Source organism: Tenrec ecaudatus, chromosome 14 (assembly GCF_050624435.1).
Source record: "Tenrec ecaudatus isolate mTenEca1 chromosome 14, mTenEca1.hap1, whole genome shotgun sequence".
NCBI classification, from domain to species: Eukaryota; Metazoa; Chordata; class Mammalia; order Afrosoricida; family Tenrecidae; genus Tenrec; species Tenrec ecaudatus.
The window spans coordinates 41170265-41242353 of record NC_134543.1 but is presented as its reverse complement, the minus strand read 5'-3'; the positions used below and the strand labels follow the sequence as shown (position 1 = coordinate 41242353).

The 72089-nt window shown below is 41.6% G+C and overlaps 1 protein-coding gene and 1 pseudogene across 1 annotated transcript; one reads left to right on the top strand and one right to left on the bottom strand.

Moving 5' to 3' along the window:
- Window positions 1–20226: 20226 nt before the first annotated feature.
- Window positions 20227–63593, bottom strand: SGPP1 (sphingosine-1-phosphate phosphatase 1). The gene is made up of 3 exons (XM_075531306.1): window positions 62694–63593; window positions 31853–31942; window positions 20227–22838 (listed from the first exon to the last, which is right to left on the bottom strand). Exons 1-3 carry the CDS (start codon window positions 63393–63395, stop codon window positions 22287–22289), a joined length of 1344 nt encoding a protein of 447 aa, XP_075387421.1. The 5' UTR covers window positions 63396–63593; the 3' UTR covers window positions 20227–22286.
- On the top strand, window positions 50491–51167 carry LOC142425459 (Parkinson disease protein 7 homolog pseudogene; annotated as a pseudogene).
- Window positions 63594–72089: the final 8496 nt, after the last annotated feature.

The following is a 72089-nucleotide window of genomic DNA, read 5'->3' as shown; positions in this document are numbered from 1 at the left end:
AAGTTGTAAACTCAAGGGTCATAAAAATGTGTCATTCTTACCAGCTGTTTTGTGTGGGTTTCTGTTATAGAAATACCTTCAGAGTGCAGCATTTCAAGTTCAGGACTTTAAAAGAAAGCTTGCCCAAGAGAAAATAAAATACTGATTTGAAAATCTGGATAAAAATTGAGGTGGCAGTCAGAATTTCAGTTTGTTCAATTTACTCTAGGAGAATTGATTTCTTTAAAAGCACATTATTGAAGGGACTAGAAAAAATTTTAGGTGAGTGTGTTGAACAGGGTTCTCTAGAGAGACAAATAAACTATAGCAATGAGTTTATATAAATATTTTTCAAACCAAAGTATGATCTATAAGCATTTTTAGAATTTTAAAGGTTTTCTTGAGAATGTAAGATAAATTTTTCTCTACAAACATTATTAAATAATGTAAATCTTTTAAAATATCTTATTGTGGATCAAGCAATGGTTTATAGAGCAGATCATCAGTTTTACATTCGAAGATTGACAGGCATTTTGTTTCAGCTCATCTGTAGTGGTAGCTGGGCACCATCTAGTCCTTGTGTCTCGGGGTCCATCAGTCTGTGGGACTCGATGCTGCCAAAAGCCTGTTGATTTTCATCATTCCTCTTTGTTCTGGACGAGAAAAGAGGTCTTGTTTCTGAGGCAGGAGAAGTTACTCATTTACAATGAGTTTTTCAATAAAATATTGCAATTGAAATATTGGAAAGAATGATTAAAATAGTTGAAATGTGATACTCTATGACGCCACTGGCTTGCTAATACCATTAGTAATGTGCGATTCTTCATTACGTTAACTGACATTTGAATTTTAAAAGAAAGAGAAGGATGTGCCCTTGGATTTGATTGGTGGCAATGCATTAAACGGACTGTAAAATAAAAAAAATTAATTGCAAGCATGTTAACATGTTCCCCTTCTGTACATGGCATCTAATATTTACTCAATACTGTAAAACATTGATGTTGATTAGCATGATTCTGTACAATATATAAATGTGAGATCTGTATATACATTTGAAGACCTAGTTCACAAGTACATACATTTTAAAACAAAATGGAATGTTTTAAAAATGAAAGCAAAACATAGGGCTGCAAAGAGCAATAACCCAGAAATAGTGCCTCGTGTATGCACTTACTACCTACAGGTGAAGGCTCGGTGGCTACAGAGGAGCGGTCAGAGTACAGTATGTGAAGAAAGCTGGAGGGTGGAGGCATGTCTGACCTCTGCCTCATTCAATAGGGAAGCCAGAGATGGTCAGATACGCCCACCTCTGAGTCGTGCCTGCACCCAGGAAAATTAACTGTTCAGATAGTGTTGGTAACTTGAAAATTCAGATGCATGTTATTTGGTAGAACTACTCTATGTGAAAACCAAACGTAGAGTTTTATTTTTAGAAACAAATTAGTCTATTAATTTTAGTGCACTTCAAAACTACGCATTTAAAAAAATCATATTAGCTACACATTTTTTAGCAGAGGACTACAGACAGCTTCAGGTGTCGGCTAGCATAATAAGCTTTAAAGGTACCAAGTCCCTTTTGAATTAACGATTTCATCCTTAGAACCAGTTGTATTTACCCTTCACAGATTACTTTATTAATGTGACAAATTTTAGAAGACCAATTAGCCAGGCTTAAAAATGGCAGCAAACCCTGATTTCATAGAAAGGCCTGACCCTTTTATAGCTTTTAAAGAACATGTGGAAATTAACAGGGTGAAGTTTAGTTGTGGCAGAAATACATGGACGGTCCTTTTCTGGGGTGCCTTTTCCTTCTCCTCCTCCTTCTCCTCTGCCTCCTCCTCCTGCTCATTAATAGAGACTCAAACACTAATCCAAAATTATACCATGATTACATTCCCAGAAGGCAGATATGCTGCAGCCATGCCGAGTATTTATGGGAAGTTTAATCTTGTTGCAATGGAGTTATAAACACCATCAGCCATCTCAAGCGTACATGATAATTAAGAAGAAAAGGTTACCAGAGGGTCAAGACAAAAGCATAGTATATACTATATTTCTGCCTTTTGAAAGGCATCTTCTACAGAATCTGTGACATACTCGGTTAAAGTAGCTGGGCACCATCTGAGCTCATGTCAAAGAAGGATGTTCATGGAGACAACTAACCACACGTTAGATATCTTCCTCCTATTTCTGATTCCCCTCCTTTTTCTGTTGTTCCAGGTGAGTAGAGACTAATTGTGGTGATTTAGAGGGGCACTTGTAAAATTTGAAGACCCCAGGCATTGTGCAATGAACTAGGAAGTAGAGCAGATGCACTAAGCATTTTATTCGGGTAATTAATTAGGATGTCCTATGAAGCAAGGCCCTAAACTGCCAAACCAAGGAACAAAATCTCATGAAGTATCTGATTGTATATACGTAGCCTCAGCAGCATCTTCAAAAATTTTTAAATGTACAATGTCATGATTTTTATAATACTCTCAAAATTGTGTAATCACCACAATATATTTCCAGAATATTTTTAGCACCTCAAAAAAAAAAAAAAAAGCCATGCCCATTCACTGTTCTTTCCCCAGTATTTAGCAACACTTTCTGTGTCTCTGTGCCTTTGCCTGTCCTGGAGAGTACATATAAAGCAGCGGTTCTCAACCTTCCTCATGCCACGACCCTTTCATACAGTTCTTCATGTGGTGGTGACCCCCAACCATACAATTATTTGCGTTGCTACTTCATCACTGTCATTTTGCTACTGTTATGAATCATAATGTAAATATCCAATATGCAGGATGTATTTTCATTGTTACAAATTGAACATAATTAAAGCAGTGATTAATCATAAAACAATATGTAATTATATATTGTGAAATATTTATGTGTTTTCCGATGGTCTTAGGCAACCTCTGTGAAAGGGTCGTTCCCACCCACAGGTTGAGAACTGCTGATATAAATGGAGTCATATAATTTATAGTCCATTCTGCTTGACTTCTTTTACTTAGCATTTTATTGTCAAATTTCACTCATATTTCAGCATGTTTCAATACTTCATTCTTTTAAAAAATAATTTTATCGGAAGCTTCTACACTCTTATTACAATCCATACTTACATCCATGTGTCAAGCAGGTTTGTACATTTGTTGCCAACATCATTCTCAAATCCTTCCCCTTTTTTACCCCCTTTCCCTCCACCCTCCTGATATCGCCACTCTCACCACTGGTCTAGAAGGGTTCATCTCTCCTGGATTCCTGTGTTTCCAGTTCCTATCTGTACCAGTGTACATGCTCTGGTCTAGCCAGATTTGTAAGGGAGAATTGGGATCATGATAGTGGGGGTGCGGGGAGGAAGCATTTAAGAACTAGAGAAGAGTTGTATGTTTCATCATTGATAAACTGCACCCTAACAGGCTAGTCTCCTCCCCGTCACCCTTCTGTAAGGAGATGTCCACTTGCATACAGATGGGCTTTGGTCCCCAATCTGCACTTCCCCTCATTCACAATGACATGATTTTTTGTTCTTTGATTCCTGATACCTGATTCTTTCGGCACCTTGTGATCACACAGGCGGTGTGCTCCTTCCATGTGGGCTTTGTTGCTTCTGAGCTTCAAACCTTTAAGACCCCAGATGCTATATCTTTTGATAGCCAGGCACCATCAGCTTTCTTCACCACATTTGCCTTTAGCGATAGTGTCAGGAAGGTGAGCATCATGGAATGCCAGTTTAATAGAACATAGTATTCTTCCCTTGAGGGAGTACTTAAGTGGAGGCCCAATGTCCATCTGCTACCTTAATACTAAACCTATAAATATATGCACATAGATCTATTTCCCCATCCGCATACATAAACATAGTTGCATATGTACATGCCTTTATTTAGACCTCTGTAAATGCCCTTTGCCTCTTAGCCCTTTCCTTTATTTCCTTTGACTTTCCTCTTGTCCCACTATCATGCTCAGCCTTCATTTGGGTTTCAGTAATTCCTCTAGGTTACACTGCCCTTGATCAATCCCTACCAGGTCTTTTACACCCTCCTTGCCATTGATTTTTGATCACTTGTTCCCCTGTCCCTGGGTTTGTTAACACCACTTACTTTCCCCCACAGCCTCCTCTCCCATGTTCCCCCAGAACCATCGATCCCATTGTTTTCTCCTCCAGATTGTTTATCTAGATACACCTGCAGAGATAATAATATGCACAAAAACAAGACAGAGCAAAACAAAGCAACAAAAGAAAACAAAACCAACAAAAACCAATGACACAAAAAGAAAAGCCTGCAAATAGTTCAAAGTCTGTTTGTTGACCTTAAGGAGTTTTTTCCGGTTGGGTCTGATGGGATGCCATGCCCTGGCCCCAACGTCTATTCTTGTCTGTTCTGTTGCATGTCCTTAGTGTTTTTCCTCGGTGTGGAGGGGTCAGATAAGGTGTAATTCCCACACTGTGTCTCCAGTGTTGCCTCCTGTAGGGCTATGGTTCGATGAGAGATGTCGTGTCTCCTCGTGGGGCCAGCCATGTGGTGCATTGGCTGCTCTGAGCAGGGATATCGTCCTCAAGGCTTGGTGGGCCAGGATGTGCTCCACTCTCTTTTCTTCCCCCTTCATTTGCTCCTTTGTGCTCTGAACAGACCTGTCCCTCTTCCTGAGCTGTAGCTTCAGTGCTATCCTCTGAAGTAAATTCTTCTGGGGAGAAGGGTGGGTGTCCACGTAGTTGGGATTGGGGCTGCTCCCTCAGACCTCTCTACTAGTTTCCTGCTTCATGCTGGTATGTTATATTCTGATCTTGGAGCACCGGGTTGAAATCTGTTCCTTCTTTCCCTGTGTAGATATAAACAATACCCTTCCCTTGAGTGGGTTAGTACCCTGCTTCATTCCTTTTTTAAAAGTCAAATCACATTTTGTTGTTTGGATATGCCATCATTTGTTTATCCATTCATCAGGGAACTTGGATTGTTTCCATTGTATGGTTATTTTAATAATGGCTCTATGAACATTTAGTTCTTTTTTGCCATGCATTGGGTGAAGGTTTACTGAACAGATCATCAGTGTTACATTAAACAATCCATGCACATTTTGTTTCATCCCATTCTCTGCAATCCCCTTAATACAACACAACCCACTCTCCCTCCCCCTGTGTTTCCTGTATCCACTCTCTTCCTCCTCTACTCCGTGGGTGCAGACTGCCCTCCAGATCTCAAACTGTTGATTATTTTCAGGTGTGTGTGCCTCACTAATGTTATTGTTCTGCTTAGAGACTTATTGTTTGGAGGAACATTGAGCCCTGGTTGTGAATTTCTTTCCAGATGTCAAGCGTGATTAAGTAAGGGTCACATTCTTGTGTTCCACCGGGCTCTATCTAACCAGATCTGTTTTAGGATCTTGGGTTTTGTCCCACCCTTTTGCTTGCCTCTATCCCGAACCTTTCAGAGCAGTTGGTAGTGGTAGGCAGGTATCCTTCTGGCTTTTTCCCTCAGGTACATGGAGACGTAAGTGTGTGGGACCCATTTGTTCATTGGACTAATTGTTCCCATGTGTCTTTTGAGTTTCATAACTTGTTTCCCTCTTGATGTGGACAAGCCAACAATTGCTTCTTTGATGGCTGCTCAGAAGCTTTTAAGACCCCAGTTACTACTCAGCAAAGTAGGAGGTAGAACATTGTCTTTGTGAGACTATGTTATGCCAATTGACCTTGTTGTCCATGTAGAATAAGGTCCTGAGACCCCAGGCCCAGCGACTCATTTTCTTTTTATCTATTTATTATAATATTGTGAAATATTTCTTTTTTTAAAAGTAATTTTATTTATTCATTTATTTAGGTTGGGATGCTAGTGTTCTTTTTTTTAATCGTTTAATTAGGGGCTCATACAACTCTTATCACAGTCCATACATACATCAATTGTCTAAAGCACATTTGTATAGTCATTGCCCTCATCATTCTCAAAACATTTGCTCCCCACCTAAGCCCCTGGCATCAGGTCCTCATTTTCCCCCTCCCTCCCCACTCCCCCTTCCTCATGAACCCTTGATAATTTATAAATTATTTTGTCATATCTTGCCCTGTCCGCCGTCTTCCTTCACCCCCATTTCTGATGTCCGTCCCCCAGGGAGGAGGTCACATGTAGATCCTTGTAATCGGTTCCCCCTTTCCAACTCACCCTCCCTCTAGCCTCCCAGTATGGCCACTCCCACCACGGGTCCTGAAGGGATCATCTGCCCTGGATTCCCTGCATTTCCAGTTCCTATCTGTACCAGTGTACGTCCTCTGGTCTAGCCAGATTTGTAATGTAGAATTGGGATCATGATAGAGGGAGTCCAGTGACTCATTTTCTCAAGATGTTATGTCTAAGAAATGTTCATAACTTTGCCCCTGTATGCTATCCGATATTTATGGATATAATTGAAGCAAAGATAAATATCCAGGTGTAAATGTCCTCTATCAAGGCTATGTATGCATTTGTAGGTATATGTCAACTCTCCTTCCCATATCTGTTCAGCCTACTTGTCTATTCATGCATCCACTAACATCATTGTTATTGCAGGATGGCATATAAATAGTATTTATTCGGTTACCTTTGACTCACATACCATCCTTTGTTTTTTTGGCCAACTGCCCTCTGGCATCTTTTACTCAAGTTAACGTTTGCACCATCTAGATTTCGTTTCTTTCCTTTACCATTCCTCTTAAAGCCAAACCCATGAAAACCATGACATTGATTCTGAATTATAGTGATCCTGTAGGACAGAGTAGAACTGCCCCGTGAGTTTCTGAGACTATAAATCTTTATTGGAGTAGAAAGCCTCATCTACTTTAAATCCTTATGTAATATATTATAATTCTAGATTCTATGATTGTGGCTATAGTCCCATTTTGGAGGGAGTTCTCTATTATACTACCATGAGTATAATACCATTATACTAATACCAGGTGTGATAGGTTTATTTTGCCAACCTGGCCAATAGGACATGTGGGGTTAATCAGGTTGCAGATGTATTGAAGGGCAAAGAAATAAATGGCTCCGCAAGGCCTGCCCCTCCCCCTTGCTTTCTGGTGATTAAATCAGTATGAGGCTTCTTTAGCTAGTTCTCTGCCTCAACTTGTGAGCTACACTACCTGTGGGACAGCCAATCTGTGGATCGTGTTGCTGCTAGAGCTTGAGTTTTTTTTTTTAAGACCTGCTTTACCACACTACTGGTGTATATATCACTTGAGTTTGAGGCTGTCAGATGCTGTCGTCTTGCATTGCTTGAGTTTGATATCCCATCCAAGACTACTTCTCTAAGTTCCTGAGCTGCTGATTGTTGGTGACCTGTCCTGCTGTTTGCTGCATGTGACTGAACTGCCTGCATTGCCTTATGGAAGACTCAGCTGTCTGCTTCTTTGACCTTAGACCCAACAGCCCTTGTGAGTTGAAGGACTTCAGTATATTAACTGTTCCATGGAAGTGAGTTGAATTGAGCCCTCTGTCCTCCTGTGTGTACTAATTAGATGTTATATTCCATTGTGCTCTATCTATCTATGTATCTATATAAAACCATAAGTGTCCTGGTTTTGTTTCTCTAGAGAACCCTGTCTAACACATTACGGTACCTTGGGAGTGGTGTACTAGAGAAACAAATCATGAAGATGGAGAGTGAATGTTTGTTTGGACTCTCCCCCCTGGTAGTTTTTCTTCTTTTTCTAGCCAGAGGTCAGATATGTCTTTGCAGTTTACTGGGTTATTTTCTGGACAGAATATGGGAAGCTAAAATTTGGATTAGTTTGTTTGGTTTTGTCTTTGGTTATTCCTGTTTGAAATGGTGAAAATGAATGTGGTTCATGTATATATTGAGCTCAGGGGTTGAACTCACCCATTGAATTTCTCAGAGTTGCATAGTAAAAATGGCTGACAGAATGGCTGGTTTTGGCTTCATACTGTTAGAGTTCTAGTCCTATATTTTGTATCAGTAAAATAGTTTATATAAGGATTATGATAAGCTAGATAAGGATTGAAGTGGACTGTTTTAAGAACTGAGTTTAGGATCTGATTCTACTCTGTTTATACAGATTTCTTCTGCTTATTATTGTTGGCATAAAGATTTATAGAAATAATTATTGAGAGTATGAAAACAGAGAGCTTGTAAGCCCACTTGCCTAAGCCATTAAAATTTGATCTTTAAATGGGTTTAGGACACACCTGCAAAGAAGGCTCTGAGAAGATAAGTCCTACCCAGTGCTTTGGAGTACTCAGGATATTTGCATTCCAGGAGACCTGCCTAGGGGATTGGTGAAAGACTGAAGACAAAAAGAGACTCTGGATTTCTGAGAACTAGTGGGGTTTTTTTTGTCAGAAGCTAGACAAAACCTGGAACTATGAAGAAAACTCCTGTCTAGGACTGAATGTTAAAAGGAGCTTGTGGCAGCCTGAAATGCTTGCTAGGTGACCACCTGGGTCCCCTTGTTGAGTGGAAGTGGGAGAAATGCAGCAATAGAGATGGGTTGAAAATGTCTACTGACACCCGTGGACCTGGTTTACAGGAACTAGAGGAGAAAACGAGAGCAGTTGACTGGTCTGAAGTTCATGACATAGAGCAAGAAGGCGCGTGTTGTTGAGAATCTGTCGTGGGGCCCATGGACTAAAGGCAAGCCAGCCAATGAGCACCCTGGTGAGGCTAGGTGAGCCAGTCCACATTGAGTTGACCAGAACCTGACAAGCTGAAGAGAAGATTTTGAGCCTGTGAACTGGTGCATGTTTTTGCTGACTTATGGATGGTCTGCCGTGATTTGACCTTGCTTATGGATGCGGACTTCACACGGTTCCAACTGGAATGAAGATTCTTCATGTCAAATATTATTGTCTCCTCAGAGTACTGGATTGATATAAGTGGGCAGTATAGAAATTGGATACCCAAAATGGGGTAGATAAAGGCATGAAGTGGCTGGCTCACAAACTTTCACAGGTGGGGGAATATATTCATAGGAGTATAGGATTAAGGTGTAGGTGTTACTTAACTGAAATTGTTAGGCATAGGATATTTTTGTTTTCTTCACTTATAGAATGTTTGAATGAGGGTGACATGTGTGGAATTTTATGCATTTTAGTTTTATCCTGTTAGAAACAAATATGATTTTATTATTGTTTTGTTAAAAATGACATGTGGCTAAAAAGTTGTGTGAACATGTCGTAGTTACATAATCTGTTGTAAATTTGAGACTTAAGAGTGAAGGGGTGGAGTTTAGCCTATCAATCAGGTCGCAGCTTGATGACCTCATATGGAGGTGCTAAGGAGATCAATAGCTTGCTGGAGGCAGGACACACACACACTCTCCCTGCAAGACATTCCTATTGAGAAGACACATACAGCTACGCTAGAGCCCTGGAGCTCCAGGAGCCACATGGAGACCCCTGCCAGCACTGAGATGCTTCCACTACCACTGGATCCACAAGACTTTCCACCCACTGGCCTGAGATCTCCCTGAATTTGGCATCATTGCATGTGTTGCGTGAGTCTGAAGAGGAATGTATAGATTAGTATCGGACATATGGGCTAATATCAGACTTATGGACTTGATCTGGATTGGGATGGGATGTTTTCTCAATATTCAATTGTTCTTGTATGTAAAGCTCTTTTTTATACACGAGTGTCTCTGGATTTGTTTCTCAAGTCAACTCAGACTAAAACAGTTAAATGTGTGAAAATCATGTTTTGGAAAAAGTTCATCTAGTTCCTCATCAACTGGATCATAGCTAATTATTGTCAAAGTCAAGATTAAATCCCAGTTTCCTGATTTCTGAATACACTTTTCAATATAACATATACAACTTGAGTTTGCTATTCAATGTACCTAAATTTTCTCTTTTTATTCACTGGGGAAAAGATACAGAATGAGAAAAAGAAAGTCAATGCCAGTTTGTGACATCAGCACCTAAAAGAATCCAACACAAAGATTTCTAAAAGAACAAGCAAAAGAGGTCTGTCAAGTGGAAGGGCAAGCAAGGATTTGGCTGCAAGCATAGAATTTAAAGTTAGCTTTTCATAGGCTTGCATGAGGAAGGAATAAGATAGCATGGAAAATGTTAAATTCCTCAAGAGGCAGAAGGAAATAATCTTTCTGCTCCTTTCTCTCTCGGCTGGACAATACTTATCACAATATAAGAACTTACAGCTCCGCAATGATCAGTAATTTGTGGAACAATTAAGGGAACAGTAAGGCAATGTGGTCATCATGTCCTTTTGGCCCTCATGTCCAAGAGCCTTCTTGGACAATAATGCTGAATGATAAGTATGCTCTGTTTGGTGGTTAACCATGTATTGTGGGTTATCTCAAATGTACAGGATATATTTGTGATTCTACTGTCAAACACATTTCCTTCACCCGTAACCAATCATGAGGATGGTGCAGAATCAGGCAGCATTTTATGCCTTTATACACGGGATTTTCCTTGGGTAGAGACAAACTCCACGACAGCTAAGAATACCATCAGTTACCTTATGTGATAGGGCCTATGCTCAATCCATAGAGGAAATATAACTATCTTTTAGGTGTGGTGGGACAAGAGCTAAGTTCTGGAACATCAATTTTGCTGCTGGAGCATGTCTGGAAAACCCTGAATAAGAAGACCTTGGTAGCTTGTCTTCTTCTTGATGTAGAACATGTAAGAGCCTCATGTAGCCTGTTTTGCTTGCTGTTCCTGAACTTCCCAACACACTTAAAGCAAGTAAGTAAGCTATCAGGTGTGTCTTCAGCTTATTTTACAACCCACCAAGGAGCCCTGATGGTACAGTAGGTTAGGCACTGAGTTGTGAAAAAACAAGGTTGGTGGTTCAAGCTCTCCAGATGCACTGTGGGAGACCAATGGAGTTGCTTGCACCTATAGATTTACAGCCTCAGAAACCCTACACAGATGTTTGCTGTCAGAATCAACCTGATCAATGGTAGCAGATAATAAGAGTTTGGAGCCGTGGTGGTGCAGTGATTAAGCACTCTGCTAAGCAAAAGTTTGGTGGTATGAATCCACCAACTGCTCAGAAGTTGAAAGATATGGCAGTCTGCTTCCATGAAGGTTACAGCCTTATGAATTCTACGCTGGCCTATAGGCGTGTTATGATTTGGAATCTAATCAACAGCAATGGCTTCAGCTTTTTTTTGGTGCTCAGTGAAAGTTTAGGAGTCCTGGTAGTGCAGTGGTTAAGCCCGAAGCTGCTCGCCACAAAGATAGTGATTTGAACGCACCATTTGCTTGAAGGGAGAAAGATGTGGCAGTCAGCTTCTGTAATGATTTCAGCTAGGAAACCCCAGGGACCAATTCCCCGTCCTGTAATGGTCACTGTGAGTTGGGACTGACTTGACAGCAATGTTACATTAGGGAGGGTTTAAAGGGTGAGGGAAGTTTAATCTTAGATGCACATTTCTCTTATCTAAATAACTGCAAGTATGATGGCGCTTCAAAAAAGTTTGTGGTAAGATTCTGCTACTTTCAATTCCATTTTTTCACGAAATTCTTAAATCCCTTTCATATAGCAATCATGATATCATGTCAACAAAAATTCAAGGTCTTGAAGTTTTCTTAAGAAACTTACATAAAATATCAAGAAGTTGAAACGGCATTATTTTCCATCATAAGCCCCGGTGGCCCAGTGATTAAGTGCTCAGTTAACCAAGAAATTGGAGGCTTGAACCCATTTTATATCTCATAAGAAGATGTCTGTATATAACAAAAGGAACTCTGGAAAAAATATATTACATCAAGTAGGTACTAAAAACGCATAATAGATAAGTGTATGATTTTTTGAGATAATGTATTTTATGACACTAAAAGGTTGAAAATAAACTTAGGTAGCTGACTGCATGATGCAATGTATTCATAGGCATCAGAGGCAATTAAAAAATTCATTTGGAAATCAAAAAAGAAACAGAAAATTTTCAACAATCAATACTAGATATTCTGCTATATCCTGCTGCTTGTGGGACCAGGGGATGAGCTTTCTGGATACCCAGGGAAGATGTACCAAGACTGAAGATGAGCAATGGAAGAACCTGGTTTTACATGTTTACAATCAAGAAGGCTTTCACACTATGGATTTTCTGGGGGACTTCTAGGAAGATGGCGACTGAGTAACACATACCAGAGGGACACTACAGAATTCAGCCCATGAGAATTGCTTAGAGGGAAATTCAACACTGCTGGAACGCAGGAGGAACATCATAAAGATAAGTAGGCACAGACCCATGGGGTTTTGAGGGGCTGGGGGCTTTTGCCTTACCTCAGTGGAGGCCGGTTGGGGCTTGACCATGACCCCGCCACTGTCTCTGCTGGAGCCATGATCATTTGGAGCCTATAGGGCAGCTTGGTCTCAACACAGCCACAGTTTGCCACCACCCACCTCGGGACAGGGACTGTACTCTTGCAGCTCCATGGGCAGGATTGGGCTTCAGTTACATTGCTGTTTTTGTTTCCATCTCCTCTCTGTCCACCTCCTCAGTCTTGGAGGGCTGCGCAGGGGCTTTTTCTCAACACAGCCACAGCTTGGCGCTGCCGCCCCGGAGCAGGAACTAAACCCTTGCAGCTTCATTGGTGGGGATGGGGACTCACCTACATTGTTGTGTTTGTTTCCATCTCTTTACTATATCCCACCTCCCCCCAATGACCCACAGACTCAGTTGGCTTGCTTTTTAACTTATTTTTCTCCTCTTTTTCTCTTTCTTGGTCTCTCACACACTACTGCTAACCTCCAGACCACTCCCCTTAGCCTAGGGCATTTAAATCTGCACTACCCCCAGCTAGGTGAGCTCCACCCTGTGTAGCTAGCCCAAGGATTGAGAAGGCCCTGCTGACCTCCACCAGGATACTCTGCTCAACGTCTTACAGGGGAATTCCTGCCTGTGGGCCTGGTATCCTAAGGTAGCTCGGCCAACACTCCTCAACATTCCAAGCTGCTGCAGGAACCTCTGCCCAACCTCTGCAACACCAAAGCAGGCAACCCACCAGCCTTCTGGAACACTTCCCATAGTGAAATAAGTTGTAGGCAGTTCGAAGAAGCAGTCCTACAAGTCTCCCAGAGAAAGCCAGTGCTATTCAACTCCCTGGAAAATGGCACCTGGCTCCTCTAAAACAACACAATGCAAACAACCATCAGCCCCAACGACCTCAATGAAAAAATGGGAGAAACAAAAGGCAATAGCAGAAGATGTCATGAACATAATGACACGCATGAAAGAAGCAGACATTGAGTTGTCACAGAAAGAAATTTTCAGAATGCTACTTGGAGTCATACCAGATATGAGGGAAAAAAATACAGAAAAAGGATGAAATGGTAGAGGAGATAAAAGTTATAAAACAAAGGGAAATACAGGAGCTTAGGGAGGAGATAACAAAAACCAGTAGCAGAAACATGGACCTCGAGAATCGACTGGAGGAAACAGAGAACTGCAGCAATGACTTGAAGAACAGCCAAGCAGACTTTAACAAACGCGAACAAAAATCTAATAAGATCATCAGAGAAGCTGAAGAAAACCCAAGAGCTATGTCTGATGCTATGAAGTGGAACATTAGAATTATTGGCTTACCAGAGGAAGACACAACAAAGAAGGCATCTGCAACAACACTGAGAGAATTCTTGGAGGAAAACTTCCCCCAGCTTAATGAATGAAAATCAGGCAACCATTCAGGAGACTGAAAGAACACTAGCTAGACTAGATCCCAAGAGGAAGTCACCAAGGCACATAATAGTTAAATTATCTAACTTTGAGGAAAAGGAGAAAATCATGAGATCAGCTAGGGAAAAACAAGCAATCATATAAAAAGGTTCCCAAATAAGAATATACTCAGATCTATCAGCAGAAACTATGAAGAAGAGGAGAGAATGGAGTAACATATTCCAAAAATTGAAGGAAAATGCAAACCCAAGAATACTCTACCCAGCCAAATTATCGATCAAGATAGATGGAGAAGTAAGAGTCTTCCCAGACAAGGAAAAACTCAAAGAATACGTTAGAAGAAACCCAGCCCTACAAAAGATCCTTGCCGACCCAGTATGGGCAGAACAACAAGCATACATAAGAGACCATCACATAGACCAACCTCACTCAGAGGGCAAGACAGAGAAAACAGCCTTCAAGAAAGCATTGACTTAAATATAGAAATACTTGAAAGACTGCTGAAGTAAGCTTTTTAAAAAAAAACAACAAATGGGGCAAAGGAAAAAGCTATGGAATACAAATATCCCTGGGTGAGGACCAGGTAATATGGCAAAGACCAGACCAAATACAAGGATACACATGGTAGACAACTAAAAAGGAGGTGGGGAAAGGAAAAAAATAATAATAAAAAAGGAAAGGGTGGGTGGGGGGGAAGAGGGCACAAATCCACAAAGGGGAGTATATTGTTTATATCTCCACAGGGAAAGAGGAACCAGACTTCAACCCAGTACTCCAAAATGTGAATGCAACATGCCAGCATAGAGTAGGAAACCAGTGGAAAGGTCTGGGGGGCTGGCCCAAATCCCAACTACTAAGTGGACACCTGCCACCCCCCAGAAGAATTTATTTCAAAGGACGGCACTGAATCTACAGCTCCAGGAGAGAGACATATCTGATAGTACATGGGAGCAGATGAAGAGGTAGGAGGAGTAAAGCACATCCTGACCCACCAGGCCGTGAGGACGATGTTCCCAATTAGAGCAGCCAATCCACAGAGAGGACCACATGGCTGGCCCCACTATGAGACATGACATCCTCACTGACCCATAATCCTATAGGGGACAACACCAGAGACACAGTGTGGGAATTGCACCCAATTGAATCCCGCCACACTGATGCAAAACATTAAGGGGGTGCAACAGAACAGCAAGGGAATGGAGCGATGAGGTCCCTAGGGAATGCTGAAGGTGGACTTTGGGGCCAGGGAGTGGTGCCCCAACAGAATGGACTGGAAAACACTCCTAAAGGCCAACAAACTACCTTTGAACTAACTACAAGCTTTTCTTTCTTGTGTTGTGTTTTTTTGTCATTGTTGTTTTGTTGTATATTGCTGCCTGGTTTTACTATGTCTTGTTTTTGCGCATGTTATTATCTCCGCAAGTCTGTCTAAATAAGATAGGCTGGATGAAAAATCAGGAGGAGAAAGCAACAGGACCGACAGTTCTGCGGGGACATGGGAGAGGGGGAGGTGGGGGAAAGGTAATGGCGTTAATAAACCCAGGGACAAGGGAAAAACAGGTGATCCATATCGGTGGTGAGGAGGGTGTGGGAGGCCTGGTTGGCATGATCAAGGGTAATGCAGCCAAGAGGAATGGCTGCAACCCTGGTGGGGACTGAGCATGAATGGTGGGACAGGACGAAAGTCAAAGGAAATAGAGGAAAGAGCTGGGAGGCAAAGGGCTTTTATAGAGGTCCAGATAAAGACATGTAATATGCAAATACATTTATATATGAGAATGGGGAAATAGATCTATGTGTATAGATTTATAGGTTTAGTATTAAGGTAGCAGATGCACTTTGGGCCTTCAGTCAAGTACTCCCTCAATGCAAGAATACTTTCTTCTATTAAATTGGCATTCTATGATGCTCACCTTCTCGACACAACCTCTGAAGACAAAGAGGGTGAACAACCAAATGTGATGAAGACAGCTGATGGTGCCCAGCTATCAAAAGAGATAGCCTCTGGGGTCTTAAAAGCTGAAGGTAAACAAGCGGCCATCTGGCTCAGAAGCAATAAAACCCATATGGAAGAAGCACACCAGCCTGTGTGATCATGAGGTGCCGAAGGGATCAGTTATCAGGCATCAAAGAACAAGAAATCATATCATTGTGTTTTCATCTCCCAAATGGGTGCATAAATAAGTGTGGCGAAGAGAGCTGATGGTGCCCGGCTATCAAGATATACCATCTGGAGTCTTGAAGGCTTGAGGGTAAACAGGCAGCCATCTAGCTCAGAAGCAACAAAGTCCACATGGAAGAAGCACACCAGCCTGTACAATCACGAGGTATCAAAGGGATGAGATATCAGGCATCATCAGAACAAAAATCTTACCATAGTGAATGAGGTGGGGAGTGCGGAGTGGGAACCCAAAGCCCATTTGGACATCCCATTACAGAAGGGTCTTCGGGAGGAGACAAGTCAGTCAGTGTACAATGTAGCAACGATGAAAAATACAACTTTCCTCTAGTTCCTAAATGCTTACACCCCCCCCCCCCCCCAAATCATGATCCCAATTCTACCTTGCAAGTCTGGCTAGACTAGAGGATGTACACTGGTACAGATGGGAACTGGAAACACAGGGAATCCAGGGCGGATGATCCCCTCAGGACCAGTGGTGTGAGTGGTGATGCTGGGAGGGTAGAGGGAGGGTGGGTTGGAAAGGGGGAACCGATTTCAAGGATCTACATGTGACCTCCTCCCTGGGGAACAGACAACAGAATAATGAGTGAAGGGAGACGTGGGACAGAGCAAGCTATGACAAAATAATAATTTATAAATTATCAAGGGTTCATGAGGGAGGGGGGTGGAGTTGGAAGGGAGGGGGAAAATGAGGAGCGGATGCCAGGGGCTTAAGTGGAGAGCAAATGTTTTGAGAATGATGAGGGTAACGAATGTACAAATGTGCTTTACACAATTGATGTTTGTATGGATTGTGATAAAGAGTTGTATGAGCCCCTAATAAAATGAATTAAAAAAAAAGATTTTCTGAGTGGAGTCTGTAATAGTTAATAGCTAAGGTCATTTATTCTTCTGAGTTTGCTGCTATCAGATGTTGAAAGGAAGCAGGTGGGGCATTAATCAGTATCTAAAAGTGAATTATTCATTTTAATGAGAAAATCAAAAGCCAGCTACTTGAGATTTCAAAAAAAAATCTCCTTAAACACTTTCTTTCAAGGTTTCTTTTATTTTTTATTGAATTTCCCCTTTTATGTGCATCATTAGAAGGCATGATATCCTTAAAGATTTATATGGGTCTGGTAGGCTTAAAGATGAAGAGAGAGCTGAGAGGAATTACTGAAACCCAAATGAAGGTCGAGCATGATAGTGGGACAGGAGGAAAGCAAAAGGTAATAAAGAGTCAGGAGGCAAAAGACATTTTTGGAGGTATAAATATAGGCAGGCACACATGTAAATATATTTAAAACTATAGGGATATAGGTTTATATACATATATTTCACGGATGGGATATTAGGGCTTCTATTAGAGAATTCCCTCAATGCAAGAACACTTTGTTCTAATAATCTGGCATTCTGTGACGCTTACCTTCACAAGATGATCACTGAAGACAAAATGGATGAATAAACAAATGTGAAGAAATCTGACGGTGCCTGGCTATTAAAAGACATAGCATCTGGGGTCATAAAGGCTTGAAGATAAACAAGCAGCCATCTAGCTCAGAAGCCACATAGCCCAATGGAAGAAGCACATCAGCCTATGTGATCACAAGGTATGGACAGGATCAGGTCATCAGAAACCCCAAATAATCATACCGATGCTAACGAGTTGGGTCAGAGTAGAGACTCAAAGGCCATCTGTTGACAATTAGACATCCCCTCACAGAAGGGTCACAAGGAAGAGATGAGTCAGCCAGAGTGCGGTATAGCACCGACAAAACACATAACATTCCTCTAGTTCTTTAATGCCTTCTCCTCCCCACTATCACCCAGTTCTACCTTACAAACCTGGTTAGACTGGAGCATGTACACTGGTACAGATAAGAGATCTTGAAACATAGAATCCAGAACAGATAAACCCCCCAGGAACAGCAATGGGAGTAGCAATATGAGGATAGGGGAAAGGCGGGGAGAGAAGGGGTGAAAAGAGGGAACTGATTACAAGAATCAACATATAAGCCCCCCCACCAAGAGGGTACGTACAATAGAAATGTGGGTGAAAGGAGACAGCGGATGGTATAAGATATGAAAAGAATAATTTATAGTTTCTCAAGGGCTCACAAGGGTGAGGTGGGGGAGGGAAAAAAGAGTAACTTATACCAAGGGCTCAAGTAGAAAGAAAATGTTTTGAAAATGATGGTAGTAACATATGTGAAAATGTGCTGGATACAATCGATGTATAGATTGTTTCAAGAGTTGTAAGAGCCCCACCCAATAAAATGATTTATTGAAAAAAAATTGACATAACCTCAGCAAAATGTTAAAAAATGAAGATTCCAAAACATTCTTTAAAATTCTTCAAAATTAGCATGTCAAAATGCTTTATTGTACATGATTAAAACTCAAGTATGAAAGTATTTTCTTTTTAACTTAGGCACATTTCAAAAGGCACAGGAAGACTGTGTCTAACTGTTCAATAATTATATGTTCAATGACTCTCAAACCATTGTCTCTTTATTACGAAGTCTCTAGAAAATCATAGTTTTAAAAAAAACCTTCAGAAAAACATACTCACCCGTAAAAAAATTGAATTAAAAAATTTGTCCTTCTTGATGCCCAGATTATTTTAGTTTTAAAATCCAGAATAGTCTTTGTTAAAAAGAATAAAGTTGTTTCTGCAATAAAAAATTTTTAATCTTGCCATATAAAATTGTGAATGTAATCATATATAAAATACAAATCTTTTAGTGTTTATTCATCTTTATCAAATGCTTTGTGAAAATGTATCTTTAAATTCTGTTCATTTTAGTGAGTTAATTTTTTATGCCTTCTTCAAAGTTCGATTTAATCATTGACTTTTAGAGAAAACTAGTAAGAGACACTGGGAGGTTTGCAAGGCTTAAAAGCCATAGAAGCAAATACTGCAAATATACAATCCCACAATAGTGGTGGATCTGCAAGCGTATGACTTGGGTAGACACTGGGGCTGAACGGGTATGGGAGGAGAAGTGGGAACAGGCCCATGAAAATACATCGGTTTGGCAGAGGACATTTGTATTATGTGTATTTACCTTTGCTTCAATATGTCCAAGGATTTGACAGCGCATACCAGGACAAAGTTATGACAACTTCTTAGGGATAACCAAACACATTAAAAGAAGTGGGTTCCTGGGCTTGGGTGATCAGGACTATAGTCTCTGGGGATACCATGGCTCATTGGCATAACAATTTCGCAAAGATGTTCTATATTCTACCTTAGCAAGCAGTGACTTGGGTCTTAAAAGCTTATGAGTAACCATCTAAGATACAACTATTGGTCCAGACCAGGAAAAGAGTGATGAAAGACATGTGGAGACATGGGGATTAGTGGACTATTGGACCAGGCAGACGGTAGCCTCCACAACCCCAAGACCAGAATAACTACCTGGTGCCAGGCTACCACTACCAACAGCTCTGGAAGGAATTATATTAGCAGGCCCTGGATAGAGTGGACCAGAAACGTGAACAAAAATCCAAAATCACAAAAGAGACCAGGTTTACTCACCCATAGAGACAGGAAGAATTCCCAAGACTGTTTTACAAGACGGTGGCCTTTACTCAGTCATTCCGATCTCAACTGAACTCTCCTCCCTGCCTCCATTCTCAGCCAAACAATATAAGGGGGGAAATAACACTAGGGAGGCACACATACACATGCCTTAGAATAATAAAGCGCAAAAAATATCAACCGTTTGAGATCAAAAGGGCAGCATTTACCCAACAAAGTTTAGAGGGCTAGGGAAGGGTTGGGAAAGGAGGAATGGCAATAGGAAACAGGGAGGAAGTAGGATAAGTAATGTACATTGAGGAGATGGAAATGGATGAGTTGAAACAAAAAGTGTATGACGTTTGAAAGTAAGACTGGTGGTCTGCTTTGTAATCTTTCATCTAATTATCAATAAGAGGATTTTAGGAAATATAGAAAAGAGAAAACTAGAAGAGAAAATAAAAATAATGTCAATCTTGTAGTAGCATTGTCTTGTACAATACAAGGGGCTTCAGATCTAGAAATTTCAAACGTGTGTGTTTTTATTCTGCTTGAAAAAGTACCTGCTCGTACTCTTATGATTAATTGATGACATTGATGGAATAGCAAAATGCTGGCTTGATGGTATAAAAGGTTAATCAATTTGGCTCTTAGCTGAACGGTTAGGGGTCTGAGTATACAGGAGGTCCCCTGGACGAGAGGTCTGGTGATCTATCCCCTTCCCCCACCCCCAAAACACCACAGTTCTGTTCTGACACATGGGCTCGGCCAAATTTGGAATTAATGGGATGGCCACTGGTCCCACACATTACTATTAACCAAAGATATAATGAAAACCACTTTTTACACATAAGCTTTCTTTAGAAATATTATGAAACATTTCACAAAAAGCACAATGTTGGAAATGTTTATAAGTAGAGCCAAAAGTCATTTTGAAATAATGTAGCTTGATTGTCTCCTTGATTGCTAAAAACAGTAGTTTGATCCTGAACAAAATGCTTCAGAGGAAAAATCTGGTGGAATGAAATGTCTGGGGTATTTTCAGAACCTTTACCAGCTAATACGCACTCCAGTGACAGTTCAATAGATGGCAAAACACTGACTGGAACCCAAACAATGCATTCACTCGAATTTGGCTTTTATTTTAAAATATATTTAGCATAAAACTGTCATAAGAGAGAAAAATAATAAAACACAAGAAATGGAATATTTTTCCAAAAAAATAAATGGGATATTTTCAAATACTTTTTAAGCCACACAAAATTAATAGGAGAGCACAGATCCAACTTATAGAAAACAGTCTCTAATTTCAATTAATTAAACACAAATTTGGGGTGGGGACAGTCTTCACATTTTCTGACGTACCGATACATTACTAAATTTCTCAGTTTCCTCTTAACTAATAGGTAAAGGGCCCAAACTTAGTTGTTTTACTTAAAACTATCTGATTCTATTTGGGTAAAAATTACCATGCTTCTAAATACCTCATCAGAATTATAAAAATATGAACTCAAATAGTCATGCTACCCAAAACAGAAATATCCTAAGTGATACTTTTGGATAATCATAAAGGCATTGCACTAAAATCAGTAATTCCATTGCTGACGTTCATTTATATGGAAAGTTAATTTTTTTCTTACCACAAATAAACGTAATGTCAACCTAATTTTAATCACACTTCAAAATATAAAGGCACAGACAGAATAAACAATAGTTTAATACAATATGTATATTTTCCACTGTGAAAATAAAAAGTTAAAAAAAATAATCTAAAGGATCTAAAATATTGACACTTTTAGAGTTTATAGTTTCCCAGAAGTAGTTAATAAATGGGTATAAATTCAACACTGCTAAATCCAATCCCTTCCAGATAATTTAGAAAAATGGCCTGTTTCCATGTGAAGCATGTGCATTGTTCCATCTATAAATTTCAATTACATTTCTGCTAATTGGAAAGATCTACCCACAGTAGAAACAATCAAGACAATGTACAAAAAATATGTTATTCCTATAACTTACAATGCACAGAAAAATATCTACAAAAATGAAAATATTTATCCATTTAGGTTTCCAATAAATTGATGAGAAAGTTTAGCCCATTCCACATTTTTACTAACTAGAGATTAAATAGTTAAGGAAGGTTTGCTTTTATCCCTGTTAGCTTGACATGTATTTTAAAAGTGTTTGCCTGATTATATCAAGTTTAAGTTAGCATCTTATTTTTTATCACAGTATTCGTGGTATTTTTTAATTTAGCAACAGAAAGGCACAATTAGCAAGCAATAAAATTCAGTACCTGAATTAAATTGATGTCCACAACTGTTGCAAATAAAGTACATTCAACACAGTATACAGAACTGAAAAAAATCCTAAGGGATCCAAAAATTAACTTATTTGAAATTTGGTCCATTAAAAATGCTTCCCATGTACCTCATGGGTAATGTGAGTAGTGATGGCAGTGTAATAAGAGAAAGTAAATTAATACATGGTAGCATATGAATTCTGGTTTAGTAATTATGTAATTCAATTAGGAAATGGCTCCCATAGTAAATAAATGCTTAATATAGCTATTAGTAATAACATACCTGCATAAGTCCAAACACACAGGCTCACTGTTTGCATATTATTATTGATTTTATAATAGACCCCATAGTTTTTTAAAAACTTAGGTATATATTTTTAATATATAAAATATATTAGATATATAATATATATTTTATACCTTCATATGTCCTATATAACTTGAATCCAAAGCAGTAGTAAAACTCCCCAAACATGATATGAACATTCTAAATGGACACTTACTTTTATTAGTATTGAAGTAGCCCAGCTTACCTAAAACAATAACTGGATGTGCAATGATAAAATGCACAATAACTCTTAAGAATTTACTTAAATAATTATTTAAGTTAAATTCCTGAAAAAGCCTAACTGATCTCGCTTTTCCCTAGCATATATTTGCAGGTATCAATGACTGATATCATCATAAACAATGTTTCTCAATTAAGAGAAATCCATGAAAACAGGTAAGGAATCAAACATGTGATAGAGAAGCCAACGGTTCCATAGGTTAAATACCGATAAGGAAGTTCTACTTCCATGTGCTGTCTTGCTTTTCGAATATCATCACATGGAATATTGGAAATTTTACAGGCTAATGGAATAGTGATCTTTTTCATTACATTTCTCACTACTAGTACAAGGGCCATGCCTAGGAGGATCCGTAAAATGGCTTTGGCACACAGAGTGACAGTAACGGGAGGTATAATTAAAGGCAATGTATCCAAAGAGGGCTCTAATACTAGCCCCATGTTATAAACAACATGAGATCCACACGCAATGCCAGCACCGCTCCCTAGAATCTCAGCTGTGTCTCCTCGGGATGTACTCCAGGTATCAAGGGTGAAAGAAAAAATCCCCAAGACTAAGTAAAGGCTGATGATGACAAATGGAGCATATTTGTGAGTTTGGTTGAAGTTGTCAATCAAGTCCACAAACGGATAGAAGATCATTAAGATTAAAATGGAATACAGGAATCCGGCAATAATATCCTGAGAAAAGAGAAAATAAGGTTATTTAGAATGATAACATTTGAAAATAAAAATAAAATCATACTACCGTGTTCACATTGGAATTGTGGATTGGATCTAAATTTTAATGATGTTGTAAATTAAAAAAAACTTTCCTAATAGATTATATGATACTAAAAACTATTCTAGTTATAATTTCAAAAATGTTAATGTTTCCATAATTCTCCATCACTTATCAAAGAGTATTTAAAGTCTGAATAAATACTTGGGTAATGTCCTGTTCTCATTCATTCATTTTTGTCAGCTGCTTAGCGAGAACCTCATATTCTTGGCACTCCCTGAGGGCTGCGGCTATTCTGCTCAACAAAGCTGACAAGACGGAACGCCTAGTAGAGCTTCACAGTTTTTGTGAGGGGTGACTAACAATAACCATATAGGAAGGTAGGTAAACATATTGTATTAAAATTTCATGTGGTTATGCATGTTATGAAGACAATGAGCTAGAATTGAGTGAGACTCTATTAGCGCTATCAGATGGGAAAGAAGACGGAGTTTCTACTCCCATAAAGAGTTACAGTCTTGGAAACCCACAGGGGCAGCTCCACCCTGTCCTATAGGGTTACGGTGGGTCAATATTGACTTGATGGCAGTGTATTTGGTTTTCTGAGAATGATCAGGGAAACCTGACTAAGGAAGTGACACATGAACAGAGAACTGATTCCCAAAAGGAGCCAGCCCTGTCTCAATACAGTAGTGGGAAGTGTTCCAGGAGGAATGAAGGGTGAGTGCTAAGGCCTCCAAGCAGAAAAGAACTTGTTGAGCTCAATGATCGGAGAGAAGTCTAGAATGGCTGGAAAAGTGACTGCAGATTAGGCTGACGTGATATGAGGTCAAAGGTGCAGGCAGAGGTCAAATTGCAGAACGCCTTTGTAGACTAGCTAAGGAGCCTGGTTAAAAAAATTTATGGGCAAAAACAAACACAATTTATAGGCAATCACTGAAATACTTCAAAGTAGGGCAGTAACATGATCTGATGATGGGTATTTGTGAAGGGCAGTCTATCTGGTATGTCTCAAGAATGGGTTAGAGGAGCACAAAGTAGAAGACGGGACCACTGTCAACACTAGTAGAGGCTACTGTGGTATCCATGTCCAGAGTCTACATGCATGGTGCACATGTAGTTGGAAAGTAGTACATAGATGGAATTAGTAAGACTGTTTAAGATTTAGCATATTATATTAAATATGATGTCATAAATATAAATAACTGAGGGCCACATTTAGGCTGACAATTTTAACTGGGTAATATAGTAAAAGGAGTCCTGGTGGTGTAGCAGGTTGCTCGTTTGGCTGCTAACAAGGTCAGCAGTTCAAAACCACCAGATGCCCCTTGGGAGCAAGATGAGGCTTTCTGCGCCCATACAGAGTTACAGTCTCGGAAACCCATAGGGCAGTTCTACTTGGTCCTACGGGGTCATTATGAGTTAGAACTAACTGGATGGCAGTGAGTTTGTAATGTAATGAATTGTAAGAGAAAGATCACAGATCCCTATATAAACAATTGGGTAGATGACAGGGTAATTTACTGAGATGATGGTAGCTGAGGAGAAAAGGTGGAGTACAGGAAGAAATCATGGTATTATTAAACAAAGCGTTCCCTTCTGAAACATTCCTAATAACTGTGGTGAAGTGGAATTATATGGTATGGTTTTTCTTTTCTTTCTTTTACAGTTTTATTGGCACATGCCATATATACAAGTTTTTCCAGCACATTTTGAATGCAGTTTTGTGGTAAATTAGGTGCCTCAGCTGATATTTGGGTCAGCTTATACTCGAGTATATACGGTAATCCATATGTCATACAATTCAATAGGTCAGTCACACAAAGAATTATACAATCATTATCCCAATTAATTTTTGAACATTTTCTTTTTTTTTCATGGTTAAATCACTTTTAAAATGAGTTGTATAACCACAGTTAGTTCTAGTGCCCCCCCTCCCCACTCCCACATACATTGCTTGCTACAACCCCTTCAACCTCTCTACATAGTATGGCTTTTCCAACCTTAGTCTTTGTAACTCCCACGCGGTCACTAAGTAACTCCCACTCGGTCACTAAGTAACTCCCACTCTAACTTGGGATGCGTCAATTTTTGGCATTCCACTGGGTACAATAGTAAGTCTTCTACGAAGAAGGAACATCGGAATCCCTTGGCCATCAAGAAAGAGGATCCACCAGTGAAGTAAGTGTGAAACCCATGGCCTCAATGGTGGAGGCAGCAGAGGCCACAGCACTTAGACAATGAGAGAGAGCACAGAGCCATGCACAGACCATGAGGCACAGTGGTGTGGGAAACAAACACTGAGGGAAATAGGCCTAGGACTGTATCCCTAACATAACCGAGGGAACCTGGAAAGCTAGTGTTCCACGGTAGGAAAGCCACCGCTTTGGTAAGTTAAAGTCCAAGTACATTACCCTGCGCTAAATATCATTTCCACAGATTCTCCCCTAACAGCTATGTTGCTTAAAGTGAGCACATGCTTGGTTCTGTTTCCCTATAGAAGCAGGCACATTCTTGTTATCTCCTCCTGCAGGGGCATCCAACCCCTCTCATACCTTCCCTTAATAGTAGATGGGCACAGGGGGGCTTTATCCCCGGAGCATGGATTAAAACTGTTTTCCATAAGCTTGAAATTTTGGCTTGGCTACAATAATACTGTCATTAACTGTGCCTTGACAGCTTTCAAAGTATAGAAAATAACCATGTTGCCCTTATAGCTCTTTTGAATGTAATACGGAAAACAAAAGGGGGAATTGTGGGATACAGAAAGGTTTTTCCCCAGGTTGTCACCTGCCTGCTAGCTCATCACACAGTCAGCTGCTTAGAGGTGCTCTCCCCGAGGGCATTCAGCCACAGAGCGCAATCAGACTCTATTGTCTGTCCACCCCAGGTTGGGGCTCACTCCCTGCTGATTAGGACAGTGGATTGCTTTCCTGCAGGTGAGCTCAGAGTAAGTCAAGCCAGCTCAAGGATGGCCAAGGTTAGGCTGCAATCTTGAATCTAGGATCCACCCATCTTGTCACATGCGTACCGCTAGCCTCTCCCCTTCCTATTGCATGTACAACCCCTTCCTGTGACATGCGGTTACCTGTAATCAGGGGAGTCTGCATGCCCCTAAGTATATATAAGCCTTGGTTAGAAATATATTCCCACCTCCTCTCCTCCTCCCTGTCTCTGCATGGACTTGGCTGCTGAGATCATGGCCGTACCCAAAGGTGAGCATGCTACCATAAAATGTGTCTGACCCCTACATTTTACCTTCTCTCCTATCTCCTATGACTTTACTATGATCCTTATATATTACTGCCGTACAATTGCGCCCATGGACCTCTATGAGTGTTAGAAGCTGGTTTACCTAACAGCCCAGAGAATAAGTCAAGCTGAGTGCCTTAGGGTAGGAGGCTGGCTCGCAGAATTCGGTGCTCTTTGGGCATCTAGCAGTACTTTTATAACTTTTATAGTAGCTTTTATTGACTTGCTGGAGCAGGGCAGAAGCCCGGGGGGGGGGGGGGGGGCTGCGTGGTTGAAAGGCTGAAACCAGAGAAGGATCAGAAAGAGGTAAGCCTTCTGGCATGGGTGAGAAGAGGAACTGCTGTGTAGAGGGCTGGATCCTTAATGTCTTCTGATCCTGATCCTTAACTTCTCTAATAAGGCGCCTAATCATGAGTATTGTTTGAGAGTTCTGTATGGCCATTCAATTAATTATCAAACCCAGCAGTGGAAGCTGTGGGAGGGAAGGTTGTGTCAGAAGAGGATAAAGAAGTATGAAGGGTGGAGGCATGCTTGACAGCCTCTGCCTCATAAAAATCATCCTGGGGCTGATTATGAGTTGGATTCTCCTTCCTCCAGTGAAGTTCTTTCTGGGATGATGCCAGACACATTGTTCAAAGCCTTCATGTAATTTCCTCAAAAGCAACCAAAAATGTTCCAGATTTTCAACCATACCACAAAACTCTGGGATCTACTCTCTATCACTGTAAATTTTATAGAAAGTGTTGTTTATATTTATTGGCTCCACTTTTTCACTTGTTATTTTTCTGTAAGTTCACTAGGCTTCTCATGGAAAGCAATCTTCTTTGGCGCAAAACAATGGTCATCTCTCATGAGCATTCAATGCTAGTGGCCTAATCATTTGTCTTAACATTTTTTATTATATTTTATAATAAATGTATAAGATATATATTGTCAGGGGAAGCCAACCCCTAACATATCATTACAGGTCCGGTAGGTGAAATTATACAGCAATAATAGGTAAAGATCATAGTAAAGTTATAGAGAGCATGAGAGATAGATGTGAAGTATTGAAATAAATGGAGTCAGTCACGATTCATGGTAGCATGCTCACCTTTGCCCCACTCGATGGTCCACGTGGAGGGAGAGAGTGTCTCTTTAATGCTAGCCCAGGCTTCTTATATTCTCCGGAGACATGCAAGCCCCCTAATTTCAGGTGAGGACATACATCACAGGGAGGGGTTGTGCCATAGGTAATACAGTAATGAGAGGGGGTGGTCTAGGGACATACATGCAACAGTAACAGGAGGAATTGGGGGTATACATGTGATAAGATGGGCAGATACCTTAACTTTGGATGTCACAGCGTCAGTTTGGCCTGTTCCCTGACTCATCTGATAGAGATCATTATTGGTAGGGTGTGAACGCTTGGTCTCAGGCCTCAAGGAGGAATAATCTATTGTCCCCAGTAGCAGGGAGTGAGGCCTGCCATATAGTCTGGTGACTAACTACCCTCGGGGAGGATGTCTGTAAGTGTCTGACCTCTCCCCACAATATGTGATGTAAAATTACAAAATTAATATCCATGAAAGCATTGTTCAAAAAAACTGTAATAATGTTTAACATAATAACATGTTATATATGATAGAGTAAAATATATGTTGTTTACAAATCATCTTGTTTCTACTTATAAACATATTATATAACTATGAGCATTATAAAAAGTTATCATGTAGTAGGTGTGTTATATCATCTCTTGTGGGGGAGAGATATATCTCAGTCCTTGGCTCCACATGAGAAAGAATTCACGCTGAAGCCTGGTTTGTGATCCAAGTGAGTTTACAGGATAAAATCAGTTTCAGGTTCTATAGTAAATGGAACACAAGCCAAACAGAGTCTGCGGCACAGTTGCGTGACTGCAGCCTGGCTGTGCTACCTTGTGTAGCAGCTGCTGGGAAAGAGAGCGCCAGAGCAAAAGCTCTGGCCTTTTCAGTTCCTCCTCTGAGAGGAGTGATTGATGACCCTGGTCAACCCCATTGGTTGAACTGAAATCACCTGCCTTAGATGGGCCAATCCAGGTGTAATGCCCATCTAGGTGCACCACCCCTTCCTGGCTGGAAGCTCAAACCTCTGAGCTTGTGTAATGGATGCCCCAGTCCCTATGCTAAGTTACCTAATAGGTGATCCCTTTGATATGATTTTTCCCACTTAATATTAAGTTTATAGTATAAATTCCTGTGAGTATATGTAGTTGGAGGTCAACTCAACTTTTACAGTCGGTCAATATTTTTACTGTGGTCATTAGGTTGTTGGCAGGTTTTGGTGTAATTAGTTATGGCTAAGCTTAAGTGCTTTCCTAGTTGGCAGCCACCTTGGGCTATTCTTTTTCTATGCAGTGTACATTCGTGTATGTAGTGCAATTGTTCTTTTGGATTTTCTTTTTCTTAATGGTTGACATGATTTCCCTGGATATTATATATACGAATTCTTTTTCAATCATATGTATTATGAGTATTCAGGGTTGTGGCTTGTATTTTTATTTTTTTACACTATCTTTTGGCAATGAGGTTTAAATGTTAATGTAGTCATATTTATCATTATTTCTTATTTAAGAAGGGCAAGAAATCCTTTCCCAGCCCAACATCGTAAGAAGATATTCAAAATTGTTTCCAGGTTTGCCTTTGACACTGAAGACTTGAATGTACTCAAATTTTATTTTTAGCTTCAGTGTGAAATACAAATACAATTTAAATTACCCCAACCCCACATGGGTGTATCTCTATTGTGTATCAAGTTTCCATATATGCATGGGTTTACTTCTAAACTTTATTCTGTTAATTGGTTAATTTGTTTAACCTGTTTTAATATCACAATAATTACGATTGCTTTATAGCAAGCCAGGACCTATTGAACTGCTAGCAAGTATTGGGCTACATTTCTTTAAGAAAATTTTATAATTAGCTTGCCAGTTCCCTCAAAAACACTTGTTTTGATTTTGATTGGAATTGTACTTAAGTAAATTTAAGTCAAAATTAACTATAATATTTATTTATTTGTGCAGATAAAATGGTAGTTATCCATTTGTTCAGATCTCTTCAATATTTTTAAAATGTTTTAGTGAGTTCTTGGAAGAAGTCTTAGTAGAAAAGTAGATGGAAGTTACAAATCAGCTAGCCTGCTGCTTCTATAGTGTAACAAGAAGAGCAAAGCATATGGCAAATAATGAATGAAGTGTCTGTGACTTTAGATCAGATTATCAGAGCTCCCTTTTTCATGGCAATGAAGACATCAGTGTAGATCACCTGTTATGTTGTGGTTATAGCACAAAATTGTAACTTTCAATTCTTACAAACTGATGCTGATTTTACTTCTTAAAGAAAAATGCAAACTTGTAATACTACATAGAATACAGTTCGGTAGTTAGCCTGAATAACACTGGTAAGATATCCTATGGGATAAGATGCTTTTTAAACATTTAAAGAAGTGGGGTTATCAGACTCATGGTTTGAAAAATAATATGTCAATTTTTTTTACTTCAGCTAGTTCAAGAAGAGATGTTATTGCATATATAAAAAAATTAAATGTGGAGGGTGGGGGAGAGAGGGGAAAAGGAGGAGCTCATACCAAGGGCTCAAGTAGAAAGAAAATGTTATGAAAATGATGACAGCAACATAGGCACAAATGTGCTTGAGACAACTGACGTATGGATTATTACAGGAGCTGTAAGAGCCCCAATAAAATGATTTTTTAAAAGTGAACTCAGCCTGGATATTTCACCAATCCATGAACATTTAATTTTTTAAAAAAAGAATACTATCTTTGAGATTACATATTATGTTTAATCAGTTTCTTTATATTATGATAATGAATGTAAGGATAATACCATCTATATTTTCCTCCTAGAAGTACTAGGAAATCTCTTTTTATCACTCAAAGATGCATAGATTTTAAATTTTTTTTATTTTTTGCAGTATTTAAGGACATATAGTGCTAACTCTTGGGGTGGACAGGAACAATTTTAACAAATCACACAGAATGGGCGGCATTCTTTTCTGGTACATAACAGATTTAATATAAAATTTCATACTTAGTCTGATTACAAAAAGAATAATGAAAAAAGAATAATGATTACTGAGAAAGAACTATATGTATATTAGTCATTTGTACTGAATATCAATAATTATATAAAGTCAAACACAAATTATTTGTTTACTAAAATGGTATTTGGGAATTCTAGAAATTTCCTAGTAAAGGAACTTCTAAAGGTGAGAAATTAAGAAATAGAAACCAAGACTATTTGTACAACTGTAAAACATGTTGAATGACATATTTTTATAGGTAGAAAAAAGTATAAATAACAATATTAAGGACAAAAACGACATTCTGATATCCATCAAAAATGTTAACATTCGGAGTAGTTCAACTTTCTCATCCTTTATTTTCTAAGGTAATACATAGCATATTCATAAAGTCGCTTAGAAGATAGGCTGGGGATAGAGAGAGCACACAATCACGCTCTCAAGGAGCTTGTAGTCTAGTGGGGGTGACAGAGAAAGAAGAAAGCAGTCGCCACTCGGATAAGTACTGTGACAGAATGATGCTCAAGCTGCATGGAGAGAAGGGTCACGTTGCAATCTTCAGTAAGGAGGAGCGAGACGGTGAAGGGGCTTTGATAACATGATGGGGTGTGGGGGTAGACAAAGAGAAAAGGGCATTCCAAGGGGATGGCACAGCACTCCTCCAGGGGGCATCAGGTGAAAAACACCCTTTGCATTTGAGGAAGCACAAATCCGCTAACATGGCAGCACGCTGGTATTTTGGGTAGTTCACTTCAACAGGAGATTGAACACCGAATGCCAGGCATTAAGATGGAAGTAGGGCTATGACTGGGAAGCTTCTACAGTAATCTGGTTACGGGATGTGCAGGTGGGAACAGAGGGAATGCCTACGGGACACCGAAGGAGATGCGACCACAACTACTGCAAGATTCCTGCGGAGCTGCTTTCGAGACCAAGCCACTGCCTCTTGCTGGTGTGGAGTTGATTCCAACCCACAGTGACCTTGCAGGACGGGTTCAAACTGCCCGATGGGTTTCCAAGACTGTAACTCCTTACAGGAATAGAAAGTCTTGTCTTTCTCTCACGCGATGCCTGTTGGTTTCAAGCTGCTGACCTTGTGGTCAGCGCCCAATGGGTAACCACTATGTCACGAGGGCTCTATTGAAACCGAATAGCATTCTCAAAATGAAATACCCGATGGAAATCCTAAAATACTGTTGGAAAACTGGAGTTCAATATGGAAACGCGAACAGCGAGAGGAGAGCTAACTGGATTCCATTTCTAGTCACTGGGCCTTCTCGCCTGTCCATAGCTCTCCCTGTTCCTGTGAACTCATTTTGTTGGATTTGACTTGATGGCAGGAAAGGTATTATGGGGAGCTTGGGTAACCAACCGCAAAGGAAAATGAAACTAAATAAATATGAAACTGGGCTTGGAGGGAGGAATGCTATCCTAAAGAGACTACTTGGTTGTGGGGACAGCCGAAAACTATTTCTGAGAAGTATGTGATTACTACATTAAACATCATGCTTATAGCTTTGCTAAACAAGGTAAAAGATTTACAATAACTGCATTTTCCTAGTTGGGCTACATGTAAATTTGCAAATAGTTAAAAATAATGAAATTATCCGTCAACATCAGGAAAAACAAAGCAAGCAACAGTACAGTAAGCGCATTTTCCTTACCAGAATGGAGTGCATTCCCATGTAAATCCTACTTAGGGAAACTACAGAACACCAGCACGGAACAAGGATCAGCCCATAGGTAAGCGGATACTAAAGGAGAGAAAAAGTGAAATTCGTTAGGTATAAACAAGCAAATAAAAACAAATCACTAGTAAGTTTCAGGAGAGCAAGGTCTATCAGTTTCTCCTCCCCATGGTATTCCCAGTGCCAAGTCTGTAGCACATATTCAAAAACTACTTTTTCCATAAATGACCAAAAGAGAAAGCAAAGCAAGCTCATGTTTCTGCCCTCTTCATTGTGGGAATTGGCTCGATTTTGCTTTTTACAGTTCAGTTTTAATCACTGGCACACTACAGAGAAGGCAGATAGGGATGAGACACATTCATATTATAAAACTCTGAACTAGTGACTGAATCTGGTTTTTATAAGTCACCTTGCTTATCTGAGGAGGAAGACTGGATATGACATCATCTTCCTCTCTCAGTAACTGTGACCTGTAATGGCTATTGACCCTTCAACTTGTATTCAATATTTAGCGCCTAATAATTTTGTTTCCACATCTGCCCTTTCACTATAATTTTTAAATGCTAATCTGATTGGGAACAATTTTAATGTACTGAGAACAGAAAGTCATACAAAGCGGGGTGGGGGACAAAATACAGAATACTGTCAATCACACTAGCAAGAATTGCCTGAGATTAGAGTGAAATAGTATAGGATGGATGGGCATGTTGGAAAGTTTATAAAGGAGAGGTGGGAGACACATTGAGGGAGCTTATACCTAATGACTTCAGATTTCTCAATGAAATTGGAGACAAGGTGATTGAAGCAGTTGAAGGGAAAGATAAGGTTTTGAGAAGAGTGGTAAGGATTGAGTATACAGTTAGTTATCTGGATTGGACTTCTCTATTCTATTTAACATGACCAGCTAGTTTCTTCCTGAAATTCAAAATACCTTTGATGTTTACAGCATCACACTTGTGTGATAGTCTTGAGCGATTGTTTTTGCTGTGCATTATCTTCTTGTTCCTTAAACACTGGTATAAACAAGGTATTCTGTCCTTTGTAGTGACTGGCAGGCTCACTTAAAAGCAAACAAACTCCCACCTGGTAGGATGAAGAGTCCTGAGGGCGCTGTGGGCTAGGCATTGCACGGCTAATAGCAAGCAAGGCTGCGCTTTGAACCCTCCAACCACTCCCTGGAAAAAGCCAAGGCTGCCGCACGCACAAAGATGTACAGTGTCAGAAATGCAGGGCCGATCGCGATGAGTTGGAATTGACTTTATTGCAAATTTTGTTTTTTAGCCTAATGTTATGAACCTATTCATTTCCCTGAGATTAAGTCAAGTGTCTGGACCCCGATGTTCTTATGAAGTTAAACTTCGAACTGAACTCGTCATCCTACACCCAAACTAGTTCCTCCTCTCACAGTCCCCATATGTGTTCACATCTAAATGATACTAACTATCGGCACGATCAAAGGTAAGTAACCAAGAGGAATTACTGAAACCCACATGAAGACTGAGCATGATAGTGGGACAAGAAGAAAGTAAAAAAAAAAAATAGAGGAAAGAGCTAGAAGGCAAAGGGCTATATAGAGGTCTAAATAAAGCATTTACATATGTAAATATAATTATATATGAGGATGGGGAAATAGATCTATATGCATATATTTATAGGTTTAGTATTAAGGTAGCAGATGGACATTGGGCCTCCACTCAAGTACTCCCTCAATGCAAGAATACTTTCTTCTATTAAATTGGCATTCTATGATGCTCACCTTCCCGACATAATCGCTGAAGACAAAATGGGTGAATAAGCAAATGTGGTGAAGAAAGCTGATGGTGCCCTGAGATCAAAAGATATAGTGTCTGGGATCTTAAAGGCTTGAAGATAAACAAGTGGCCATTTAGCTCAGAAGCAACAAAGCCCACATGGAAGCAGCACACCAGCTGGTGTGATCATGAGGTGTCAAAGGGATCAGGTATCAGCAGAACAAAAAATCATGTCAGTGAATGACGTGGGGAGTGTGGAGTGGAGACCCAAAGCCCATTTGTAGGTACTGGACATCCCCTTACAGAAGGGTCTCCAGGAGGAGATGAGTCAGTCAGGGTGCGATGTAGCAATGATGAAACATACAACTTTCCTCTAGTTCCTAAATGCTACCTCTCCCCCCTCCCCCCACTATCTTGATCACAATTCTACCTTACAAATCTGGCTAGACCAGAGGATGTACAGTGGTACAGATAGGAACTGGAAACACAGGGAATCCAGGGTGGATGATACCTTCAGGACCAGTGGTGAGAGTGGGGATACCGAGAGGGTGGAGGCAGGATGGGATAGAAAGGGGGAACTGATTACAGGGATCTATATATAACCTCCTCCCTGGGGGACAGACAACAGAAAAGTGGGTGAAGGGAGATGTCGGACAGTGCATGATATGACAAAACAATAATTTATAAATTACCAAGGGTTCATTAGGGAGGGGGAATGGGGAGGGAGGGGGAAATGAGGAGCGGATGCCAGGGGCTTAGGTGGAGAGCAAATGTTTTGAGAATGATGAGGGCAATGAATGTACAAATGTGCTTTACACAATTGATGTATGTATGGATTGTGATAAGAGTTGTATAAGCCTCTAATAAAATGATTTTTAAAAAGCAATACTCATTATCCTCGATGCCTTCCTCGTCCCTCCTACAACATAGCATAATCAAGCCTTGCTGATTTTACTTCCTAAATGTGTCACATCTCTATTCTACATCCCAACTTTCACTTGCCTTGTTCAGATCCTCAGAGCTTATAGATTGTACCTATTTCTACAGCCAGTTTTCTAACACACGAAGAGCTTGATTTATTGGGGCAGACAGACAAGTACTCATAAATGAAGTCAGTGCTACAAGAGGAGTATATTTAGAATCAGAGGCACCATAGCACGGACCCACTTAACTTAGCTCGAGATGTTAACACAACCTCTCAGAGTAAGTTGTATGCAAGTTGTCTTGAAAGATTAATAGCTTCATGCAGAGAAAGTAAGAAGCAAAGCATGAAAAACATGAAGGCACTCAAATAGCAGAAACGCCAAGACCAAAGACTTGTGTGCAAAAAAGTAAGTAGTTCCAGTATATTAGTGAAATAACCTTACATTCTGGCTGAGGAGAAGGGCTAAAAGTAAAATTAGAAAATATAAATTAACAAGGCAGTAAGTGTATTAGAGCTTAATTCTGAGCACCTCAGTTGGCAAAAATCTATGGATGGATGGCAGTGACAGTCCAAAATCCGTTTTCAGGATCCCCACAACAATTAAGCCTCCACAGAATTCTTTCTGATCATTAACCAAGGACGTGGATAATTGTGGCCTCAGGCAGACTGCCTTGGAAAGGAGATGACCCCCCACCAACCCTCCACTGGTCTCAAGCCGGCCCGGGGAGGGGTAGTCTCTCTCAAGGATTTGCCTGGGAGATTCCGTGTGGCTACCATACCGATCTGGGGACAGTACAGTGAGTCATGCCCTATCAGTGGTGCCCTGCCTTGGTTGGATGCTCCTGGACCAATCTTGTAAGTCCTTCTACTTAACAATATACGTATCCCAATCACGGTCCTGTTCCTGCTTCTGTAGTCCCACTTGTAACCATGCTGTATTATTGCTCTGCCACCAATCATGCTCTTGTGGCAATTCTCTTTATTCCACACCCTATTTAACTAGCACCCCAGCCGTGAGTCCCCGATGCCATTTTGGTCTCGTGCTAATGGCCTCCCTTATCCAGATTATGTGTCTTTGTGCTGTCTTTGCTTCTTTTAAGGCTTCATATAAGTATTTGAAGAAAATAAGAAGCCTGGTGATAATGAAAACAATGTGATGGTTGGGGGTCACTACAACATAAGGAACTGTATGAAAGGGTCGCGGCATCAGGAAGGTGGAGAACCACTAAACTAAAGGGTTGTTGTGAGTTGACATGGCAATGAGCCTGTTTATTGTTTGTTTGGTTTTTATTTTTTAATCATTTTATTAGGGGCTCATACAGCTCTTATCACAATCCATACATACATCAATTGTGTAAAGCACATTTGTACATTCATTGCCCTCATCATCCTCAAAACATTTGCTCTCCTCTGCAGCCCCTGGCATCAGCTCCTCATTTTTCCCCCCTCATTTTTGCCCCTCCCTCCCTGCAGTTTGTGTGGGTTTTAATGAAGAAAATAGAAAGATGTGCTGGAGAGACAGCAAAGCTCACACATTTTGCAGGCTCATTTAAAGCTAGACTCGGGCCGTGTGACTAGTTTTGGCCAATGACCTGGGTCATAAGTTTAATAAACCAAACCCATTGCCATCAACTAAATTCTGCCTTATAGTGACTTCATAGGACTGAGTAGAACTTCTCTTTAAGGCTTTCTAAGACTGACCCTTTGAGGGTGAAAACAGCTTTATTGTTCCCCCTTGGAGTTAACTGGTGGGTTTGAACCACCAACCTTATGGTTAGTTAGCAGTCCAGGTCATAACCCCCTGCATTACCGGGGTTCCTTGAAAGGTCTAATAGGCATCTCAAAGGTAACATGGCCAAATATGAACTGATTTCCTTCCCATTCTCCCATACCATCAGTTATCCAATCCATTAACAGGATCAGTTCTGCCTTCAAAAATCACCCAATGGTATTGTCCTTCCTTGCTTTTCACATAAATTAGGTTTGTGAATATGAGAATAAAATAACCCTCTGGTGACTCCATGTCTCATTCAGAGTAAAAATTAAAATCCTGATTACAGACTCAAGACCAGACAAGATCTGCTTTCTTAGACTCCTGTGACTTCACCTCCATCTACTCTCTCCACCTAGTCAATCCAGCCTTCTCCTTGCCTGAGGCACAGTTCCTTAGAATTTCACCTGACCTGTCTGTCTTACTTTCTTGCCTCTTTTAGGCCCTTCTGTAAATTTTCTCCTTGCCGGTGAAGTCAACCCCAATCACAAGACTTACAATTGCAACACTCCTCCCTCCTGACTCCCTCTGTTTTATGTTTCTCCATAACTCTGATCTTTGACTCAGGGCACATCTACACATTATCTCTGTTAGCATCATAGGGATTTAAATTTGTTTTGTTCACCAGAACAGTGGATGCATAGTTGGTTTTCAATGAATTTTTGTTGAGAAAAGTAAATAAACATAACCCGCCAGCCTCTAGAAATCTGGGCCCTCTACTATGAGATTGCATTCATGAGAACGAGGGCCTCGGTCTTGGCTACACTACCTTTAGTTCAAAGAGTCTCTGTGTAACTCACCATAATAAGCGACAATTCTGAAAGGCCCGCCGAGTAAATTTAGAAAAGGAATCTCCAAAGTTTGTTTTAAAACAAGTATTAGAAAAGGATTCTGTCAGCATGTAAAATTCAAGTTGCACAGAAATAAAATTTAAAGAACACAGTTCTTACAGGTGCACACTGGGATGTACCATATTTACTACCCTAAAAGCATACAAGAAGAAAGCAAGCTCAACCACAAAGTTGCAGTTATTATTCCGCCCGGTACTTCCTGCTCTCGTGTGTAATGTAACATCCAAAGGGGGGATTCAAAAGCTTATGGAACATCCCTGTGCTATTTCTCTCCAGCCCTTGGTGACCCAGGTCATGCATTATAGACTACTGTGATTTTCAACCCTGTCTTTCAAGGTGCACAACAGCCTTCCTAGGCCACACCTGAAGAATTTAATGTGGAAACCCCACTAAGTAAACTGGGCTTTCGCTCAAACTCACCTGTGGCAGATTTAAGGAACTGACATATTCGCCTCTAGACTCAAGGCTGAAAAGGCCTAGTGTGAAAGCAGCAGATAAGTGCTATCCCAAGGTGACGGAATAGAAGATCTTTGGGACTTTGGTTAGTATCTCTTGCTTTGAGGATGACCAGTGAATGGTGGCCCGAGACAACCATATATTTACTATTTTAATGCTCTCCTTGCTTTCTTATGATATGTATTCGTAGGCATGGTTTTGCCTTTTTAAAGGAGTGTTATTGAAGGTTTCATTCTATCACCAGGCCCCATCAGTCATGTAACTGGTGTCCAGTTACTTAAGAATTTGATCTGTATAAGTCAACAATTCATGTTTTGCTGTCTGGAGCTGGCCTATACCTGTATAGCTTCCTTTTTTCAACAATGTTTTATATTCTATACTACTGGCTAACTTAATATAATTACCTTATGCCCTGGGGGGTGATTTATAATGTTCTCTATTATGAAATGAAAATGATGCCTCTAAAAGGAATAGATATATGAACAGACTAAGGGCTCAAACTTAACTCTAGTCCCATTGGTTCTGATGACAGGCCCTACTCAGTACTCACCCTTATGAAGAGATCACTAAAGCTATGGGTGCTATAGCAAACTGTGAAGAAACCAGATAGTGCCCAGTTATCAGAAAGAATAGTGTATTAAAACAAGCAGTCATCTAAGTGAGATGTCAACTATGTCCACGTAGAAGAAGCACACCAACCAGTGTGATTCAAGGATTATACATATTGTGAACACCCAGTTTGCAGAAGGCTGTGAGTGACAACGGAAGTCCCAAATCCGTGTGCAGGGTCCCCACCTGGATGAAGCCTTGCTATCCGACGGAGAGCACTGCAAAGCCAATTGGGGCCGATGTCATGAGGTCAAAATGTAATCCCTTTCTCATTTGATCTGTCCTTTGACCCATTCTAAAGCCTCAGTATTTAATATTGTCTGCTTTCTTCTCGATTGAGGATTTTCTCTGTTCAGTGATGGTTGATGTTTTTCTTTGCTTCCTGTTTGTGTTTTGTCTGATTTTCTGTATATGAAATCCAGAATAGGTGGCTCTATGGAGACAGTAACTGGATTAGTGATTACAAAGGTACACGGCACAGGAGATTTTGGTGGAAATATGTAGCTAACAAGGCAATGGTCTGAAACCGTTTGTGGTGATGACTGTACAATTCTTCCCCCCCCCTTTCAAAGAAGTAGGAAGTATCTGATACTTTAAGTGCATAAATATAATTTCATTTACACACACAGGAAATCTGGAGAACGTAACTAACTCGAACGGTGAAATAGTGCAGATGCCCTTAATAGTGAGCTTCAGGGTGGCCTGACTTTTGGTCTTTATTTTTTTCTACTTTTGCGGAGTGAGGTTTTAACATTGATGGTAATTTTTTAAAGCGGAAAGCAATAAACATTACTTTGGAAAATTATGCTTAGAACTAGGATCTGCCATGAATGCAAGGTCAATGAGCATAAAATTGTTTTTGAAATGGATTGACACAGACTTCAAACACACGGTTGACACCATGTGGCCTCCTGGTGATTCCATTTGTCTCAGAACAGACCTGTGCTCCAGAGGGATTTCAATGTGTACAACTCTTCCTAATACGATCGAATGAGGAAACTGTATGCTATGGAAAGCGTACGCCAACAAAACAACTTCTCTGTGAAGTTTGTGGAAAGACAGAATGAAAAGATAGGGGACTTTTTGAAGCCTCTGTACATGGAGTGAAACAGCCAGGATTTCACAGAGATGCGCTTCATGACTGAGCTACTGGATGGCTGCATTCTGCCCTCATAAAATGGTTTGAGATAAAGATACATTTATAATCATTTCATAGACACTTTATTTGAAAGTTCATTTTCAACTCTAATTTTAATCTATTGTTTTGATTGACGTCACCTTAGTTACTGTTTTCGTGCCCAAACTCTTAAGCCGTAACTATCACTTTACCAACTGTTGTTAGTAGGCGCCATGGAGTTGGTGACCCCACACACAATGAGAAGAAAACACTTCCCAGTCCCGCAGTATTAATACTTTACAAACAGATCTCATAAGTATTAACTGAAATTTAAGTTTTTAAATGTTTCATATGATTTCTACTTTATATTACAAATTACAATAAGGAAAGTACTATTTGGTCTTAATGTTAACAAACTAGGACCCATTTCCAATTCCTACTTCCGGGAAGGGATTGGACTACATGTTAAATAGTTGATATCATTTTAGAAGTACAGGTAGGATACAACTTTCCAGAGCACTAAGATAAACAAGAAATATGAATTTCCTGTACAGCATCCAGTGAGTTAAAAAAAAAGAAACAAAGCCAAACCAGATGTCCAGGAAGTTTCCACCTCACCGTTAGACCTTCCTTATCTTTCAGTGTATGTTTTATCTAACGCTCTCTTACATAATCTAACCCAAACTGACCCAAGCCATGATATTTTCAACTGCCTCGTGTGCATGTGACAGATGGACACTAACTCACGAGACCAGCAAGGAATGGAAGCATCTGAATTATAGTGTTGGTGAAGCACAACACGTGTACCACGGACTGCCAGTGGAGCAGAGTGATCTCTCAGGTGCGGCACTGCCCCACGCTCGAACGTGCCACGACAGCAAAGTTCGAAAAGTATCCACTCAGTGCTCTTAACTTTGTTCCATAGTTGAACGGAAAACTCGACTTGGAAAACACCTGTACTGGCTGAGAGTGAGCCGTGCACTTCTGGCCACAGACGACGTAAAGGGGTGTCACGCTTCAATCTAAGTGCCGTTCCAGCTAGACAACACACAATGCTTGTGTTAGTGCGTTTGTGCATTCATCATTAAAAAAAGAATCATCACTGTGCTTTTGTGTGTGTGTGTGTGTGATTTGTTGGTGTAAAACATCATAACCATAACTCGGAAGAAAGTTAGTATTATCAGAAAAACTGTGAGAACCACCATGGAGTTAAAGAAAGACGTCACTGCAAAATTTGAATCAGGTCTCCACCTGCCTGATTTCGCAGCTGGATACAACATGGCTAAGTTGACGTAATCACCATTTTGTGGGGGGAAATATGATTAAAGCGGCTAATGAAGGGAAAGCTATAAAATGGTTATAACATAAAACAAAGAGCCCACACCATCGAAGAGGGTGAAAAATTACTGTTAATTTGGATTAAGTCAGAAGCAACTCAGTGGTGCTAGTGTATCGCAGACCAATACAGGAGAAACCTAAAGCCTCGAGAGCGACTGAATGAAAAAGGCGGCAAGTGCTCATTGAATGAAAAGCGAGCGAGCACTCAGCAGCTGGTAGTGGTCAGACAGTGTGGGCCCCAGAACTATTTAGTTTTCTGTTATTTCTTTTAAAAAAATAATTTTATTAGGGGCTCATAAAACTCTTATCACAATCCATACATCCATCCATTGTGTCAAACACATTTGTACGTTTATTTCCCTCATCATTCTCGAAACATTTGCTTTCTACTTGAGTCCTTGGTATCAGCTCCTCATATTTTCCCCTCCCTCCCTAGCCTCTCCCTCACGAAACCTTGATAATTTATAAATTACCATTATTTTGTCATGTCTTACACTCTCTGGGGGAGACGTTGGACAGTGTAAGTTTTCTGTTATTTCTTATGGGAAAATATATTCAATTCTCTTAATTTGGGGGGCTCGAACAAGAATTCGGAATCCATGAAGTTTCACAATCAGGGTATCACGGTATGTCTTTCTTGGAAGAAGTAGAGTCAGAAAGTTCCTCAGAAGGGGGGATGGAAATTCTCCTCATGGACTTTGAAGATGTTATTCTCAATTTCTCACTGCCATAGAGTCGCTGCAGATTCATAGTAACCCTGTAGGACAGGGAGATCTGCCCCTGGGAGCTTCCGAGACCGAAATTGGTGATGGGAGCAGAGAGCCCCGTCTTCCTCCTGTGGAGAGGCTGGTGGTTTCTAACTGTGGACGTGAGGATCACAGCCCAATGCTTAACCTTTACTCCACCAGGGCTCCTGAAGATGTTATTCTTGCTCCCTGCCATTGAGTCAACTCAGAGTGATGTCTCTGTGGATTTTCTACAGGAGTAGAAAGACACGTCTTTCTCCCTAGGTAGAGACTGGTGGTTTCGAACTGCCAACCATGCGGATCGCCACCCAACTCATAACCACTATGCCACCGGGGCTCCTTTGAAGATGTTATTAGGGGAGACCAATCTCTGAAGAAAGACATTGTGCTGGGTAAAGGGCTGGCAAAAAGAAGGCTACTCTCAGCCAGATGGATTGACCCAGTGGCTGCAAAAACGGGCTTTCAGCAGAGCAATGGTTGCCAAGAGGGCACAGGTCCAGACAGTGTTTCATCCTGTGGTACACAGGGTCACTATGACTCGGACCCAAGCGCACGGCACCTAACAACATGCTGCTACAAAATCCCAGAAAGCTTTTCTAGTGTGGTTTCTGCAAGGATTTTTTTCTTTTTAAATCTCTATTCAAGTCTTTGGGGTTGTGAGCAAATCTAGCCTACAGTGACACGAGCTCTTCTGGGGCTGCCCCAGCTCTTGGGAGAGTGACAGGAGTGAGGCGTTAGGAGTACAGTGATCTTTGAATTGCAATCTCAAATTCTGTCTTTCCCACCATGTCAAGTTTAGTGCTTCCATAAAACTAGTAAGGATTAGCTCTCCTACCTTCCCTCTGCAGCAGCCACCTCACCAACTCTCCTCTCGCTTCTCAGACATGGCTGTGCCATCCTCTACTCTCCCTCCCTCCTCTTGGTTCCTACCTATTCTTCATTCCTAGCCATCAATCTGACCAGATTTCTTAAAGTCACCGCAGTTCAATTTAAAGTAGGTATTAGGAGAAACGAATGTGGATTTGTTTCACAACATGGTAAAACGTTAATAAAGAATTGTATGAAACACATCACTTTTTATGTATTAGGCACTTTTCTAAGAGCCCTGGTAGGGTAGTGGGCTACCTACTGAATGGTTACTCACAAGGTCAGTGGTTCAAACTCATGAAGCCACTCTGGGAAAAAGACGAGGCTGCCTATCTACTCTTGTGGAGTTTTAAACAAGTAGTAACACATTGAACCCTCACATCAACCCTATGAGGTAGGTACTGTATGACTCACCTCGTTTTATTAAAGAACACGCATTTCCAAGTGATTATTCAAGATCACCAAGGTATTCAGTCACAGAGCTGGAATTCAGATTCAAGAAGTCTGATTCCAGAAACCTGAGCTCTTAACCACTGTTACCCTACCTCTCCATATGCGTACGTTTCTTCAGACTGTGTACTGTTAGTCATTCCTTTTACCCCTAGACTCAAGCAGATTATTACACAAATATGGAAGCTCTTAATCAGAGGTAGAAGGGGGTTGTGAACATTTTAATCCAGCCATCTCTGTCTCTTTACAGATAAATAACCAGACCCAGGGTTGCTAAATATTATTTGATATTATATTCTAGCATTCTCTTCTAGTGCTTTTCCTAACTTACCATGCCTGTTATTGACATATAGTGTGTTTACACACAGCTATGACATCAGTCTTTCCCCATGAGATTTATCAAAGGAAAGGATGTTTGTCCTGGTCTTTGAATGATTTAAGGTCACAGTCAGGCTTATTTATATTATACTGTGGCACATATAAATTCTGCTTGCTTATTTTGGTAATAAATAAATATGAAGATACAAACATCAAAATAAGCATTTAAATTATTTTTGAAAATAAAAAAACACTTTCAGATGGCCACAGATTTCCACAGATCGATGTAATATTCAAGATGATCACAACTACCCCAGGGGAATGCTAGACATTTTGTGGAATTTTAGCTACAGTTATCACTTTTACTGGTTATACAAATAGGCAATGCTTTAGACTGGGCATGGATTCCTAATTCTCTTTTATCTCTCACAAAGAATGCTGGGCTTTACCAGCTGAACTTATGCATTTCCTCTCGTAAGAATGTTTTTATAAATAACTTAGATTTACTTGTAAAGTACAGATTTTATCTAACACACAACTTTTTACATTATTAGGCACTTTTCTAGAAGGTTGCAAAACTTATACCTTATTTTCCAACTAATAAAAATATTTCAAGCACAAAAAAAATCACATGACCTCCTGAAAGTTTTTAACTCCATCGCACTATCTAATCTTTCCATTGCACACTCTACTGTGGAAAAGCTTATCTCAACAGTTCCTTCAGTTATTCTATTAAACCGTTTTACTGCCCTCGTGTACTTCATCAACTCTTGATCACATAACTCAAAATGTATTTTGTATTGTGGCATTTTCAATTCCTATTCATTAACAAAAAACAATAAAATGATTTCCAGTTAAAATTGTCACTCAAAATATCAAATGTAAGCTACAAAGGTATAGATAGGGGGGGAAAAAACCTAGTTTGAATTCTAGAAATGGATAGCATGAAACAAAAGATGACAAGGTAAGCCCGTTAAGGATATAGATGCCTTATGCTCACACATTGCTGCTGTCATTACAGTAAGTTGAGTCCAACTCAAAGCGACACTATAGGTTGGAATACAACTGTCCCACAGGGTTTCTGAGGCTGTAATCTTTACAGGAACATATTGTCAGGTCTTTTCTCCTGCAGAGCTGTTGGTGAGTCTGAACTGCCAACCTTTTAGTTAGCAACTGAGAGCTTTAGCCATTGCACTACCAAGGGTTGCCATATACTGCTCACATTGCCAATGAATTGATTCCAACTCATTAGCAACTCTGTTGAACAGAGTAGAAACTGAAACTTTGAGTTTCTGAGACTGAAAGTCTTTATAGGAACAGATAGCCTCATCGTTCTTCTGAGGAGTAGATAGTGTGTTTGAACCACTGACCTTGTAGTTAAAGTTACAGCCCAGTGCTTACTCCACTATGCAAACAGAGACCCTTCACGTGTAGCTAGGGGAATGAAAATTAATACAACCTTTCTACTTAAGCATCTTGTCAACATATATAATAAGACCTTTAAATGTTCATATACACAGTCCCTCACCTACAATTCTACACTAACAAGTTAGAAATGTGGGCAATGATTCATATGTAAAAATTTTTACTGTAAATTATTTATAACATACAAGTAAGTTCATGGCAATTTATTATAATGTAATAAATAATATATGGGTTTTTAGAGCTAGATATACCAGCACTTATTGGGACTCTAAATATGTATGAAACAGAAACCAGTTTGAATGACCTGAAGTTCAAAATGAGAGTTTAAAATGTACTTCAAGGATACAGAATGTCTCCCAGACCTCTATGGGAGGATGAAGCTAATGGAGCATCAAGAAGAAACCAAAACTATACACTTGCCAGTCACAGGAGCATCTCTTGCCTGTTTCCTTACAAATATCTGCTTCTTTTTCTGCAGCCTGCTTCTGTGCTCTTCAATTCATATGGTAGCTGAATGCTTCTGCAGTTACTACTTCTTCACTGAGGAGACCAGTTGAGACTCAGTACCTATACGCAATTGCGATGTGACGAGATCAAATACAGACAGTGATGCCGGACACGTGGGCTGCTAACCTAAGGGCAGCAGTCCGAATGTGCCAGCCAGCGGCTCTGTGGGAGAGAGGCGAGACTCTCTACTCCTGTATAGAGTTACCATCTAGGAAACTCACGAGGTCAATTCTACCCTGTCCCATAGGGTAAGCCAATTAAGTTAGGATTGACATGACAGCCATGAGTTTACTTTCTGAGTTTTTATAGGGGAGGGAGCTTTCAGAGGATTGTGTGCCTATATATGTACTTCAGCTGCTGTGGAACAAGGGACTAGTGATATTATCTCTTTATATCTCAGTTTCTTCATCGGTAGACAGGTATAATAAAATATACAGTAATGATAATCTAGTGTAAAAAATTTGTAGAATTATAAAAATATTACCATTATTGAAATGTTTTCTAGGAATTTCTTACTGGTACAAAACTTATGTGACATAATATGAAACCTGGACAAATAAACACAGTATTTAATTGGTCCCATTATCCTCAAGTTAGAAAGAAATACTGTAAAATGTTAACGGCTTTTTCTTAATCTTTTCTCTTCAAAGTCTTCTCTGAATTTCAGTATTTATCTCATCTGTCCTCTTGGCAGCTTTTAATGATGTTAATTACTTTCCTCTTCAGAAACATCTTGTTTTTCAGCTAGAGTTTCCCTAGTCTATCGTGTATTCTTTTCAGACTGTCCAGTTACCAGCCCTCTCTTCTGAGAACTTCCTTTCTAGACTGAGCGGACTATTCTCCAGACATGTACACACAGTGTGACCCCCTCCCTTCTCTTGGCCATCACTATTTGGAGGAAATTCATTGCCTTGGCTTGAAGTTGGCAATGATTAAAACAAACAAACAAAAACCCCTAGGGGCAGGGCAGATCCACATATGAAAGCAGAGAGAAAAGCAGAAATGAGAGGGTGGCCATTTAACTCCAAGAACCAGAGGTGGACGGACAGTGGGCCTCACTTCTGCTAGTATTCATGAGCCTCATGCTAATCCCTCACGACTCCTGACACCACTTTCTACTCTTGGCTTTTGCTTGTTCCTAAATCCCTGCCTCTCCACCAAAATGTTCTTGGTTGGAAAATTTCTGAAGTATCTTGCTACGTCAAATTCTGTTACAGGTTTTAGTTTTCTCTTTCCACCCCTTCAATATTGATGTCTTTAAAGGTTTTCCCAAACCCTCTGTTCTCACTATGATATTACCTGTTCCCAGGGAAAAATCATCCATTCGTTGCTTCAATCTACCTTCGACATGCCAGACACCAAACCTGATCTCTTTCATGGCTGCATAGGCCTGCTTCCTGGGGAAACTCCAGATGGATGTCTTGTAGACCTCAAACTCAACCTATTTAAAACAAGCATGACTCCCTGTGCTAGTTACATAACTGCTGTGTCAACTTGAAGGTATAAAAGTATAGGGTGGATTCTAGCCTGTCAATCAGGTCACAGACTGATGGTGCCTCCTGGTGGGTGTGGCCTTCTCATAAGGAGGATCCTGGGAACTTCCTGTCTCTTTCTGCCCTCACCTTCCTGGTATTAAGCCTCTCTGAGGGCTGCCAGAGCCATCGCCATTGGATCCATGGGACTTTGCACCCACCAGACAGTGATATCCTTGCCTGAATCTACATCATTGCATGTGGCTTCAGGAGTCTGAAGAGGGATTTATGGACTAGTATCAGACTTATGGACTTTATCTGGACTGGGTTGGGATGTTTTATTGATGCACAATTACTCCTTAGTACAGTGGTTCTCAAATTTCCTAATGTTGTAACCCTTTAATACAGCTCCTCATGTTGTGGTCACCCTCCCCCCCCCAACCATACAATTATTTTCATTGCTGCTTCATAACTGTAATTTTGCTACTGCTATGAATTGGGTGACCCCTGTGAAAGAGTCATTCAACCCCCCCCAAGGGGTGGTGACCCACAGGTTGAGAACTGCTGCTTTAATATAAAGCTCTTTCTTATTCATATGTGAGTGGCACTGAAATTCTTCCTGGCCTAACACACTTCCTGAATGTGTCTCTTTCCAAATCTGACTTGCTTCTTATATTGTGTTGGTCTGGGTAGACTAGAGAAACAAATCCATGGACACACATACATGTATAAAGAAGAGCAATTATATATGAGCAATTATACATTAAGAAAGCGTCCCAACCCAGTCCAGTCCAAGTCCATAAGTCCGGTACTAGCCCATATGCCTGACACCAATCTATAAAGTCCTCTTCAGACTCACGAAACACATGCAATGAAGCCAAATGCAGGACGATCACCAGCCAGTAGATAGAAAGTCTTTGGGTCCAGTGGTATTGTAAGCATCTCAGCACTGGCAGGGGTCTCTCTGTGGCTCCTCTGCCTTCAGAGGTCTGGTTGCATCCATGTGGCTTGTCTTCTGCAATGTCTCCCAGGAAGTGGCAGCGAGAGAGAGAGCAGTGGCTTCCACCTCCAAAGAGGAAGTCCCAGATTCCCAGAATTCTCAGGAGAAGGCCGTGCCCACACAGAAGTCTCATTGGCTATCTCCAGATTGACAGCCTAGACTCCACCCCTACACTCTTGATTCTTAAACTGACACCAGATTAGGTGACCACCACAAGTATTTTCTATCTTTATAAATTAAAAAATTATTTCTTATCTTTCCAAATAGCTAAGGAAATCTGGGAATAATCCTTTACTACTTTTCCCCCTTTCCTCTCTTTACTGCCATATCCAATTAGTCATCATATCCATATCTTTCAAATTCATCAATTTCTCACTATTCCCATAATCTAGGGGTTGGCTGACATATAGTCAATTAATACGGTCCTTCGAACCACAATTCCTTATGTGATAAATGATAATTCTGGATTCTGTGCTGCGGTTATGATCTCGTTTTTGAGGGGATTCTCTGTCACAGGATTGTTGTTGTTAGGTTCCATAGTCGGTTTCAACTCATAGCAACCCTGTGTACAACAGAACAAAACACTGCCCTGCCCTATACTATTCTTAAAATTGTTCTTATATTGGAGCCCCTCTGAAACAAGCCACACTCTTTGTTTCCTTGGAGGCATCTCTAGTTTATTTAGAGGATAGAAGTCTTGGTGCCATAGTGGTTACAAGATGGGCTGCTAACTGAAAGGTCAGCGGTTCAAAACCACCAGTAGCTCTTCAGGAGAAAGATGAGGCTTTCTATTCCCATAAAGAGTTAATCTCAGAAACCCACATGGGCAGCTCTATCCTGTCCCTTGGGGTTGCGATGAATCAGAACTGACTCGCTGGCAGTGAGTTATTAGAAGGTGGGACTTAAGACTTATGGTGATTCTTTCATTTTCCTTTGGAGTTTGGTCAGCTAAAACACAAACCACATCTCCATCAAAGCCATTCCTCAGTATACAAGTGGCTTCTGGGACACTGAGAAAAGAGCTATGGTGGTGTAGTGGTTACATGTTGGACTGCTAACGCCAAGGCCAGCAGTTCAAAACCACCAGCTGTTCTATGGGAGAAAGATAGGGCTTTCTACTCTCATAGAGAGTTAAAATCTCGGGAACCCACAGGCACAGTTCCACTCTGTGATATTAGGGTCACAATGAGTCGACATAGACTTGATGGCAGTGAGCTTGGTTTGGTCTTGAGACACTGATAAAAACCACAGGATGTTTAGGATGAACACATCCAAGATCTGTCTGAAGTGGCAGAAGCCACTGAGACCAGATGCACCAGAAACTCTGGCACAGAGACTCAGAGGAGCAGTGCTGCGTCTGTGGGACAGCTTCTCCTCAACTGGCCCGACCATATGGAGCTGTGAGACAGAGCAACAGGCAGGTTGGCTTCCTGACCCATGGAGGCCAAGGCCCCGGGACCATGTGGTTGAAAGACTGAGGCCTGGAGCGAGACTTGGCTGCCGGCTAGGGAGAGGTGTTGCTGTGCACCAATGACTGTCTCCTTACTACTTGCTGATCCTGACTTGTGGTAACCCATGAACTTCCCAAATAAACTCCCATAATCGTGAGTGTTGTCTGTGAGTTCAGTGTGGTGAAGGCAACAAATTATTGCACACAGCATAGCGGTAGAGTGCTGTGGGAAGAACACTTGCTGTCAGAGTAGGTAAAGACAGACAGAGCATGGGGGCATGTCCCTTCTCTGCCTTGTGGCAATGTGCTGGAGTTGGATTTTCCTTCTTCTTTGGACAGCCAGAGGAAGTCAGATACTCCATCTCCATTGCCATTTATTATTGTGGCAGCGCTTCTCTGTGAGGAGCCAGATAATAAACTGTCTTTGCTTTAATCTGGTTGCATCAGACCATATAACATATGTCCTTCAATTCTGTTGTTGCAGAACAAAAGCAGTCACAGGCAATACAAAAATAAGTGGGAGATGCTGTGTTCCAAAAAATTATTAATAGATACTAATATTTTGAAATTCTATATAATTTTCCCATCACAAAGTACTATTCTTTGACAATCTTCAACTCCTTATAAATAAAAAAACCATGTTCTTAGTTCACAGGTTCTATCAAATATAGCAGCAGGTTGAATTTGGCAGACTGCTGTTGGCTGACTCTTGGAATACCTCCTCACTTGGAATACCTCCTTCTGATCCGACACTTCGTCCGTTTTTTACATTATAAAATAATTTTCCTAAAATAGCAGTATAATTCAATTAATTACAAAGGAAGACAAACTTATCATTAGTCTTACTTGCACTATAGAGAATATTACAATCTACATGAGTATCTTATCTTTAAGACACACTTGAAGAACATGGTAGGAAATTTGCATGAACCCAGAACAAGACTTACTCTAAAGCAGTGGTTCTCAACTTTCCTAATGCCTCAACCCTTTAATACAGTTCCTCATGTTGTGGTGACCCCCCAACCATAAAGTTCTTTTTGTTGCTACTTCATAACTGTAATTTTTCTACTGTTATAAATCGGGCGACCCCTGTGAAAGGGTTGTTCGACCCCCAAAGGGGTCACAACCCACAGGTTGAGAACTGCAGCTCTAAAGTAAGAAGACATGGTACTATTACAGAGACAAACAGACAGATCAGTGAAACAGAGAGGCCAGAATTAGACCTCTGCATATATTCCCTGCGGTAAACCCACTGCTGGTGAGTCAATTCTGACACACAGTAAGCCCATTGGGCAGAGTAGAACTGTTCTGTGGGGTTTATAAGGCTGTGAACCTTTACAGAAGCAGACTGCTTCATCTTTTAATCCGGGAGAGGTAAGTAGAGGAAAGAGGATTTCTATTTCTGTCCAGGAAGATTAAGCACTGTAAGAACAGCCTATCCTGTAAACAACCAGAAAATAGACAAATTAAATAAAACCATTGTTTTCAGATATTGGACAGCAGATAGCTCAGGAGTGTGGCTCCCGCAAAAAGAGAAACAAATAGGCGAAGGCCCGCCTGTCGGAGACGCGCAGCCGAGCGGGCCGTGGCGCCGAGTGCGTAGCAGAGCCGTGAGGGGTGCAGTGAAAGTTGTTTTTTCGAAGCTTTTTCCTAGTACGTCTTTTAAACAAAGTACAGCCCGAAAAATGGCTTCAAAAAGAGCTCTGGTCATCCTAGCCAAGGGAGCTGAGGAGATGGAAACCGTCATTCCTGTGGATGTCATGAGGCGAGCTGGAATTAAGGTGACTGTTGCAGGCCTGGCTGGGAAAGACCCGGTACAGTGTAGCCGAGATGTGCTCATCTGTCCTGATGCCAGCCTTGAAGATGCAAAGAAAGAGGGGCCATATGATGTGGTGGTTCTGCCAGGCGGGAATCTGGGTGCCCAGAATTTATCCGAGTCGGCCGCCGTGAAGGAGATCCTGAAGGCGCAGGAGAAGCGGAAAGGTCTCATTGCCGCCATCTGCGCAGGTCCTACGGCTCTGCTGGCTCACGAAATAGGCTTTGGAAGCAAAGTGACAACGCACCCACTTGCCAAAGACAAAATGATGAGTGGAAAGGATCTGTTGTGAACCAGCTTGTATAAAAGACTGCATGGACGTGCAGGTGTGCACTGAGAGAGCAGTGCTAGCAGGCCAGCTCGTCTCCAGCACCCACTGTATCCGGCAATACGGCAGGTAGCGTTCTCGAGTCACAAACCCCACCCAGGCCCCAAAGACGTCCACCTCCCTGAGGCTGTGTTAGCCATTCTCGGGCGTTTCTATCAATTCACCATCTCCTTTGGCTAATTTGAGCTTCACCTAAGTGGGATATTCTGTATTATTAAACTTGGTAGTACGTTTTTAAAAAAAAAAAAAAGAGAGAGAGAAACAAATAAATTGAGCTCTATGTTTACCCCTGCTTTCTGCTGAAGGAAGTCTCCAGGTTGTAGCACAGGAAGATGAGCCCCAATGAGAGTTCAGCAGTCTCACCAAGTTAGGGTGGGGGACTGTTTTTAAGGCTCAATTAGCTCTGGACTGTGGCTATCCTGGACCCATCCAAACAAACGGAAAAGTAGGGCTCAAAAAAGGACTAAAGTGACAAGTGCCTTAACTGTGTACGGAACAGAGCAATGCAACATACAGGCAGGAAACAGTCAACTACAGCCAGCAGAGGGATGTAAAACATACCCACAGATGACAGAAGTGATGAGATGAGTGGGCAAGAACCTTAAAAAAGCCACTTAAAACTATATACTCGAGAACAAAACAGCACAAGCTAAGAAAGTCATTTTAAAATACAACCCAAAAGAAATCACATTCTTTAAAAAAAACCATTTTATTGGAGGCTCTTACAGCTTTTATCACAATCCACACATACATCCATTGTGTTGAGCACATTGGTACATATGTTGCCATCCTCATTCTCAAAACATTGTCTTTGTACTGAGCCCTTGATATCAGCTACTCATCCCCCCACATGAACCCTTGATACTTTATAAATACCCAGCCCCCACCCTCTCCTGCCATGTCTTATACCGACCACCGTCTCCCTTCACCCACTTTTCTGTTGTCCATCCCTCTAGGAAGGGGTTAAATGTAGATCATTGTGATCAGTCCCGCCTTTCTCCCCCTACCTTCCCTCTTCCCCTCCTGGTATCTCTATTCTCATTATTGGTCCTGAGGGGTAGAAATCCCATTCTTAAAAGCTCCAGACTGACATATTGGACTGGTTGAGACTAGGGGGTTCCCCAAGACTACTATCCTAAGATACTCTTTAAACCTTATCCTCAGTGTCACCTTTCAGCTAAATAACAAACTAGTGCAACAATACAGAATGTCACCTATGAGTAATGAGTTCCTTTAAGGAAGCTAAAAAATCACTTATCTGTGATCAAATGGTCAAAAAGTACTCCGAAGCAAAGATAGGGAGGTAAGGGAACAGAGAAGTTATAGTGCTAGAAATGGTGCAACCAGGACAAAATGAATGTAAATGATGACACAGGTGAAAAGTACAATCAGTATCACTAAATAATGTGTGCAACCAAAGTCCGCTGTCAATGAGGTGATTCGAACTCAGAGTGACTTTGAATAGGGTCTCTGAGGCTGTTGATCTTTATGGCAGTTGTGAGCCTGTTCTTTCTCCTGCAAATAGGTTTGAACAATCAACCTTACACCAACAGTTTACTCAACAGTGCCAGGGACTGTTAAATGGAAACCTAATTTGATATGTAAACTATCACCTTAAATACAACAAAATATCCGTTTAAACAAACTGTTAGGCACAAATGAGGCTTTTGGATATAAAAACAGAATCTTGTAAGTGATATACTCTACCGCTGATGAGTTTACCAGCAAATTACACACACAGAAGGAAATAGAGTCACAGGACGAGAAACTATTGAAAACGAAGCAGAAAAGCAAAACACTACAAACAAATAGCCCGGAGCTATTTGTAAAACTGTGAAACATGTATAATATTAGAATCCCAGAAAAAAAAAGAATGGAAGATGAGAAGGGGGACAGAAATAAATTTCAAGAAATGGTGATGACCATCTTCCAAATTTTATGAAAATCATATACCCACAGATCTAAGGATATCAATGAATTCTAAGCAGAAAAAAATATAAAGAAAATTATGCTAAGGCGCATCATTTTCAAGTTGCTTAAAATTGATGACAAGAAAAATATCTTTAAAACATCCAGAAGATAAGTATTATGATCATAGATAAAAATTACAGATTTATCTTCAAAAATCATGCAACCCATTCCAATCAAAGAACAGTTACCAGTAGTTATTATGGCAAGATCCTGCTTGATGCTCACCCTCATGAAGAGATCACTGAAGATATGGGGCCATAGCAAAGTGTGGGGAAGAAACCAGATGGTGCCTGGCTATCAGAAAGAAGAGTGTCTATGGTCTGAAAGGCTTGTTTTCAAACGAGGAGTCACCTAAGCGAGGCACACCATAGAAGAAGCACACCAGCTTGTGTGATCCAAAGATTGTAATAATCTAATCCAAATCCAAAGGACGGAATGCATCAGAATTTAAAGTGTAAACACCTAGTTTACCAAAGACTATGGATGACAGTGAAAGCTTAAAATCTATTTGCATTGCGCGCGTGCACGCACACACACCCCATATATACTCGTGTATAAGCCAAGTTTTTCAGCACATTTTTAATGCAGTTTTGGGGGTAAAATTAGATGCCTCAGCTGATATTCCGGTCGGCTTATACTCGAGTGTGTGTGTGTGTGTGTGTGTGTGTGTGTGTGTGTATTTGCAGGGTCCAGCCTCTGGTGAATCTCCTCTGATCATAGTTGAAGGAAGTGACTAGTTCTGTTATAAGGCAGAGAGCATCACTGAGCTGATATGACAGACATATCAGGTCAAAATGTATTATCATTTGATCTCCCTTTTTAAAGCTGTTTCAGTTAAAACAAAAAAGTGAAAAGACAATACCTGTGAATTAAGGCCCCGGTGATTCCTTTCTGACCATGGACCAGCATTGTGAACAGCCCTACTGGAAGCAGGATGCATTGAAAATGGATTGTCGCAAAAGCACTTAGTTAATTAAGATTTAGCAAACAATCATTCAATCTAACCTATGATCCATTTAAATTTGTTTTAGTTTTTAAATAGTTTCTGCTTTCTTTTCTTTTTATTTGCCTGCTTTCTTTTCAATTAAGGTTTTTATCTGCTTTACTTTGTTATTCTTGTAGTTGTTTCTTTGGTTGTTTTTAATGTTTTTCTGCATATACAATCTAGGATAGGTAAATCTATAGAGACCTTTACTGGATTAATGGTTCCTTGGGGGATGGCAGGGGAGGTTGGGGGAAAACAGAGAGCTAATAGTAAGTACAAGAATGAAGAATATGTTCTAAAACTGATTGTGCAACTCCTCTTGATATGACTGAACTATTGAACTGTATGATAGGTGAACTATATGCCAATAAAACAGGTGGGAAAAATTATGCAAGCCAGAAGACAATGGAGCAGTCATTTTTAAATACTGAAAGAAAGAAAATAAGCTGTCAACCTAAAATTCTATATCCCATGAAAATATTCTTAAAAAATTAAAGACGTTCTCCCCCTGCCCCTCCCACCCCACACCCCAATAGGGAAGAGGCTAGAGAAATGGAGGAGCAGCAGATCTAGACTGCAGATCTAGACTACAAGAAAATGTGAAAAGCAAATAAAATGTCTTCTTCTTTGGGCAGAAGAAATTTTTATCTACCCGAAACAATACTGTACTACTGGATTATACTGCTTCTCCACATCCACATTCCACATTACACAAAGTAACATTATGAAAAATAATAGAAATATATTGTGAGTTTAATAGCACATGCAGATGTACATGTATGGCAACAATAGCAAAAAGAGGGAAGAGGAGAAAATGGAAGTATACTGTTGCAAGGTCAGTAAGCTACTCTTGAAATGGTGTAATACTACTTTAAAGTATAGAGAGCACTGAAAACATCTAAAATAACAACGAAAATGTCTCATTAAAATAAATCTGTAAGTAAAATACCAACAGTCTAATAAAAAAATTAGAAAAAGCCTTTGAATGTAGGCAGTTCACAAAAAAAGGAGACCTAAATGGCCAATAATTCTCTGTAAAGTTGTCCAATCTTTCTGATAAGAGAAATGCAAGTTAAATACAATGTTAACATTATTTTCATTTTTTTATATTGGTAAAGATGACAAAGTTGAACCATACTTTTATTAGTGAAAACCAGGTACTCTTATACATTGCAGAAAACCAGGTACTATCATATACTGCAAAACTCAAAAATTCAGTGACATCAAGTAGATTCCAACTCATAGACCCTACAGGACAGGGTAGACCTGCCCCTGTGGGTTTCTGATCCTAGAATTCTTTATGGGGGTAGAAAAAGTGTTAGCTTTCTCTGCCAAAGCATCTGGTGGATTGGAAAAATGGACTGTGTGGTTAGCATGTCAGTATGTAAGCCACAACACCACCAGGTACAATGTCTTGGGAGGGCAATTGTACGTATCTGTTATAATCCAAATGCATATAATCTTTGATATGGCAATGTATTTAAATACATATACATATACAAAGGGTCTTCAAAAGTTCATGGAAAAACTTCCAGTATTTTTTAGTTCCATTTCCCACAAACATTTTGAAGCTTCCTCATATATATATAGTTACTGTGATATTGTTTAGGCATTATTTAGGTCCTACAGTTAACTCTTATGCAACATTAATATATTTGAACATCAGGGAATATAAAAAAAAGATTACATAGCTCTCTCAATACATAATATGCAATGTGCTAATATTGAGAAGTAATAAAGCACACACTGCCTAGGTTTTTTTTATTATTAATAAATCATTTTATTGGAGGCTCTTACAGTTCTTATAACAACCCACACATCAATTATATCAAACTCATTTGTTGCCCAGGTTTTTAACCCTAGGCTCTGATATGAACTGTTTGAGTGATCTTCATTCAGCAAGTTACTTAACCTTCTGCTTCAGTTTTATCTATGCCGTAGACAGGTGATGAGACTCATAGGATTTATATGCAAATTAAGAGTTAAGTCATTTCACTCATTTAAAATAATACCAAGCACACAATGCTATTCAGCAACTGCTGGCTTTAAAAAAAAGGCCACCAATTACTGAATACTAATTGCTAGATAAGTAGTTCTGTTGGCACATGGGCTAAGTGTTGGCCTGCTAACCTACAGTGTATCTCCAATTGGAAAAAAATATAGAATGCTACAATTTAACTGCATCTATGTAAAGATTGTAAGAGTAAATAAAAAACTTGTAACAATAATTTCTTCCAGAAGAGACCTGGGTAGTAAGTATTGGACTGCTAACCAAAAGTTGGGTGGTTCAGAGCCACCCATCTGCTCCAAGGGAGAAAGATAAGGCTGTCTGTTCCCATAAAAATGGACAGCCTCGGAAATCCTATACAGAGTCGCTAGGAGTCAAAATTGACACAATCAATGGTAGTAGGTGTTGGGTATTCATATTTTTTTAAAAATTATTTTATTAGGGGTTCATACAACTCTTTTTACAATCCGTACATACATCATTTGTGTCCAGCACATTCGTACATATGTTGCCATCATCATTCTCAAAACACCTGCTTTCTACTTGAGCCCTTGGTATCAGCTCCTCATTTTCCCCCTTCCCGCTCCCCCCCCCCCGGGTGTTCATATTTTTTAAAGATCGTGGTGGCACCGTGGGTAAAAGAGTTGGCTGCTACCTGCAAGGCTGGTTGTTCACATCACTAGCCACTCTCTGAGGGAGAAAACAAGGGCTGTCTGTCTGTAAAGATTTACAGTCTCGGAAACCCTAGACAGTGTCTCTATGAGTATAATTGACTTAATACCAAAAAGCCAAACTCACTGTCATCCAGTCACTGTGGATTAGTAGCAACCTTATGTGACAGGGTAGAGCTTCCCCTGTGAGTCTCCAAGACTATATCTCTTTACAGGAGTACAAAATACCCTCGGTGGTTCCAAACTGCTGGGCTTCCAGTAAGTTAGCAGTTCAATGAGTAACCATCAGGGCTTTGAATTACCTCAATAGAGATGGATTATTCACATACATATATATTTGTAAATGTTAAATTTTATAAGATGTATATATTAATTATTCAAATAAATAATTAAAATTAGATTTAATGATGGTGCCTGGCTATCAAAAGATATAGCGTCTTGGGTCTTAAAAGGCTTGAAGGTAAAATAAGCATCCATCTAGCTCAGAAGCAACAAAGCCCACATGGAAGAAGCACATCAGCCTGTGTGATCACGAGGTGCTGAAGGGACCAGTTATCAGACATCAAAGAACAAAAAAATCATAACATTGTGTGCTCACCTCCATGATAAGATCACTGGAGACAAATGGGTGCATAAGCAAATGTGAAGAAAGCTGATGGTGCCCTGCGATCAAAAGATATGGCATCTGGGGTCTTAAAAGCATGAAGGTAAACAAGCGGCCATTTAGCTCAGAAGCAACAAAGCCCACATGGAAACAGCACACCAGCCAGTGTGATCATGAGGTGCCAAAGGGATCAGGTATCAGACATCAACAGAACAAAAAATCATGTCACTGTGAATGACGTGGGGAGTGCGGAGTGGAGACACAAAGCCCATTTGTAGGTACTGGACATCTCCTTACAGAAGGGTCTCCGGGAGGAGACAAGCCAGTCAGGGTGCGATGTAGCAATGATGAAACGTACAACTTTCCTCTAGTTCCTAAATGCTACCTCTCCCCCACTCCCACTATCATGATCCCAATTCTACCTAACAAATCTGGCTAGACCAGAGGATGTACACTGGTACAGATAGGAACCGGAAACACAGGGAATCCAGGGTGGATGATCCCTTCAGGACCAGTGGTAAGAGTGGGGATACCAAGAGGGTGGAGGCAGGATGGGATAGAAAGGGGGAACCGATTACAGGGATCTACATATAACCTCCTCCCTGGGGGATGGACAACAGAAAAGTGGGTGAAGGGAGATGTCGGACAGTGGAAGATATGACAAAACAATAGTTTATAAATTATCAAGGGTTCATGAGGGAGGGGGGAATGCGGAGGGAGGGGGAAAATGAGGAGCGGATGCCAGGGGCTTAGGTGGAGAGCAAATGTTCTGAGAATGATGAGGGCAATGAATGTACAAATGTGCTTTACACAATTGATGTATGTATGGATTGTGATAAGAGTTGTACGAGCCCCAATAAAATGATTTTTTAAAATAATTAAAATTAGCTTTAAATAAATAATTAGTAACAGACACTGATAAAATTAGGAAACTGCAATTCAAACAGTTATGCTGCTAGGTAAATAATAAACAAATCAAATCAACTTGTTTTTTAAAAATAAATGTTTCTTCACTGAATTGCTTAAGTGACAACTTCTTTCTTCTTTGTCATTTTTAACATACTTTTACAGGTCATACTTTCTGCATTTCCTCTTTTTATTTTTGTAGACATACAACTATCTTTGTTATCTAAACTAAACTATATTTTTATATATCTTATGTGTTCCCTACCTAAATCTCTTATTAATTTTATTGAATATTTTATGTTAGAAAGATATTAGAAATGAAAGGGTGACCAAATCAGCATTTGTTTTCATGTCAATGAATTAATATCTGTTCAATACACAAATATCTGTGTGCATGGCATGTGCATTTAGACACATTTCATCTTCTCAAGAATATGTAAAATTTCTTTTTATATTTTAAGAAACTCACTGCCATCAAGTCGATGCCCACTAACTCATAGCAACTCTACAATCCTGTATGTATCACAAATAATATATATAGATGCAAAGATCCTTTATAAGTAAAAAAGTATGATTTGAAAAGTTTTCTGTGTAAGCTTTTGAGTCAGGCTCTGCCATTTAATAGTTGTGTAACCTTGAGTGACAAATTTAACCTTTCTGGTACTCAGCCTCTTCATGAGTGACCTGGTGTTTAACAATAGGACCAAACATTGAGGTAGAATAAAAGTATTCTGAATGAGGTGTCAAATATACAAGATTCTGAACAATTCTTTGAAGAAATGATGTTCTGAACAAAGGACGTGCTTAATAACTAATAATGATAGCTTATCATTATTATAAAAGGCAGTGAAAGCATATATACTATTTGAAAATATGGCTAAAATGTACATCGTGAGACTGATTTTTTAAATGAAATTCATCTAAAGCTATCTCAACTAATGATTAAAATCAAGGATATCATTCATAAAGATATGGTGCCATTTTATTTAATAAAGAGTCATTCTTATCCCAGGAAGAAATGCAAATATAAATATAAAATGAGTGCTTTATTTGTATTGTACAATCTTCTTCAAAGAATTCCATTCTAAATAGCACATTTAAAATTAAAAAAAAATAATTTGGACTACAAAAAACTCAACCAAGAATGTGAGCATAATAATTAGTACCCTGTCCAATGGAGCTCAAAACCATTTAGTCCCTGGAGAAAATCCAGAGCATTTCCTATATTACACCACAATAAACATATTTTTTCAAAATTACTCAGGCCTCAAATAGCTGCTTGAAGCGATATTATTCCAATCTCCCCTTTTGTATTAAAATGTTCCTTTAAAAGATGGCAACTACCAAAGAGCTGACTCAGCAATCTTACCAGAATAGACATTATAATGCGAAAGCGTTCATGATACGTAAAGAAAAAATATTTCTTCCTCAAAATTCTTGGGGGATAGGGGGAATAAATAAAATATTTGGGGGGGGGATTATTCCAATAAAGGACAGGGCTTCTCTCCTTTAGCTAATGGATCCAAAACTCTGGGTTTAAGGCGCAGAAATCTGTACTTTAAAAACACTCAGGTCATTTTTCATATGCTGTCATTTTAGAATCACAGGGAAATAAGAAGACAGGAAGGGCTAAATTTTTTAAAGTTCTGTGTAGGAGGTGAAACTTGAGCAAACTCCCAGTGGGGTACAAACAGTTAAGTGGCAGGGGAGAGTGGAGTAGTTAACCAAAGGCAGAGATAGCACAGAGATAACTCGGCTTCAAAAGTGAGGTTTCAGCTTTGGGGGCAGCTACACATAAACACACCTGTCCACAGTAAGCAACAGTGTGCAGATGAACATGTCTGGCAACAAAACTGCTGCTAATTTAAAGCAAAAACACCTACTTCATTCCTGTAATACTTACCGTAGTTGCTAAAAAGAAAAAAATTTTTCATTACCTGCTCTGGAAATAGATGCCTCTGCCCCTACCATTTAAAACATTTATTGGCATAAAATCCACATAATTCAGTAGTTCAACCACATCATCACCACAATCACTTTTAGAGCATTTTCTTTACTCTTGTCCTCACTGTTACTAGCTCCCCATGCCACCCCACACCCTCTCCTACCATACCTTCAAGGAACCATGAATCCAATTACTGTCTCCATAGATTTCACATACCAAAATCATTTTAAAAATACAGAACAGATAAGAACCCGAATTGAAAAGAAGCAGAAAATACTTAAAATCTATACCAAATTTAAATAGCTCAAAAGCGAGATCAAATGATAGCGCTAAATTTTAACCTAACTGCACTGCAACAATCCACTTTCCAATGAATCCTGCATGATAGCCTCCCCTTTTAAAGCAGCAAAGTACGCATTGGCCCAGAAGAGAACCAAAGCAGCTGAAGCAAAGGAAGGCATTTCTGCTTTCAATGCAGCGTAAGTATACATTAATGAGATAAAACATCCTTGTATTACAATCAAACATCTCCAAAAATCAAACTTTCATATAAGAATGGCTTTCCTTTGAAACAACTACCCCCACTAACCCATAGTTCAAATTTAGAAATATTTATGGAGCTTCAAAATATAAAATTAGAAATGTAAATTTTATATGCACTCTGATGTAACTAGTAAGCATCCACATGAATAAAATAGCAGTTTGAGGCTAATTTCTAAAGTCCTGTACAGCTCAAATTCTAAAAGAGTCTGATGCAAAAATTCCTCAGGCTTTGAATGGTTTAAGAACTATAAACTTATTCTGATCACTCAAAATGTTAGACCCAGAGCTGCACTCTGTACACAATTCCGCTCTACTTCCTATTTAGTGTGTGCTCTGAATAAATGAAGCACAAAAATAACTATTTTCTTTTACTTTCACTAACATGAATATCATGTAGCAGAGCTTCACACAGAGAAGGAGGTACAGAGGTCCCAGAGTTATAGGATCCTGATAGTCTAATGAAAATAAGAGCCCATCTTAGCTAACCAGCTAATTATCATCACACACACACTGATGATTCATCTTAACTTCTGAAATAGTAACGTTGAAAGACATTTACATATCGTGAAAACCAGGCAGCAGTACTTTATAATCTGAGTACCACTGTACTCACTTTCAGTTAAATTGGAAAAAAACAAAATCCCTTTCCTGCTACTCTCTCTGAGAATTCTGCCATTCTTACCAAGTACATCGAATATTTTCATGGGATGAGAAGCAGGAAGCATACTATACAGAAGTATCCTGCCGGGACAAGATTTTATCCATACTGAAATGAAATTTGAGATAAGGAAATTTATCATAATGGAGACTTGCAGTGAATGTGTATTTCTCAATGCAAGATGATTTTGAAAGTGGGGGGGGGGGCGGAAACTGAGGAAGTTTGCTTGCGGTGAAAGATTTTCTGTAAGAATGAAATTTATTTTTAAAAAAAGAATGAAATTTATTTTTAAGTGAGGGGACTGGGAAATCGCCTTACAATTTAAGGACAGAAGAAACCAGTACAACAGCCTAAGAATGAATGTTGCTGCTTTATAAATGAGAATTAATCTTAAAACCTAAGGACTGTTTATAGAGGAGGGAAAACTGACAGAGAGAGAGAGAGAGGGGGGGGAGGGGAGAGGAGAGGAGAGGAGAGGAGAGGAGAGGAGAGGAGAGGAGAGGAGAGGAGAGGAGAGAAGGAAAGAAAGAAAGAAAAGGCGAGGGAATGTAATCCAAATATAAAGCCGATTCCTATTCAAGTTCACACCGGTCAGGCACTTTTAACAAATCGACTCGTCTGATCAACTTTGAAGGATAACTTCAAACCCATTCATTTTTAGAAGAGATGCAACAACGCGACAGTAGCTCAACAACTTGCACTATGGAGAGCGGTGATCTACAAGATAAACAAACGCCCAGTCAGCAAATGAACCACACACTGAGGAGGCGGTCACCGAGAATGCACCGGCTGGCAGTGCTCCAGGAACGTCCATCGAGGGCGGGTTTGTGTGTAAAATTCATGACCTCGTTCCCTGGACCGAGCAGGCTGGTTTGGCTCCACCGTCTTACAGCGAAGGAAATGCCCTAAATCTGATAGAGAATCCACGGGGGGGATGGGGGGGGAGGACGGAGACCACCATACGGAGGAAGACGGTGTCTTCTTGGAAACATCACTCCCCCTGCGTGTGCATCACCAGGATGAAAAGACCTGGGAAACCCAAGCGAGGCACAGTGAGAAGAAACTGCTTCCTTTGGCTTCGAGGAGAGCACTGACTGCTGTGCGCACGTACTGTGACGGCCACGTTTGCAGGTTCCCCCTGACCACTGATGTTTCGGCGGGGGGTGGGGGGGGTGTCTGTTTAACCTACAAAGGGCCTGTAGGCTAAACTATGCACAGCCGTGGGAAGAGAGGCGTAGCAGTAGCCCCGCCACGGAACAAACTGTGCCAGCAAGGGGGCACCCACCGCCCCGGCGGTCTTCAGCTCCGGGCGAGCGCAGGGCGCCTTACCTGCCAGCGGCCGTAGGTGAGAAGGAACATGGACACGGGGATGGCGGTGCCGGCCATGGCGTGGGTGGAGGGCATGCTGTACTCGGAGTTGTAGAAGATCTCCAACTTGACCACGGGCGGCGAGGCCGGCCGCGGCCAACGGATGATGTCCTTGGTGCATTGGCCCAGGTACATGACCAGCACCCAGATGAGCACGAGTCTCCGGCCCACCAGGGGGTCCAGGTTCCAGAACCAGAAGGGGAAGAAAGTGATGTAAAAGAGTTCGTTGCCCAGCTCCGTGCCGAAGGAGAAAAGGTAGTACAGGGGCCAGTTGCTCACTCGGGCCAGCCGGCCCTCCTCGCCGGTCAGCGAGTTGCGACGCAGAGCCGCCCCGCGTCTCGGCAGAACCGGGCCCAGCTCCGCCGCCAGCCCGTTCCGCACGCCGTTGGGGGCGCCGCCGCCGCCGCGCTTGGCCTGACACTGATTGAGGTCGCCCCCGGGCGGCTGGGGGCCTCCGCACGCCCCCAGCGGCCGCCCTCGCCGCCGGGCATCTCCGGGCAGCGGTGCCTCCGCCTCTTGGTCACCGTCCTTCGGGTCGGCAGTGGCGGCGGCGGCGGCGGCGCTGGGCAGCGCTTCCACGCCGCACAGCTGCTGGAAACGGGCCACTTTCTGCGGCTCCTGCAGACGGCTTGCCAGCCCCGCCAGGCGCTGCCTCAGCGACATGACAACGGGCCCCGCGCCGCCAGCTGACTGGAGCCCCGTTAGCGGAAGGGCGGGACAGCCCCCGGCGCAGTCCCGAACTCTGCCCGGGCTCCCGGGCTGCCGCAGCACTCCGAGACGCCGGGCTCCGCCAGCTGGGCTCCGCCGGGTGACGGAGCCACGGGCCACAGCGGCCGCCGCGCGCCCCCGCTCCGCGTGCTCGTCCTCCGCCGCGCTCCCGCGCCCCGCGCGCCCCTCTACCTCCCCACCTCGCGCGCTTGCGCTCGCGCCCGCGACCCGCCGCCGCCCGCCGTCTCCACGCGCCGGCGCGCCGCGCGCCCCGCCCAGGGCCCCGCCCCCCGCTCCCCGTCGCCCCAGGAGGGGGCTGGGCTTCTGGGGCTGCGCGGCGAGCGTCGCCCTCGAGCACCCGCCAGGCGTCGCCGCGCTCGGCGGTCCGCGCTCTCTCCGGGCGCCGCGCGCCCCTCTTGCCCACCTTCTGCGCGCTCCGCGCTCCCGCGAGCTCCGGGGCCACCCGGGAAGGTGCGGCCGGACACCAGTCGCCCGGCCGGCACGCGCTCCGAATCGCCCCACTCAGGTGATTACAGGGTGCCTCGGACGGTTGGGGTGCGGAAAGCCTGGAGCCGGTTGACTAGCGGTGGCGAAAACGATGTACACCCCAGGACGGGGCCAGGGAATACTCGTGTTACTGGCCAAACGAACAGTTGTAATCTATGGAGATAGCCCGGTCACCCAGATAGTCAAAATGTGTGACTAATTTGCTCTTTTTGGCATACCTTAAGAGATTAGAAAGTGATGCTTGCCTCACCTTGCATTTCCTTGAATATGTGGTAATAACTCGAACGGAAGTCACGCAGTTGATGGCTGAATGCGCTCTATTAAGTTCTGATGTGGTTGGTTAGTTTAGAGATCTGACTTCCTGTCTACTCTGGTCAGTAGAAGAGCTCTTGAAGTCTTTCATTCCAGAAAGTTCACTCTAGTAAGGCGAGTGCCTGTGACTTTGACCTACTTCCAAGAACTATCTGGGAAACATCCCTTAATTCATTAAATGTTATTTACCAATGAAAATTTCTCCTCCCTTTCCATTCCACTTGTTAGGCAAACTCACTGTCATTGAGTCAATGCCAACAAATAGCGACCCTATAGGACAGGACCTCGTGAGTTTCTGGGACTGTAACTTACAGGAGTAGAAAGTCTGTCTTTCAGCCAACGGAGGAGCTCTGAGGCAGAGAGAGAGAGTCCGCCCCTAGAAGGCACAGCTGCTGCTAAGTGCTAGAAAAGAAACACAAGCAGTGTGCCCTGAGAATTAGAAGCAGCAAAATTTGACTAAAGATAGCAAGAAAGTTTAGAGATGTGATTCTATTGAGCTGCATTTTGTTAGTTGGCTTGCCCTTGGTTCCGACTCAGGGTGATCTGGCTCAGGGCAAAGACAGTGCCTGATATTCACCATCTCCATGATTTTTTTTTTTCCATGATTTTGTTTTTAAGTGTTAAGACATGTATTAACTGTTTTGTTTTTTTAATAAATCATATTTGGGGGGGGGGTTATAGCTCTTATAACAATCCATACATCAATTGTATCAAGAACATTTGTACATATGTTGCCAAAATTTCCAAATATTTTCTTTCTACTTGATCCCCATCTCCATGGCTTACATGCTTGAGTTCACTGTTGAGGCTACTGCTCAAGCTACATCTTAAACAACAAGATTTGATGGGGTAAGATAGAAAATAAACATAGACAGGGAATCAATGAGCAAAGATGTATTTGGTGAACAACAAATCAAACCCAAGTCCACTACCAGAGAGTCAATTCCACCTCATAGTAACAGAGTAGATTTTTTAAAAATCATTTTATTGGGGAGTCATACAGCTCTTATCACAATACATCCATCCATTGTGTCAAGCACATTTGTACATTTGTTGCCATCATCATTCTCAAAACATTTTCTATTTGAGCCCTTTGTATCAGCTCCTTATTCTTCCCCCAACCCTCCCTCCCTTACAAACCCTTGATAATTTATCATTTTTTCATGTCTTACACTGACTTATGTCTCCCTTACCCCCTTTTCTGTTGTCTGTCCACCAGGGAGGGGGTTATATGTAGATCATTGTGATCGGTTCCCCCGTCTCCCCCACTTCTCCCCTATCCTCCTGGTATTGCTACTTTCATTAGACCTGAGGGGTTTATCTGTCCCGGATTTTCTGTGTTGGAAGCTCTTATCTGTATCAGTGTACATGATCTGGTCTAGCCGGATTGATAAAGTAGAATTGGGGTCATGATAGTGGGTGGCAGAGGAAGCATTAAAGAACTAGAGGAAAGCTATATCTTTCATCAGTGCTATACAGCACGGAGTAGATCTTTTCTATAAGGTTTTCAAGGCTGTAACTTTTAAAAAAATCATTTTACTGGGGGCTTATACAACTCTTATCACAATCTATACATACATACATTGTATCAAACACATGTACATTCGTTGCCCATATCATTCTCAAAACATTTGCTCTCTACTTAAGCCCTTGGTATTAGCTCCTCATTTTTCATTTTCCCCTCCCTCCCTACTTCCCCCTCTCTCATGAACCCTTGATAATTTATAAATTACTGTTATTTTGTCATGTCTTACACTGTCCAATGTCTCCCTCCCTTCACCCATTTTTCTGTTGTGCATCCCCCTTTCCACCTCACTCTCCCTCTACCTCCGGTATTGCCACTCTCACCACTGGTCCTGAAGGGATCATCTGTCCTGGATTCCCTGTGTTTCCAGTTCCTATCTGTATCAGTGTACATCCTCTGGTCTAGCCAGATTTGTAAGGTAAAATTGGGATCATGATAGTTGCGGGGAGGAATCATTTAAGAATTAGGAAAAAATAAAACAGAAAAACCTCAATTGAAAAGCAGAAAATAATTTTTTTTAAAAACTAGAACAATAAAAAAAAGAATTAGAGGGAAGTTGTATGTTTCACTATTGCTACACTACACTCTGACTGGCTCATCTCCTCCCCTCGACCCTTCGGTAAGGGGGTGTCTTGTTACCTAGAGATGGGCCTTGGGTCCCAAATCTGCATGCCCCCCTCTTTTACAATGGTATGATTTTTTATTCTTTGATGCCTGATACCTCATCACTTAGATTCCTCATGTTCACACAGGCTGGTGTGCTTCTTCCATGTGGGCTTTGTTGCTTCTAAGCTAGATGGTCTCTTGTTTACCTTCAAGCCTTTAAGATCCCAGACGCTATATATTTTGATCACAGGGCACCATCAGCTTTCTTCACCACATTTGCTTATGCACACATTTGTCTTCAACAATTGTGTCAGGAAGGTGTGCATCATGGAATGCCAGGTTAATAGAACAAAGTGTTCTTGCATTGAGGGAGTACTTGAGTGGAGCCCAATGTCCATCTGCTGCCTTAATACTAAACCTACAAATATATGCATGTAAATCTATTTCCCCATCATCATATATAAATATATTTACATATATAAATGCCTGTATTTAGACCTCTATAAATACCCTTTACCTCCTAGTTCTGTCCTCTATTTCCTTTTACTTTCCTCTTGTCCCACTATCATGCTCAGCCTTTATTTGGGTTTCCATGATTTCTCAGTTACATTGCCCTTGATCAATCCCTACCAGGCCTCTCACACCCTCCTTGCCACTAATTTTGCATCACTTGTTGTTCTTTTGTCCCTGGGTTGGTCAATGCCGCCTCCTTTCCCCCACCTTCCTCTCTCCCATGTCTCTCAGGAACCATCTGACCCATTGTTTTCTCCTCTATTCTGTTCATCCAGCCTATCTTATGCAGAGATAACAACATGCACAAAATAAAATAATAAGACATAGCAAGACAAAGCGACAAAAGAAAACACAATGACAACTAACAAACTCAATGACCAATAAATAAATAAAAGGGAAAACCTGTAAATCATTCAGGTCTGTTTGTTGACTTCTAGGAGTGTCCTCCAGCCATGCCCTGGCCCCAAAGTCTATCCTTGGCACTGCCTTGGGACTTCCCTTCTCTGCTCCCTGCCAGTGCTCTGCTGCACACCTTTAGTATTTTGCCTTGGTGTGGTGGGCTCAGATCAGGCCAATCACAACACTGAGTCTCCAATGGGCTGTAAATCTTTGTAAGAGCAAACTGCCTTGTCTTTCTCCTCTGGAGTGTCTGGTAGGTTGGAACAACCAATCTAAATAATACCAACAATCAAATTCACTGCCAGTAAGTCAATTCCAATTCATAATCAGAGTCAGGGTTTCCAAGGCTGTAAATCTACATGGGATCAGATAATCTCATCTAACTGCCCAGCTGTGTTGGCAGTAAACATTTTACTGAACCTCTCAGATGTCTTTGAGATAACTTCTATTTTTCTCATTGCTTCCTAGTGATCCCTGAATGTCCAGCTCCTCTCCTAGGCCGAGACCTGCTGTCCAAGCTGCACACCTGCATAGTCACCAGGCCTCATCCTCGTCCCTCTACAGCTTTCTAATTGTTCCTCACAGTGGAGGAGCCCCACAGGAACCGTGGGAACAGGCCATAACTCCTGAAGTTTGGGACACAAACGTCTCCAGCAAAGCTAAGTATGCTACCCCTGTAAAGATTTTCCTCAAAGATGCACTATCCATAGCTCTGCGGCGTTTTAGGATTACCTCATGGCAATCTACATGTTTGAGCCCCTATGAAGTTGTATACGGGCGGCCGGTTCTTACAACAGAGCCAGCTCTAGACTCCGAGGAAGCCTTAATACAGCAATATGCCACCCAAGTAGCCCAATGTCAGACTTTCCATCAGTTTGGGCTCACTCAGGCCCAAGGGGAGGAAAAGTTCCCTTGTGCCAGCCAGGAGATCTAGTTCTTATAAAAACTTGTAAGGATGAGTGCCCTAATTCCCAACTCCAGCCAGTTTGGAAGGGACCTTTGCCAGTAATTCTTTCTATGCCCACTGCTGTCAAAGTTCCAGGGCAGAGTGCTTGGATCCACCATACATGAGTGAAATCCTGGAAGCCATCACCAGCTGACTCCTCCGAGGCAGAGGCTGCAGACGAATACTCCTGTGAGCCACTGGACGTTCTTAGGATGATATTTTATCGCCACCCCAGGACAGATGAGGGCTACACAGATGATTCTACCTCAGACCCCTCACAGCCTTTAGGCCAGTGAATGCCTTTACCCTGTTCCTGTGTTTACAGTGACCAAACTCTCATGCCTGTTAGTCCCAAGATTTCTATTGATTTCCTGTGAGACTAACCTAACTTCAAGGGCACTGACACCTTACAATCTTAGTCTTGTCTCACTTAAACTGTTCACCCGTTGTCTGTTTATTTTTCCAGTTCTCAGGTTACCAAGGCCTCTGAACCAAGTGTGCCAGCTCCAGGACCACCCTCTCCTAAACCAACCTCGACCTTATCTAAATTGACAACCCCTTCTAAGAGTAGGAAGGGTATGGACCCAAAACCCCACTTCACCCCCTTTGCCAGCATGAAGTAGCTAGAGATGGCGTCATCCAGTACCCAAAAGATTTGGGTCCATATCTCTTCAGGGGGGAATGTAAGGCAGACTAGCGCAGGGCTAAAAGATGTCCATTAAAGCATGCCCAGAGAGCCAACCACGGGAATAAGGAGTGGCGCACTGCACATGCTCAGAGGTCCAGGTTTCCTGCCAGTGGGCATTAGTGGGCACTAAACCTGGATTGGCCCACCTAGACCATGTGAATTCAATTCAGCCAATAGGGTGATCAGGGGTCGTCCACCATGCCTCCCCGTGGAATTCTTGAAAAGGCAGGAGCCTAAAGTAGAGAGAGAGAGAGAGTGAACTTTGTCTGCATGTCGCTGAGCAGCTTCCGCTAGGCTGCATGGTCGGGAGGAATCTTATGGGTGCTGTGTAAACCTGAAACTTTTTTTTTTTTTTTGCATGATGCCTTATACCTGGTCCCTTTGGCACCTCGTGATCGCACTGGCCGGTGTGCTTCTTCCATGTGGGCTTTTCTGCTTCTGAGCTAGATGGCCGCTTGTTCACCTTCAAGCCTTTAAGACCCCAGACACTATCTCTTTTGATAGCCGGGCACCATCAGCTTTCTTCACCACATTTGCTTATGCACCCATTTGTCTTCAGCGATCCTATCATGGAGGTGTGCAGTCTATGATATGATTTTTTGTTCTTTGATGCCTGATAACTGATCCCTTCGGGACCACTCAATCACACAGGCTGGTGTGTTCTTCCATGTGGACTTTGTTGCTTCTGAGCTAGATGGCCGCTTGTTTATCTTCAAGCCTTTAAGACCCCAGTCACTATCTCTTTGGATAGCCGGGCACCATCAGCTTTCTTCACCACATTTGCTTGTTCACCCACTTTGGCTCCAGCAGTTGTGTCGGGAGAGTGAGCATCATAACCTGAAACTTTTTCTAACTCTCATAAAACTCACTTGGATCATGAACCAAGCTTCAGCATGAATTCTTTCTCGCACGGAGCCAAGGACCGAGGTATAACTCTATCTTCAGAGAGATCTACAGCTTTCCAGGTTAAATCATGGGCTAGAGTGAGGTGCTGGAAGTGTTCTATGTACTGTTCGGGTTTGTTAGAGTAACTGCCCAAGTCATTTTTAATTTGATTGAGTTCATTTAGAGTAAAAGGCTTGTAAATTGCCTGGGGACCAAAATCCTCTGCTGCCTCTACTACAGGTAGAATATTCTGGACTGTTTCAGGGTTGGGGTAATAGTTGCCCTCTAGTCCAGGGTCCCTTAGCGGGTTCTGGGTGCACTGGGAATAAAGATCTTTGTTCTTCTTCATAAGGAAGAATGCTCTAACGTCTCCCACCACCTTTCCATCGTCCCACAGAAATGTTCTAGTTGTTGCAAGGTTGGAAGGGAAAGTGTACCATTGACTGGCCATGATTCCCCTTTCTCTAAAACATACTGTGGCCAAATAGAATTGCAAAGCATCATCAGCTTCTGTTTTTCCAGCTTTTCTGGATCAAATCTTTCCCAATTGAACAGGATACATCCGAGGGGGCAATTCCTGGGTATCGAGCTGGTAAATTCCATCTAGAAAACACAACAAGGGAGGCTATTGAGAGCTTGATGCCTCAAGGTCAATAACCGCAGCTTCAGCACCCACGTGCGCATATATGGAGGACTGTGAATCTGAGGCCTCAGGTGCTCCCACCCAAGGGAGGGGTCGAAGACCAGTTGCTGCAGTCAACGTTTTGGTCGACCGTTTTCTAGACAACAAGCTATGAGGGCCACTGTGTGGTGTGGCCCCACAGCCTTCAAAGACGCCTGCTGGCAGGAGCAGACTCTCAAATCTCTGAAGGGAAGGGACGTCTATCGGGCAGCTCGGGAACCTTTAAAGAATCGGAGTTTCTGGCTGGAGCATCCTGGCGGCAGAGCTGTATTAAGAGCTGTCCCAGAAAGTGCCGGAGGCAGCATCACTGGAAGGCGAAAGTGAACAGTTACTCGGGCTCAGCTTCTGTATGCCTTTGGCCTAGGCCTGGGCAATGGAAGACCAGCCGGTAGCAAGGAGCAAACCCACACAGGTAGAACACCAACGCAGCTTGTTTGAGAAAGCTAAAGGGAATGGAGGGGAACGGGAAACATTTGGCTCGCGGGACCACAGCATGGGCTAGGTACCTAGGCACCACCCTTCCATGTGATTGGAGCGGTGGGCGCCATCTTGGCAGGGTCACGTGCTCCGTTGTCCCCTAGCCAAATTGGCGGACACCAGGTGGTGCTATGCTGCCAGGGTGCGGTCACTCACGTGGGCCGGAAAATGGCAGCCGCAGCTTGCAGCCTAGAGGAAAACCAGCCTGGGGCCAGCCACCGGGGCCAGAGCACAAAACAGGCAATTGAGATGCAAAGAGGCTTTGAGGATGGCCCTCCCCGGAATCCAGCCTGGGGAAGACAAGCACTGAGAGGCTGACTAAAATCCCGAACCCCAGCAAGAATAGCGAGAAGACAGACACAAAGGATGGGGCTGCGGCAATACATTATGAGCGTCCGCGCGAGTAGCTTCGGGGAGCCATCCACCTCCCAGACGTTGCCAGAGCAGTTCAGCCTGGCTTCCTTTCCAACTACGCGCCTTCTTGCAAGGGTGGTGAGGTGAAAGGAGTCCAGAAGGTGCCCGAAACCAGTGAGATCAGACTGGGAGGGCCTGCTCCTGGTGCTAGCTTTACCTTATAGATCTCAGTCACGTAGCACCACTTATGTAGCACCACTTATGTTGGATCTCTCTGGAGATAGAGTTACACCTCGGTCCTGGCTCCGCGCAAGAAAGAATTCACACCGAAGCCTGGTTCGTGATCCAAGTGAGTTTTATGAGAGAAGAAATTTCAGGTTTACACAGCACCCATAGGACTCCTCCGGACCATGCAGCCTGGAGGAAGCTGCTCAGTATTATGCAAAGTTTTTTTTCTCTCTCTATCTCTACTTTAGGCTCCTGCCTTTTCAAGAATTTCACGGGGGGGGGGGGGGGGGGGAGGGGGGGAGGGGGTAGACGACCCCTGATCGACCCCATTGGCTGAATTGAATTTACCTGGCCTAGGTGGGCCAATCCAGGTTGAACGTCCACCCATGCCCACCGGCGGGAAACCTGGACCTCTGAGCATGTGCAGTGCGCCACTCCTTGTTCCCGTGCTTGGCTCTCTGGGCATGCTTTAATGGACATCTTTTAGCCCTGCGCTAGGCTGCCTAACAGTAGTAGCCTAAGGCCTG

Coding starts and splice junctions, on each gene's coding strand:
- SGPP1 (XM_075531306.1), bottom strand. CDS start 63,395: ATGTCGCTGAGGCAGCGCCTGGCGGGGCTGGCAAGCCGTCTGCAGGAG. Junction 31,943..62,693: donor TCACCTACGGCCGCTGGCAG/GTAAGGCGCCCT, acceptor TCTCTCCTTTAG/TATCCGCTTACCTATGGGCT. Junction 22,839..31,852: donor TGGGAATGCACTCCATTCTG/GTAAGGAAAATG, acceptor CTCTTTTCTCAG/GATATTATTGCCGGATTCCT.